This window comes from Hirundo rustica, chromosome 24 (assembly GCF_015227805.2).
Source record: "Hirundo rustica isolate bHirRus1 chromosome 24, bHirRus1.pri.v3, whole genome shotgun sequence".
NCBI classification, from domain to species: Eukaryota; Metazoa; Chordata; class Aves; order Passeriformes; family Hirundinidae; genus Hirundo; species Hirundo rustica.
In genome coordinates this window covers 3,603,734-3,673,373 of record NC_053473.1, presented here as the reverse complement: position 1 = coordinate 3,673,373, position 69,640 = coordinate 3,603,734, and the positions used below count along the sequence as shown (strand labels likewise).

Genomic DNA, 69,640 nt, shown 5'->3' with positions numbered 1-69,640 from the left:
AGCACCTTGCCTCCAACTGAATCCCGAAATGCTTTACAAAAAATGAAATGATCCCAGCACGGTCCCGCAGCCCTTCGCTGGTTTGTTGCCAGCGCTGAAGAGGGGTGTGGGGAATGCTGACTCCTCCCGGTGCTCAGCTGGGCCCAGCTCCGGGCCACAACACCCTGGGGACAATCCCACAACCCCCACCAGGACCTGGTTTGGAAAAGCCCCTCCTGCATGGCATCCTCGGATTTTTTCCAGCCAGTTCCCTCCCAGCTCTGGGAAGCATCATTTAGGAGCTCTTAAATTGATTCTTTTGGGATGTGACCTAAAAACGAAAGTTTTGACCCAACCCTTGGTTTTCACGAGCTCAGAGCAGAAGCTTTCAACAGACCTGGTTTAGGGCAACCTCGAAACCCTGATCCACCTCCAGGTTAATCAGCACAGGAACCCGGAGCGGTTATGAACTCTCTGCGGGCTGGAATGGGTGTGATTCCCCAAGCTGTGGGGGAATCTCACCTCCAAAACCTTTGGAGTAAAAGGTGAGTACTCATGGCTCAGTTCCAGTCCAGCCCTGCTCTAATTTCCAACTCTATTTGTTCTATTGAGTGGTTATCAAGTTAAAAATGCAAGGACTATGGATTTCTTTCCAGCTTAAACATCTGAAAACAAATGTGCTAATGAGCAACCTGACCACTATAAAAATGATTACTGACAGCACTTCAAGGACCCAACTTTGCCGCCTTCAAAAGCACCAAGAGCAGCAGAATGCAACCGGCTGTCCCAGGGCCATCCATCCAGCCTTGGCCAGCGGGAATTTCCAGATGAATGCTTGTGCGGGAATAAAAAAGTCCGGGAGGAAGAAAGGAAAGCCGAGAATCAAATAATCTCCTGCCAAAGCTGCTCCAAGCCTCCTACAACTGATTCGTGCTTAAGAGGCCGGAGGATGGGATTTCCAGATGCTCTGAATCTCTTCCACCAGCGCAGCTCAGCACGGCAGAGAGCAACGCTCCGGGTGGGACGGGACCCTCCTGAGGCAGTGCAGCTTCACCTGGGGCTTTTCCTACAGGAAATTTCCAGGTACAGCCTCACCCAGGGCTTTTTCCTGAAGGAGATTTCCTCCTACACCCACCGAAGGGAGAGAGGGAAGGAGGGAAAGAGGGAAATCACCGAGCTGCTGGGATCCAGGCTTCAGCTTGGAGGTGTTGAACAAAACCCTGCCCTTCCTCGGTGCCTGGTGACTGATGGTGCGGTTGGAGCTGCCCATCTGTTAGGATATAATCCTCACTGAAGGAACAAAGAGGGGCATTAAAAACCAAGCCCTGCTCCAATTAAACACAGATTGGAGATTTATGGGCGTTTCACCGGCCCCTTGTTCCTCTGGTGATTGCCCATTCCGAGCGCTCTTTGTTTTCACAAACAACCACCCTTTCTCTCCACTCCATCGCTTTACAGCCAGGAAAAGGGACAGGTGCCAAAGGTATTAAAGGTGTCGTTGGAACATCCCCTGGAACGGACAGGAGGGACAGAGCCAGCCTGAGGCCACGTTGCTGGCACAGATGGGATCCTCTTCCATGCCCTGGCATGGCTGCTCCTGCTCTGGCACGAGCGGGGCTGGCTCCAGGCACGGGGAAGTGCTGACATGGGGGATTCCATCCCATCCCATCCCATGGATCCCATCCCATGGATCCCATCCCATCCCATGGATCCCATCCCATCCTATCCCATGGATCCCATCCCATGGATCCCATCCCATGGATCCCATGGATCCCATGGATCCCATCCCATGGATCCCATCCCATGGATCCCATCCCATCCCATCCCATCCCATCCCATCCCATCCCATGGATCCCATCCCATCCCATCCCATCCCATCCCATCCCATCCCATCCCATCCCATCCCATCCCACGGATCCCATCCCATCCCATTCCAAGCCCTGAACAAGAGTCCCACGGGCGGGTGGGGAGTGCAGAGATTCCCATTCCAACTGGGTGAGGCTGGACAAGGCCAGGATGGCGGCAGGAGGAGGGAGGAGCGCAGGGCAGCTCAAGCTCAGCTCCAAGGTGTGAGCAGGAGTCTCCCACGGCCGGAGCAGGCAGCTGGAGGCACAGACACAGCTCAGGGTCACGTCCCGGCTTTGTCACCGATCTGCTGTCCCGCGGCTTCGCTCTCATCCTGCGTTTACCCTCCCTGCCCCTCCAGACTGCAGCACCTTCCACACCTGCCGAGCTCACAGCCCCTCCAGCATGGACAGCGCGGTCTGAGGGAGCCTCACCCCTGCAGTGGAATTGGCAATACAAATAAAAAGGAAAATAAAGGCCAAGAACGTTCCCTAGGGTGGATTCCTGCCCATCCCCGAGAGCCGCCAGCCTCAGGCAGAGGGGCAGGGCCTCGCTGCGGGTCTGCCTCGTGCAGGCAGCCAGGAGCAGGCAGAATTCCCAATCCCAGGGAAGCAGCAGCACATGGCAGCCCAGCCTGACTCCGAGGGCACTCCAGGATACGGAGAACATGCTCCTGCCTTCAGATGAATTGGAAGTTGAACACAAATTGCTAAAAGCTCATCAGGAGATGAAAGAGGCTCCGCTGCTGACTAATTGGTGCTCAGGAGCAGCCCAGCTTTGGGTGGTTTTGCCAGAGCCACCGTGGGCAACCTTGCCCTGGCTGTTCCAAGTCAGGTTTGCTTGAAGCCCTGGTGCATTTGCGGGCCTGGCTGCTCCAGCCCTGCACTCCCACTGGGAGCTGAGAGCCGAGGGCTGATCCCACAGGCTCTGAGCAGCCACCTGGCAGGTCCCCTGCCTTGCCAGGGGCTCCAGCTGCTCGGCCAAAGGCTCCCGAGGAGCCAGCGCTTCTCCTGGCACCGACAGCCGGCTCGGCAGGGCCGGTGGGACCAGCAAACTGCAGCCACCAGCCCTGGCTGGCACAGGCACAGAGCCCACAGTGACACAGCCGGCGGGGCTGGGTTTGGAGTCTCCTTCTTGTCCCCAAGGGCTGAGAGCTCAACCCCAGAGCTTTTCAAACGCTGGATAAAGGCTGCCCTCATGGCCAGCATGCAAGGTAAGGGAAATTTAAGTGCTAGAGAAGTTAAAATCCTTTCCCGGGGTCCTGCATGGGCTGGGACTTTGTTCTGCTGCTCTGCCCAGGGCTGATCCGGTCTCTGCTCTCCTTAGAGATCTCTGCCCGGGTCTGGAGCTCCCCGCAAAAGGCCGGGAGTGGGTGTGTGGGGGCACTGCCCAGCACCTCCCAGCCCTGCAGGGGTCCAAACTCCAGCCCTCTGCGGATGCGTTGTGCAGAGGAAGCACCGACTGTGGCACGGAGCATCCCTTGCACGTCAGCGGAGCGCAGCCAGCACAGCCCTCCAAGGCTCGGGGAGGAGGGGAAACAACTGCTTTGCTCTCATAAAACACAGGTTTTATTAGCTAGGAAAGTCAAACGGCTTTGCAGGAGGATGAACACCAGGGGAAGCTGCCCACATCGGCCAGATGTGAACCAGGAGACAACAGAAGCACCTCCCAGGCAGACGCAGCTCATGCTCTGAGGTGAGGCTCTGCAAAACCTCCTTCTGCTCATCCCAGCAGCTCCTTCCAGTTTAAACCATGCAGTCTCCATCCCAGAGGGATGCCCAGGCTGCGTCCTTACACCCGAGAGAGAAACAAAATCCAGGCGACCCAGAGCAGTCAGACAGCTCCTCGCTTCCTCCTGACACTCCTGAGCACCAACAGCTTCCCCATCCCGGAGCGATCCTGTCCCTGTCCCCTTCCCCCGCGCCCGGCTGCCATCGATCGATTGGGGATGAATCAGGCGGCTCGGATCGCCGCTTCTCACCAGCGCTGCTCGCACATCACGCAAACACATCCTCCCAGCAGAGCACTTCAGAGAGCCTTCGCAAGCAATTAACATCCACGGGCTCCCACCGGGGAGCGGGGGACATTAAAGGGAACGAGCTCTGCAAGCACACAAACTCCCATTAGTTTGTTGGCACCGGCAGATCGGTGTTTTCTCCTTGCTCGTGAGACCGCTCCCACCTCCCGGGGACGTCTCCTGCAGACGGAGCTGAGTTTGCTCCATCCACAGAGTCCTTCTCAGGGGCTTCTTTCCACACTCCAGTTTTGCCAAACTGCGGCTGATTGTTGATTCCCAGCCCTGCCCATCACCTCCAGGCCATCCTCCAGGCCTCTGTCCACCCCAGGAGAGCAGGCAGAAACCCAGCTGTGCTCCTGAACATCAGCAAGACACCGGCCCCCATCCATCCCACAGGCACCAAACACCCTCAGCTTCCCTCGTGGCTTCAGAACTTCATAAAGAACCGGGTAATTCATCCAAGCAATTGATGGGAAGAGTTGAACCTTCATTCCCGGTGCCCCAAATCCCCATGCCGTCCTTCACTGCCCTAAATCCACTGCTTTGTGCCTTTCCTCCATTCCTGGAGAGGCGGCCAGCAGGGAGCTGCGGCCCGGCAGGCACGGGGTGATCCTGCCAGTACAAACACCGATAATTACAGCAGATTTACACCCCACAGCTTGCGCTGCGCTGAATGAACTCATTTAAGTCAGCAACAACGGGTCAAGCCAACAGTAACTTGTCTCCATCAGACCTACGGCAGGGCCAGGGGAGCTGCGGGAGGGAGAAGCCCTTTTATCCTAATTAAAGCACAACCTGGCAGAGCTCAGCTCCCACCTTTCCAACACCTTCCACCAAACTGCTTAATCACAGGCAAATGAGTTTCTGTAATTACAGCAGGAAGGGATTTATCTCCAGACGCAGCAGAGGTGGAGTAGCACGACCTGCAGAGAAGGGCGGTGTCAGCAAAGAGGCTGCCGGACGTGCAGGGGGATCTCCGAGCCCCTAAATCCCTCCCTGACCCATTCCAGAGCCAGCAAACATCAGTTTCTGTGTGCTCAAACTCCAGGGATCGGCTCTGGAGCTAAAGAACTTCTCCAGGAGGGAGCAGGAGCATCCCTGGGAAGGGATCCGTGCCAGGTGGGCAGTCACCTGCTCCATGCTCAGGGAGTTTTGCTCCTGGCTGAGAAATCCAACCCCAAATCTGTTTTTTTTCCTCTCAAGACAAATGAAGATGTTCTTCCAAGCTGGAATAGGATTTGACCACTGGAGTGATTTTTTTTTTCCTGCAGCACTGTTCTGTCACAGCCTGAGAGAGCCAGAGGAGCGATGAGGGCACTGAAAAGGGGCTCCTGCAGCAGCTCCCCCTCCTCTACATCCATCCCCTGCTCTTGCAAACGGCTGGAAAAAAGGAATTCCTTGGCTTCACCAGCGCCTTGTCTCAGCAACTGTGTTTAAGTCAATATTTATTTGCTGTGTACGGCAACTTCAGACAGGGACTCAGGAAAACAAACACTGCACACAGTGCCTGGGAAAGGCAGGGTTTGGCTTAGCACCATCTCCAGCGGCTTCCTGGGGAAAGCTCTGGAGCTGGAGCTGCTCCTGGAAAGCTCTGGAGCACGTGGCACTGCCACCAGCAGCCTGGGGACCTGCCTGAAGTCACCAAGATCGGCACAATGTGTGTTTCTCTGCTCGGGACTGGCAATTCAACCCAGCAGAAGGGGCTGCAGCCCCAGCCCCGGTCTGATCCATGTTTCACACATGCAAACAGGCACCAGGGCCTCCCTCCGAAAGCTCAGCAGGATTTTTCCATCTCCACGGCCTCTCCGAGGAGGAGCGGAATTCATTCACTGAGTCCATTTCTCAGTGGCTGGCTGCACGTCCCTCAAAATCAAGAGGAAAAACATTTCCCTCAAGCTCTGGGTATGGAATTAAGCGCATGCAAAGCGCTCGGGGCGCAGAGCAAACGCCAGGAAGGGGCTGAAGGCTGCAAGTGCTGCCTGTCCAAGGCTGCCTCGGGCACTCCGGCTGCTCCCGGCAGCCGGAGCCTCCCCTGCGCTCCCAAAATCCTGCCTGGCGATTGTTTGGGAGCTGCGGATCACATCTCACTTTCAGAGCACGATTCCACAGCGGCACCCTGGCTTTTCCCGACTCCTTCCCCTTCTTTGCCCGGAGATTCTTCCCTTCCCAGAGGATTTCCCACCTCTCCTGGCAGGTTTGCCTGAAGGGCTGAGCAGGGTCTTGGCTGCACCCTCCGGGAATCCCTGTGCGTGGTAATCCATGGGCTCGGTGGGAGGCAGCTCCAGCCGTTGGATTAAATAGGCAGGAACATTAATTTGAAAAAAAAAAAAAAAAATAGCCAAAACTACAACAACAAAATCAGAAGCTTCTGTTACACCCAGAAGCAGCAGGTTCATGCACTTTTGGAAGCACTTCTGAAAGGCAGATTAGATCAATACGGAGATGGAAAGCACGGGCAGCACACAGGCAGCAGTCCCTTGTTTTATTCCACACAGACTCGCATTTAAAAAAAGAAAAAAAAAAAAAAAAAAAAAAAAAAAAAAAAAAAGAAAAAAAATCTCCCCTGAACCAAAAAAAAATTACAGTCAGAAAAGCAGAGCAGGAACAATGATTTCTTGATTTCCCATATTTTATTTTCACCACCAGCGACTTCCAGATCAAAGCCACTCACTTTCCAAGCCCCAGCGAGGGCTTTTTGCCCCCGCAGCTCAAGCTGAGCTTTTTGACTTCACACCCCGACCCCAACACGAGCCTCCAACCCCAGAGCTGCGATGTCTCCGTGCCCAAACTGGGCAGGGGGCTCCAGTCCCCTCCTCGGTGGCTGCAGCAAAAATAGAAACCAAAACCCAGCCGAGTTCATTTTTCTGGCCTGGGACAGTGCCCCGAGTTGCCGGTTCTGGAGCCTGTCCGGGAGACTCCGGCAGCGACCCCGCCCTCGATGCTTTCCCCACCGCATTCAGCCCCTCGGCGCTCAGAGCTGGCACCAGTGCGGGGCTCGTTAATTAAAGGTTAATGAACGTGCTCAGAGCACAGACATCAGTGCCCTCTACTGGGACCAGTCAGAAGGGTCTGTGGGGGAGCCCTGGGCGCCCTGCGTGGGTGGGTGTGCGCTGGCCAGGGAAGCCCCGCTGGGTTCGGGAGAGGGGCGGTACCCGCTCGGGTGAGTCCTCCCCGCACAGGCTCCTCCATCCCCATCCCATCCCATCCCACTCCATCCCATCCCATCCCATCCCCATCCATCCCATCCCATCCCATCCCATCCCATCCCCATCCCCATCCCCATCCCATCCCATCCCATCCCATCCCATCCCATCCCATCCCATCCCATCCCATCCCATCCCATCCCATCCCATCCCATCCCATCCATCCCATCCCATCCATCCCATCCCATCCTATCCCATAAATCCCATCCCATCCCATCCCATCCCCATCCATCCCATCCCATCCCATCCCCATCCCATCCCATCCCATCCCATCCCAATCCCATCCCATCCCATCCCATCCCATCCCATCCCATCCCAGGCTCTGCTGCCCCACAGGGTTCCCCCAGCCCCAACACTCCGTGTTCCAGGCTCTGGGATGGAAATGTTCCTCAGGGAGCACCGGGAGCACCGGGAGCAGCCCGTCCCTTGTCCCCAAGGCCGGCTCCAGCGCTCCGCCCGGCCGGGCAGCTCCAGCACTCGGAGCTGAATCGGCTCTGACAGTGCTTGGGAAAAGCAAATCCCCCGGGAAAGGGAAGGAAGGGGGAAGGTGGGCTTTACAATTTATAAAACCACTCTCAGTTTGACTGCATTAGCTCTGCCTTAGGCTCCGAAACACGACGAAAGCCAAGCAGCAAGGGGGGGGAAGAGGGATTGGGGGGAGAGGGGGGATGGCAACGAAGGAGAAAGCTGTAATTGCAATTGCTGGAATTCACTTTTAATGCTGGCTGCTGAATACAGTAAACACACTCTCAAGTCCAGGGAATAAGCATTGATTTTTTTTTTTTTTTTTTTTGCAAGTGTTCCAGTGAAAAGCTTCAAATCAATCCTGTTCTGTCAAACACTTTTTTGCCTCTTGGCCTCCAATTACTCACTCTCCACATCCACCCTTCCAAGATCTCACCTTCACCAGGCACACCTGATGCTGAAGGAGCGCTGCTTGATCCAGAATCCCACCCTGCACAGCCAGGGAGGGATGCACAGCCCCAGCACTGGAAGGACTTTGCCTGCAAAGCTCTCTTGGGCACAAGGAACAGCCAGAATGAGGAGAGGAGAAGGGATGCCTGGAGATTTGGGGATATTTCTTCCTTGTCACACCTCTGTAACATCATGGGCGATGTTTTGAGGGCTCAAAAGCTGAAGCTCTGGGCTGGACATGGAAACCACAAGAACTTTTTGGTTGTTGTACTGAACCTTCAGCCCCCGCTGCAGAAACACCAAGGACTCCATCCCAGCGGGAGCCTCCTCTTCCCACCCACCTCCCACACACCCCTCCAGTTCTCCAAGAGCCACAGGATCAGGTACCTTCCCAAAGTTTTGTTTTCCAGCTATGGCTGAGCCGAGGCGAAAGGCTGGATTCTCATCTCAAGCATTTGCAGGTTCCTGGTGACGTTTGGTGCCTGCCAGGCTCCCAGAGGCAGGAGCTAAGGGGGATGGGCTCTGTGTGACATCCCAGCGAGTCCCACCTGCTGCTCAGTCCCTGCTGGAGAGCTTCAAAGCGAGGGGAAAACTGTCTCTGAGCCAGGGAACAACTCCAGGCTCTTTTGTACCCTCTGCAGGGGGACGGTGTCAGACTGCAGCCTGAGCGTGGCGCTGGCTTTGATTGTCTCCTGTGGCTGACGAGGGAAGGGAAGTTGTCGGGGGTTTGATGCTTCCCAGGACTCTACCCCCTGGACAGCAGCATTTAATTCATCTGCTCCGTGAGCAGAGGGAGGAATACTGGCCAGAAACTCTGGACTGTGGCACAGACACAGCCGGCCCCGTTGTCACACAGAGAGGGAACACAGTCTCCTATAAACTCAGGGTTTACTCAGTGATCTTGGAGGTCCTTTTCAACCTAATTGATTTTGTGACGATGAGGCAAAGCTGGTTCTTTGTCAAGTTTTAATTCCAGACGAGGCTTAAACAACTTTTCCTCTACTCCTGTGGCAGAGGGAAGCTCCAGCTGCCCACGCTCCTGACAGAATCCCACCCTGGAGGCACAGTGGGACAGGGCTGTGCCAGGGAAATGCCACCCACAGTGGGGACAGAGCTGTCCTTACGGCCTGGTCAAACACATCCTCCCAGAAAGCCACAGCTGACGTTTCCTAGGACAAAACTTTCTCCAAAGCAGACACAGATAGAAGCAGACACATCCCACAGTTCCTGCCACACGTTTTTTCCTTCCTGTTTTCCCCCACGTGGATCAAGACCTCCTGGCACAGAGGATTTTCTCTCATTCCCAACACCCAGAAAGAGTTACCGCTTCAGCGACATGACCTTCAGCTGCTCACAGCCCAGACATTTCCTTCTGACAGCTCCCACATTCACCCTCAAATTATATGTACTGCATATGACTGTTAAGAATAATCACAGTATTTGCAGTGGTGTGTTAGGCACCAAATTATGTATAGGCAAAGCGATTAGAGAGCAGAACAAAGTGGTTGTTCATGCAGCTAATGGCCAAAGTACCACTATTTTCCATCAAGACAATTTGCAGCCAGCGTAGCATCTTCTCACTCCCCAGCCAGGAGCGGCTTTGCATGAAATCTTCAAAAACAACTCTGTTATCGCAAGTCTCAACAGCAGAGCTCGGAGGGGGTTGTAACAGCCTTGATAGTCTTTAATTCTTCTCACCCCACCGCCTTTCCCTCCTGTCCCCAGTGCCTCCCTCTGGGAGATGTGGCTGAGCGTTGCCGCAGCCAAGCTGTGTATCCAGCACTTAATGGCATTAAAACTTCTGCTGACTCCCATCTTTAGATAAAAACCTGATCTTTAGGTTTGTTTACTAAAAATCAAAATCAATAACCATCTCAGCTCACTGTCCTACACGTCTTCAGTCCCAGCCAAGCATCCAGAGCCCTGTTTTCCAGCAGGATGCTGGAATATGCTCAAACCATACACAAAATCTCTGCCTTCCACCATCACCAAAGTCTTTGCATGGGTAAAATGTCCTGGTTCAGGTCCCCCCGTGAGGTCCTCCCTTGTTTTTTTCCATGAGTCTTGTCCAAAAAGCCAAGCACCTGCTTTCTAAAGCCTGTCCCAGTCTAGAAGGAACCCTCCTGTGCCAGGCCCTGGGAAATAAGAGACCCAACACAGTAATTAATCCAGTCAAATCAAGAGGGAGGTTATTTTAATGGCAGATTGTCCTGTGGGGTAGGAAGGAGGCACCAGAACTTCTAGGGAGATGAGGAATCTCAGGCTGGGGCTGACGAGAACCTCGGAGCAAGGATGGGGAAGGCGCAGGAAGCGCAGGGAAGGAGGCGGTGAGGCTTTGGGAGCAGGAGAACAGGAATGCTGGTGCCCTTGATAGCTCTGGCTCCAAGGTTGATGGAGCTGCCAGGAGGTACAGCATGTTCTCTCCTATTGATCTATCAATGTCTGCTCTCCAGAGGAGGGATTACTCACTTCTGATAACACAGCAAGGTTGCCCCTGATGAAAATCAATGGCTCTGACTAGCCAGCCTTCATTTAATTACCTCACGCTGTAAATCCGGCGGGAGCGGGGCGGGGACATTCTCCACCACCACCTCTGCTCCGTGCTCCTCTCCCCAGTTTGCACCAGTATCTTCCCAGGATTATCAAGATAAATGGCCTTGATGAGAGGAGTTTTGCTGTGTGTTCTGCAGCCAAGGAAAGGACACGGGGACTCCTCCATCACCTTGGCCCACAGCTGGCAAAGATGGCCAGGAAGAGAAGGACACCAGAGATGTGCAGGCACATTCCTGGCAATTAGCTTTGTGGGAAGGAGGATTGGATTAAGACTGAGTGTGAGATCAGGCAGCTTTTTACAAGCTAAATAAGCAACAAGCAGTTTGAGAGAGATTTTTCTCCCTGTTTACAAGGCCAACCAAGGCCAGGTTAATTAATCTCTCTTTCCAGCTGCCCTTCTCACTAGGGCTTGTTCTTCACTTTGAGCAAAACACCCGAGACAGCTGCTCAGATCTCTCACATTGCAGGGTGATGAAAACAAAGGCACAGATGAAAATTGCTTTGGAGCTTAGCCTCTCACAGAAAACAAACGTGCCCGTGCTGTAATTAGGACTAGGCGCGCAAGAAAAAAAAGAACCAGATCTTTGACCGGTGCTTAACCAGAGACAGTAAATAAAAATAACAACAATCCCTTCCCACACACACAGAGCACACAGAGAGGCACAGAACCAGGCAGGCCTCTTTTCCTGGAGCTCACAAAAGAGGGTGGTTCAGTCTCTTGATCCTCGCACAAAGGCAGAGCCCAGGCACAGGCTGTGGCTCCGTGCGCGCTAAAACCCGGCAGCGACGCCCTATCAAAACGAGGCATTCAAACACACTCTGCTGCCCCTGGGGAGAGTTTATACCCGGCACAGACACGCAGCCAACAGCGGTTCATGAATCGCTCAGAGCTGCTGAGCTCCAGCAGCCGAGGCTGCGGTACAGAGCATCATCAGGAGCTGCGGCACAGCCCCTGCCACGCTGCCAGCCGGCAGCTGGACATGCCAGCACTGCCATTTGGAACTGCCCTGCCGCCTCCTCCTGCTTCCCCTCCTCCTCTTCCTCCTCCGCCTGACATGGTTTAAGGCATTTAGTGGCAGAGATAAATCCTCCCGTGTTTATTTTAATGAAAAGGTCCCCGGCAATGTTTTCTTTCCCTCGCCGTTAACAGTGCAATTAAAGCTGTTAAACCTCAGCCAGCTCTCCCTAGGCAAACACCCTCCATCCTCAGCTCATCCCAGCCCCTCTCCCAGCACTTCTGCAGAGAACAGAAGGCAAAAGCACAGCAGACACCAGCAGCAGACACTTCCACATCCCTGCAGCCGGCCACGAGCTGAACCCGGGAGCTGTGGTGCTTTAACACAGCTGGCAAACATCTGTGTGTGGGTCTCCTGTCTGGGGACGGCTGCAGGAAGCTGAAACCCCCCAAGATTATTGGGGTTTGGCTAACGGGGTTGATGGGCAATAGGATTTATCAGCGGGTCCAGAAACCTCAGCCAGCCCAAGGCTTTGCCCTGTCCCAGGAAAACATTTCCGATCTCATGGACAGCAGCCACAAGACACCCAAAAAAACCCCCCAAAAACTGGTCAGAAAGTGCAAGAGCTCTCCTGGCTCAGCTGCCTGGCTGTAGGAGAGCCTGCAGGTCCAGCATCCCTCACAGGAGATGTCTCCCTTCCTCCCCTGCCAAGGTCTCCTCTCCCAGCACCTCCTCTGCCAGCCGGGCACGGCTCTGCAGCCAGGCTTGGAGCAGCAGGCAGGTGCCAAAGCCTTGGGTCACCACGCTCAGAGCCCTGCAGAGCCTGGCACGTCCCTGAGAGCCGGGGACACGGGGAAGGAGCAGTCTCCATGTGTGCTCGCTGCTCCTCAGCATCCAGACGTCATCTCCAACCCACTTGCTGACGGCTGACGCGTTCCAGGGAGGAATAAGACACCCTTAGGAACAGCTCTTCCTCCTCAGCAAGGGTGTCCTGAAGGAATTGCCAAAAATATGCTTTTCTCTGGGTGTTTGTGAGGGCTCTGCTGGCAAAGGGACAGGGTGTAACTTCAGGGAAAGGGGCTCTGGAGCCAGGCATTCAATCCTACAAACACAGGGGCAAAAGGCTGCCTGGCCAAGAGTCATCGGCAGATTTTGGTTGGAAGATTGTGGCAGGGATTCTCAGGAGAGAGCTCTCTAAGAAAAACGACAGAGGAGGGGAAAATACCCTTAATTTCTAAATTATCTTATTTCCCGGCCCTTTGTTATCAATTGGTTTGAGATGGCCATGGACATCTTGCATTCCTTATCCCTGGCTGTGGAACAATTCTAAAACAGGGACACTGCTCCTGGCCCAGTGACCCCGGAGATCAACTCCCCTTTCTCTGCTGTCAGCTGAAAGACTGAGTTGAGTTACCAAGAGCACATTCCCAAGATTCCTTCCTCAAATGTGGCTCAAATTGGCTAATGCATTAGGAGATTACTGGGGTGGAAAGGGCAGGGGAGACGGACGGAATGCAATCACAAGGGCCTCATTTCTTCTGGAAGCTCTATTAATGGACAAAGAGCCCTTTGGCAAATAGATAAGCCCCAGGCAGAGGGTAGCAGTGAGGAAGACAGAAGGAAAATGCCTGCTGGGGTTGATGCTTTCCGGTTCCACTGGCATTTTGTCCCAGGCCTTCCCTTCATCAGCATTCACACAGCCCCCTGCGAGGGGACAGCTCCCTGTCACACACTGCCACAGCTGACCGCTAATTAATCCCAATGCCAGCACTGCCCAACCTTTCCCACTCCTCCCACGTTAATTTATTTAATTTATTGCTGTATTATTGCCAGACCCACGAGTTAACTTCTCTCCAAGCAACTGCAAAGGGGAAAGATCTGGAAGTTATCCCGGGGCCTGTGTAAGACAGGAAATCATTTCCCACGTCAGGTCCTGAGGCTCGCTTTGATCATGTAAACACACACAAATCAATTGGCTGCAGGATGGATGCCAGAGGTGGGAGACAGGTATTCCAGGGAGCCCCAGCCACAGCTGCTGGAGCCTCTGCTCTGGGAAGAACATCTCTTGTCCTGGCTGACTTTGATGGAGAGATGCCAGCTGGCATCAGGGAAGATTTATCCCTTGTCACACAGCTCCTCTGCAGAGCTCGACAGCAGCGCTGGGAACACTCCAGCCCAGGAGCAAAGTCTCTTTAAGTGGATTCAGCAGACCTGGGCCAGTTCTCAGCTTCAGGAGCCTCTGGCCTGGCGTGGCGTGGCCCAGAACGTGGCACAGCTCAGTCTGACTGGATTTAGTTCAGCGCTCTGCACTCTCACCCTCTGCGATGCCGTTTCCTTCCTCTGAGCTCTTCCAGCCGAGCTTGTTAAGCCTCATCACAAACTGTAAACCTCAACCCCGAGTTCCACCACCGCCCCGAGCTCGCTATCCAAGCGTTGGGAGATCTCTGCACAACTCCAGCAAATCATTTAATCCCCGTGCCTCATTTCCTCTGAGGGATCTTTCTTCCTCTGTTTCCCAATCCCTGGGATAAAGACCAACCCCAGATTTAGTGGCTGGCGCTGGGGGTCCTCAGCCCCACAGATGGGGTCTGGCCGTTGATGCCTTAGGATATTAGCTTTTCCATTTCTCATATGTTTGTAATCCTGTAATTCTTTAATGCATAACTCTGAACTCCAGACACAGCGTGAGCTGCTGCTTTCCCATTTTGATAATTCCTCTCTAGGCCTGGGAATCGAGGACTGTTTCACACCTTGAGAAATGTAAACAAAAGTGACTTGGGGGGGAGCAAACTTGGGGTAAATGACTTCATTACCTGAAGCTGTAATTGGAAGACTGACCCCCAATATGCAAAAGGACCAAACTTATGAAAGCGTGAAAACCCGCGACGCATTGTCCATGTAACCCCTGGGGGGCTTTGTCTGCCCAAAATGTGCCTGGAGTCCCTTCAATAAATATAACTGCTTTTATCCTCCTCATTTTGCCTGCCCTCTGTTTTTTGGCGGCCCCGAGAAGGCATCACCGCCGCGGAGGTTCAAACGCTCCACACAGGAGCCGCACCAGCCGAGGATTAATTCCCCAGCGAGCTGTCCCTGAGCTCCAGCTCGCGAAGGCTGCTGACAGCACACGTGCTGCCGCGGCACGCGGAGCTGACCGAGCAGCTTATCGCCTTCCCCCCGGCTTATTACACCTCGGCAGCTTTGTATCTGGGAAAAAGGAACACCGGGAACCCGTCTCAGCGCCAGCGCTCGAGCGGGGCCCGCGCGGCTCCGAGAGCAGAGCGCTGAGATAAACACAGGCCCCGCTTTGTCACGGGCTCTTTATCTCCCCGAGGGGTCTGTGCGGGCAAGGAGGGAGCCCACGGATATCTCACCGGGCCACTCAGGCTCTGTTCTGGCGGCTTTCCACCAGGAGAAGGTTTTTATTCCCAGGAGGAAAGGCAGGTGTCCATCACCGAGGAGCAGGCAGCGCCCTGTGCCAGCAGTCCCGGGGAGCAGGAGGATTTGGGGGGGGTGAAGTTACATCCTCAGCTTTCAGGGAAGTGTGGGAACAAGGGGAGACTCTTCTTATCCTGGAGACCCCAAGGAAAGAATCCCTGAGGGGATGATGGAGGGACAGCGAGGACTGGGGTGGGAGGCGACAGCCTCGGGCTGCGGCAGCCGCGCTCGGCTGGAAGAGGCGGCAGCTCCCAGAGCAGCTCCAGTGCCAGCTCCTTTCTCCAGTACACAAAACACAGATGCCAGCTCCTGGTATCAGTTTAGGGGAGCCCTGGACCTGTCAGGAGACGAAGCCCTGACCCTGAGGCTGCGCCCAGAGCTCTGCAGGTGTCTCGGGCAGTGCTGGTACAGGGTTTGGGGATGTGGGGAGGAGGAATCCTCCTCATCCACCAGCAGCAGCCAAGGTGGAAACAGCCTGTGAGATTGATGGAAATGGCTCTGCTCATCCTCAAGGAGCCTCTGGCCAAAAGTCTGGGAACTGACAGCCTCTGCTGCCTGCTCTGGGCCATGGCCCTCAGCATGGCAGGAGAGGAGAGGAAGGGTTGGGATGGCCCAGCCTCAGCTGACCCAGAGGTCCCTCCAGGACCAAAGCTCACACCCCGAGGGAGAGGAAGGTGAGAAATGAAAGGCCATGGCCAAGAGCCCTCCCTGGCCCAGGGCAAACACCTGGTGTCACACAGCCGCCATGGGGGCTGGGAAGGTGAGCTGGGGAGGGAGAGGATTTAACCCAAGGTAGGCAAAGGACTCCAACTTATCCCAGGCAGGCAGCAAAGTTCAATCACATCTAGTGCTCAGTGGAGGTGAGCTCCAGTCACCAGCTCAGCTTGAGCCCAGGGTGCCTGGCTTCCCTCTTTTAGCTCAAACTCAGCACAGATTTCTCCTATCTTCCTCTAGCGTGGATCAATCCGTGGAAATGAGCTCCAAGACAAGCACATTGTTGGAATATGCTTAGAGATGCAGTTTAAGTAAACCAAAGGCGTCCTGGAGCCCCAGGCAAGCTCCCTGCAGAGAAAACACTGACGTGGTGTAAAGCAGCTTTTCCCTTTCAGTTTGGACCCCCTCGGGCTGAGCGGAGCCGGGAGGTGAGGGCAGGTGGGCACTGCCCCACGCTGGCATCACCACCACGGCCTCAACCTGCAGGTGAGCTCCACTGCCTCGTCAGCAGAGCATGCAGAGGGAGTGTTTCTAATTAAAAAAAACCCTCAGAAAGCTGCTTTGGAAAGAAATAATTTAAGGAAAAAGAAATAATTAGGAAAAAACCTCAATGATATCTCAATTGCAAAGTTCCTGCCTGAGCCGTTTCATTTCCATTTTGCACCACAATAGGAAGAGAGCAAACAATGGCTGAGAGGAAGCAGCCTGATTGTGGGGAGGCAAAAGTGCCACCTCACTCATTTTTCATCAAACACGGGTGAACCCGATTATAAAAAGAATGAAAATATAAATATATCCATTTCCTCACTTCATTATCTCTTCCCCCCCACCAAAAAAAACCAAACAAACAGCCGCTCGGGACAGCTCATTGCCGCTCTTTCTGCTGTCCTTGCCCACAGCCTCCGACCTGCTCAGCCTTCTTCTCTCCCACCTTCCTCCCCGGACTGGGAGATTTGGGAAGGAAAGAGGCATTCCAGGGCCACCATTCCCAGTGACACCATTCCGAGTGCCACCAAAGATCCACCTCTGAAGGAAAGGGGGAATTCCAGTGACACCATTCCCAGGGCCACCAGAGAGCCACCTCTGAAGGAAAGGGGCATTCCAGGGCCACCATTCCCAGTGCCACCATTCCCAGGGCCACCAAAGGGCCACCTCTGAAGGAAAGGGGGAATTCCAGTGACACCATTCCCAGGGCCACCAAAGATCCACCTCTGAAGGAAAGGGGCATTCCAGGGCCACCATTCCCAGTGCCACCATTCCCAGGGCCACCAAAGGGCCACCTCTGAAGGAAAGGGGGAATTCCAGTGACACCATTCCCAGGGCCACCAAAGATCCACCTCTGAAGGAAAGGGGCATTCCAGGGCCACCATTCCCAGGGCCACCAAAGGTCCACCTCTGAAGGAAAGGGGGAATTCCAGGGCCACCATTCCCAGTGCCACCAAAGGGCAGCTCTGAAGGAAAGGGGCATTCCAGTGCCGCCATTCCCAGTGCCACCAAAGGGCCACCTCTGCCAGGCTGGAGCTGGGGAGAAGTGCTCGTCCCACCGAAAAGAGGAGGAAAAAGAAGAAAATTCTGCCGGCATCACTTCCAGCGGGGCCGGGAGGCTCTCCCTTGCCAGCAGGGCGCTCGTTCAGGGTGACAGCTCCAGGTGACAGCCATCGGAAGGGATTCACCACGGCCGCTTCCAGCGTTCCCATGGCGACGGGCGCTCGGTACAGCGTGTGAAACACTCCATTCGCTTATTGATTGAGCCGCCGTCAAATTCAATCACGAGCGAAAATGGATTTTTTAATGCGACTATTAGCTGCTTTTGAAAGGCAAATTGAGTTCGGTTATACCGACTCAGTCATCAAAAAACAATTTGCCGTCAGCCAGACAGGCCGGAGAGGAGCCCGGCCCGGAGCAGCGGCTGCGCGCCCGCGGATCGGGAGATCCGAGATGGGAACCGCGGGGAAATAAAGAGGGGCTTTAGAGGGGCTTTTCCTCCTCAAAAATGCGCTGGATGAGGAAGGTGAGGCGCACGGCTGGGCTTTGAGGGGCTCGCACGGGCACGGCTGCTTTGTGGGATTCGTGGTTGGAAAGGAGCAGGGGGTTCAAGGAGCAATTTTGGTGGTGTCCATCCCAAAAACCCAAGCAGGGCTTCAGGGCAGGCACAATGGACGCTGTCCCCAAATATTGGGGGGCACAAGGGGAGCCAAGAGAGGAGGGCACACGACCCACGGTGCTGGGGTGGAGCCCAGGCAGTGCCACTCCCTCCCTGTGCCACCCCACAGCCGCCACAACCCAACAAAGCTCATTTCCTTCCAGCCGCTGGAAAATAAGATTTTTCCCTCGCTGATTAGGGAAGCAGATTCTCATTACTATGTTAAGTGAGGATCAATATCGCAGCCAAGTCTGAAATCAGCCCTGTCTGATGAGGTGCTGAGAGCACCAGTTTCCCCAGTTTGGGGTTGAGCAGCATCTCTGGGGGGTATTCACAGCATTGCTCCACGATGGGGATGGAGGAAGGAGGTGGGACAGGACAGAGCAGTTTTTAATTCAAAATTCAGACAAAACTCTGCCAGACGTGGGAGGACTTGCCTGTACGCACATGTTAATATATGTACATACATATATATTTATTTATAAATAAAATCCTCTATATGTTAAAAAATTCACATAAAAATAAATACATTTTCCCCCCCACAGAGCTCAAGGATTATAATAGAGCCCGTTAATTATAAAACCCATTGTTTTCAGCCCCCCTGAGAACCCTCCAATAAATAAATCCAAATCCAGCTTCACTTTGGGGTGCCACCTTTCCTGATTCTCCTCTCAATCCCACGAGCAAACTCACAGGCCTTATTAAACCCTTGCAGGAGCAGTCCAGGAATTTCTATAGCAGCATAATCCAAAGATCTGCTTTCAAAGAGGCTCTACTTGCTGTAAAGCTCCAGCCTCGGCTAATGAGAGCTTAACCACATGTTTGTGGTGGATGAAATAGTATCATTTTGCAATTATGATCATTCAAACATTATTTATTTAACCCGCAGCCACATTATATTGACTGCAGAATTGCTGTCATTTTTACTTTTGATGGCTCTCTTATTGAGCTGAGTGTGAGGAATCGTGTTCCATGTTCCCAGTGTGGGGGAGGCTTTCCCTGATCCCTCAGCCTGTCCCCAGCCGGGTCCAAGTCTCTGCCCCAGAGCTGGTGGTGTTTGGCACCAGAATCCCCCAAAATGATCATTTTCCCATCTTTTCCTCCTCTTCACCTTCCCTCACTGGTCATTTTCGGGGAATTAATCCGTTCTGACCACCAACACAAAGCCCTGTGCACCAAAGAGCTCCAGGTGAGGACAGAGGGTGGATTGGATTTGGTGTCACGCTCCCAGCAGCTCTGAAAGCTCCTTTGTGAGAGCTGGAGAGGGGAGGCAGCAGCCGAGGAGCTCTGTGCACCCCAGAAACTCCAAATGTGGGGCAAACAGACTGCCTTGGGCTCAGAACCCTTCTCCAAAGAAGCAGCAGGATGAGCCCCAGATCTCTGGGGTCTGCAGCAAAATAAACACCAAGGGGTGCACAACTCAAGGTCTGAATGCCAGCAGGGTAAAAAAAAAATAGTCTGGCCTCTCTCTCCCTCCTGGCCCTGGCTCTCTCACACATCACTCTCCCGAAGCCTTGCAAGATATATTCACACAACAGGAAATCCAACATTCCCCTTCGCCTTCTTTTTTCTTCCTCTCCTTTAATTTTCCCCAAATGTAAATGAGGAAGTCATCTCTCCTCCGGTGATGAAACATCTGCCTGGAGAAGCTTGCAGTGCAATGAAACATATTTTGATCACTGCTCCATCTAATTACAGAGAAGGGAAAAAAATCACAAAGCAGGGTTTGGGACTTTTTTTCCCCCCTAAAACACAAGGCATCTGGAAAATAATAGAAAGCAAGCAGCACTGACAATCAGAGCAGAGGCAGCTTCCCCATCAGCCTTGGAAAACAGCACTGGAATACAGAACCTGCTTGGAAGGAGAGGGATTTCAGGGTGAGATAGGGAAAGATGAATAGCTCGTGCCAAGGACACGTGGGAATGGAATTGGAATCTCGGTTTCCTCAAAGCCAGAGGCTGCTCCAGCCGGGCCACAGCGATCTGGCTGCACATCCTCCCCTCGGGGCTCACCAGGGCCAAGTTCTCGCTTCAGGGCTCCCTCACAGCTACTCCAGAGCTCAAGGGAAGTAGGGACACGGGGGAAGAGCCTCAAAGAGCAACTGATGGTCACGAGTTTTCCAGACCCACCAAACACGTGACATTCAGGAGCCAAGATGCCGAGGGAGAAAAGGCTGAAACTCAAAACTGGGATGCACTGGCTCACGCAAGACAGAGATTCTTCTCCAAGAGCAAGTCCAGGTTCTTCCAGGAAAGCTCTGGAGACACTCAGACACAGCTTCGACCTGGCACTGGCAGGGGCAGAGCTCTCGATTTGGCCTCGGCTCACGGGAGAGGTCTCAAAGGCACGGCAGGCAGCACCACCCACCCCCTCGGCATTCCAAAGGGGCTGATTGCTTCCCTTGTTTATCTCTGAAAAAATTCACCGCGAAGCACTGGTGGGGTGTAGCCTCCAGCCGCTCGAGGATGTTGTTCACCGCGGGGAAAAGGGAACGTTTAGGAGCTCCAAATAAAACCCTAATCATAATCGCTGCTGTTTCCCTGTCTCGCTCTTCAAGCTCAAAGGGAGTCCACGGCTAAGCAGCAGCAAACAGCACCTCTAACGAGACCTTGCATGGCAAGGAACCAAGCCCAGCACCGGGGGAGCCTGTTCAGCAGCCTCGCTGGAGGAACGCTGACAGGTTGTTTATAGCGGCTTACGGAAAGGCAGCGCAAAATAAACAGGAGGCTACCTGCCTTCCACCCCTCTCCCACCCAGCTTTCCAAGGGAAAACTTGATTTCCCTTCTAAACGTTTCGAGTTTCCAGAAAACAAAAAGCTGCCGGTGATGAATGGTGGTTGGCAGCTGGTGGGGACAGGTACGGCACTTCGAGCCGTGGGAAACCGGCCCAAAACGTTCAGGCACCGCGAGGAAACAAAAAAGCTGACGGGAAGGATGCCCACAGACAGGCAGGGGGGTCCCAAGCCCCCGCTTTTCTTCAGAGGGATTTGTCAGCAGCGCTCTGCTGGCAAACAGGACCCCGTCCATCCCTCCTGCCAGCTCTGCTCCAAAAGAATTGCTCCGAGGATCGTCCTCGCCGTTTGTTATCCTGCCTGAGCGGGAAGACGCGCAAGTGAGCAGCAGGCGCCCGTCTGGAGCCAACAGCGCACAATGGTTTAATCCAAGTCCATCTGCACGTGGAGAACAGGGGGATGGAGCTGGAGCTTACAGAGCTCCTCACCTCCACCGGGAAAACCAACGGATCCACTCCAAAATCATGCCTGCCACAGACACCCCGAGCTGCTCCTGAAAGGTCACATCCCTCCTCATTGTGGGTTTAATCCAAGTCTTGGCTGTCAGGGAAGGGAGAAAAACACAGGGCTGGGGCTCTCCAGGATGGCATTACTCCTCTGGATTCCCCGCTGTGGGCACAGGCATGTGTGCGTGGGGTGAGCTCGCTGTCACCTTGGCGGAGCGCCGTGTGCTCCCTCCTCGAGTACAGCTGGTGCTGACAAGGTCAGCAGCAAGAAGAAAACTCACCCTGGGCTAACGGGAGGCAGAGTCAGAAGATTAGTCACCATCCAGAGATCCGTGTTTCCTGGGAAATAAACCAGCTGACAAGGGGTGGAGGACATGGGAGGCGCAGGACGGTGTGGGATTCCACGCAGGAATTCAGGCCCTGGCTCTGCCCCGAATCCACACAGCCTCTGCTTCCCTCCCTGCATGTCCTGATTCACCTCCCGCTCTCCTCTCGGGGCACTGGAAGCTCTCTGGGCTCTGCCAAGGGCGAGTTCTTGCAAGCAAAACCAAAATCCCCGAGTCCCCGCAGGCTCAAAGGGAGACCCGGCCCTAACCCCATCCAGGGCAGACACAGAGGGGCTCCTCCCCAGTTATTTCCGCTGTCTCCCAGGACACAGGAGGGTTCCCAAGCGGATCTGTCAGTCTATTTGGAGCATCAATGTTTGCCTAAGCAAACAGCTCAGGAAAAGCTCCACAAATAGCAGGAGGGCTGGTTAATTGGGAAGAAGGCAGAGAACCACGGGGCAAAACGCATGCAGGCAGCATCAAAGGCAGGGAAGAGCACGGCTGAGGGGATCTGACCACCCCAAGGACACGTTTGCCCTCCATCCATCGTTTTCTGGGTCCCAGCACCACTGTCAACAACACTTTCTGCAGTATGCAAATAGGACCATACTCCCGCAATTACATGGCAATCAGAGGCAAATTACATTCTCGCTGTTTACTTTCGGTGTCCTTAATTAATCCGGTTATTAGACGATTAATGAAGCTTGTTTGGTGAAAAACTCATAGCATTTACAGCGCGTGCAGCCGGGCTGGCATCTGGCTCCGCATGGGCACGTGGGGCTGGTGGCGGCGTGTCCAGCGCCTGTCCCCAAGGCCAGCGGAGCAGGGTGACACCGACACCGGCCCTGCAGGGCTCGGGGAGGAGCTCAGGGCTCGGCTTTTCCAGCTGCGCCTCCTCTCCGGGAGCTCAGTGCTGCAGCAGCGCATCCCAGCTCCCTGTCTGGAGACACAGCCGCCTCCTCCCCGCTCCTCTCCAAAGGCAGCCGGACCCACACCGGGCAGCTCCCAGCGGGCTGGAAGCTGCTGGAGAAGGTTCCCGAATCCGTGCGGCCGCTGGGCCCCGTCATCCCGCTCCTCAGGCGGCTCCCGAGGCACCCTGCCCTCCCCAAGGGTCACCGCAGCTCGTGTTTGGTTAAGCTGCCGATAATGAAGTGGCATGTTCATCTAATGATCAAATTGCTGCACCACGAGCATGAAAGGCTGAGGAGAACTAATTAAGAAGCTCATCTGCATACTCCAGCGTTTCCGGTGCACGTATGGGCGTTCCCATAGCAACCGGTACAAAAGCTGGTGATGGTGTGTGGGTTTTAGTGGGTTTTAAGTGCTGTTCCTTCCCTTTGTCATCCCCTGCAGATCACAAAGGCTCCGCGAGGAAGGTGCGGTGACACCGAGCTGGGGAGGGAGGGACATTTCAGCACAGCAAGGGGTGGGGGACAAACGAGCGGCGAGCGTAGCAGGGGACAGAGCCCGGTGCCACCAGCTCGGGGATCTGAGACGGGAGCACGGATCTGAGGGCCGAGGGCACACTCGAACAGAAATCCCTGGCCTGACACTGCTCTGTCCAAAACTTTCCTGAGTCACTTTGGCCTCGGCTCCGTGAGGAGGCGACAGCTCCAGAGGGAAGTTTTGCAGGGGACTGCACCAAATCCCGCAGCACCCCCGAGCCCTGAGGGGGCACTGGCTGCAGGGGCGACGCCTGCAGCGCCCGGGACGTGGGGACGCTGTGGGATGGGACCCTGAATGCTGCACCCCGGTGTGGGGAGGAGGAAAGCCGGACTGGCCAGGTGAGGGTGTCGGCTCCAGCCCCAGCAGGTTCCCCGCAGTGCGGCGCAGTCCAGCCCCGGCTCCTTCCATCATGTCACTCTTCCTGAGCACCAAGATTTCTTTCCTGCTTTGTATTTCTGGCAAGAAACCTTTGCATTTAGATAAGGAATAAAGCCTGGGATCAGATCTGAACTCTGCAGCAGAGATCAACATTTTAATGAATTAAATATATTCCGAACTAAATGTAACCTCTTAGCGCTCGCATTTTTGAGTGAGACTAACTTAAAGAAAAAGCCAACAATCCAACTCATTTCAGCTCTCCCCGGCTGTGAACTGGCCGCAGGCCAATCAATTATCTCGAATTTATTCGTTATTCAACTTCCCTCCGACAGCCAGTTTCCAGGCTGTGAATTGCAGGTGAGCGGCTCCTGCGGCCGCGGCTGCGCTCTCCATCCACACCAGTTTGCAGGCGCTGGTTTCACTGGGAGCAGCGCCGGGCCCGGGGCCACCAGCGAGGCAGGACACTCGGGCTGGCACCGGGGGCACTGCAGGGACAGCGGCTGTTTGACGCCCAGCAGCGGCGTTTGCAGATGCAAACGGAGCCCGAGCATCCCCCGGGGGCTGCGCGGCGCTGTCAGGCCTGGGAAGAGACTTTTAATTGGTCCCTGTTAATTCGTGGCTGCGCAGAGCCGCTCCGACAAGGCGCGTTCGGCGGCCGCGGGCAGATGAATGATGCCCTGCGTGCCCACAGATGTTTGCTGCGATGGGAAGGGCAGTTTTTGGGATGGGGAGGGCAGTTTTGGGGGTGGGAAGGGCAGTTTTTGGGGAGGGGGAGGGCAGTTTTGGGGGTGGGAAGGGCAGTTTTGGGGATGGGGAGGGCAGTTTTGGGGGTGAGGAGGGCAGTTTTTGGGGATGGGAAGGGCAGTTTTTGGGGTAGGGAGGGCAGTTTTTGGGATGGGAAGGGCAGTTTTGGGGGTGAGGAGGGCAGTTTTGGGGATGGGAAGGGCAGTTTTTGGGGGTAGAGAAGGCAGTTTTGGGGATGGGAAGGGCAGTTTTGGGGGTGAGGAGGGCAGTTTTGGGGATGGGAAGGGCAGTTTTTGGGGTAGGGAGGGCAGTTTTTGGGATGGGAAGGGCAGTTTTTGGGGTGGGGAGGGCAGTTTTTGGGGGTGGGAAGGGCAGTTTTTGGGGATGGGGAGGGCAGTTTTGGGGGTGGGAAGGGCAGTTTTGGGGAAGGGAAGGGCAGTTTTGGGGATGGGGAGGGCAGTTTTGGGGAAGGGAAGGGCAGTTTTGGGGGTGGGAAGGGCAGTTTTGGGGATGGGGAGGGCGCGGATGAGACCTCGGCTGTGCTGCCCCAGGCTCAGGCGAGCCCAGTTCCGGAGCCTGGTGTCTGGGGAGCAGATGAGGAGGGGGGTGATGCCAAGGAGCGGCGGTGAGGTGGCAGAGGAAGCCCCGCTGCTCCTTTCCTGCAGCCCCCACCACGCTCAGGGCCTGAGGAGCCCCAAGGCTCTCACCCCTCACCTCACTATTTCCCACTCAAACCAGGAGCTTTTCCTCTGTCCCCAGCCTACCCAGCATCCTGGAACGAGCTCCAAACCCATCAAGCTGGAAGAAGTCCCCTTGCCCATCCAAAGCTTTCTCCTCCCCTAACATTGTTTTCGTTTCCCCCTCCCCCCCTCGTTTTTTTATTCTCAATAAAAACATAATTACAGGCTTTTTAAAAAAGCAAATTATAGTGACATACTTTAATTATCTCCAAGCAATGGAGGACTAAATTACACAGTCAGGGAATCGGAGGTTACCTAAAAATAAAAGCAAGAAGCTTCATTAAATGCTAATTGCAGCTTTCACCACTGAAGTGAGATTTCAACACAGACCACCACTGACTCACTGGGCCCTACAGGAGAACATTGGGTCTGAGGAGAGACCCTCAGATACACAACTTGTGCCTCCATCCGTGGCTCCAGCCACAGGGATTGCTCCAAAGGGAGCCCCAAAGTCTCCACGGCCGCTGGACCTTCCCCAGCCACAGGGCTGGGCGCTGCCACCTCCCTCCAGGCCACCCACTGTCCCCTCAACCCGACTCAGAGCCACTGCCCGCCTTCCCAGCAGCACTGAGGGGCTCATCACAGCTCCTCCAAAGCTTTGGAGCAGAGAAACCAGCTCCAGGTTTTCCCAGAGCTGCTCCCGCACCGTGGATGGAACCGCAGCACCCGCCTCAGCTTTGCTGCCCTCTGCCCTGAAGCTGAGCCCTGCCTTGCTCTGAGCACCACTCGGCTCTCCTGGGGTGAAAACGGGGCTCTCCTTGTGGGAGAGGAGCCGAATGCAGCCCTGTCCTCCTGTCCTGTCCAAACTAAACTCTGCTCCAGCGCTGTTACCCCAAATCCTTCCTCCAGATTTCCTCCTCAAGGAGCTGCGACAGGAGATCTCCAGGCCCAGAGGGGCAGGGGGCTGATTTTCCCCCAAGAAGGGAGGCACGAGGTGGCAGGCGGGCTTGGAAAATTCGCAGGGAAATTATCTTGTTTTTCCATTTCCCATCGAGTTGGCCTAATTATGCCACCGAAGTCTGTAATTTGCCTCTCACAGAAGAGAGTTAATGACTGGTTCCAGGCTGCTGCTGCTCCAGGCGGGGGCACAGCTCCCACTCCAGCCCCCAGCTGTGCCCTGGGACCCCAAAAATTCCCACTTGTCTCTGGAGAAAGGAGCTCAGGAGAAGAGCTGGCGATTGGGAACAGCAGCCAAGGACAACAGAAAGTTCCAGAAGGCAGGAAGATACGAGCAGGGGATGGAGGGAGCTGGCACCAGCCCAGGGGTTTTTTTCCTCGCCACTTCTCAAAGTCCCAGAAAAAGTGGAAAATCTGCAGGTCAAGCACTCAGGGAACTCAGGCAATTATCATCGTTTAAATTCAACAGCCCTCCTCAGAAATAGGAGGAAAATCAGACAAGTGCTTTTAAAGCTCTACAGGAGGAAAAGAAGGAGAAATGATGGCAACAATAAAAAAAAAATAAAAACAAACAAACAACAAACAACCCAAACCCCTAGGAATCTGATATCCAGGAACCAGTATCCACTCTGCTCTTCTCCCCAGCCACAGGCAGAGCTACCCTCAAAGATATTTAGCAAAGCAGAAAAGCAGAATCTGGATCCTCACAGGTCCCTGCTGCAACATCCACGGCGGAGCCTGGCTGGATCCCCATCCATCTCAACGGCTCACAGACTGCTCCCTTTTAATTAGCTCCCGTAATCAAAGAGGTGCTTAGAACCGAACAGCGCTGTATCCTGAGGTGCTGGATAAAATCAACCGGCTGTGTTGGGAGGTCGCTGCATCCGCCACTGGAATGGGCTGGGAGGGACAGGGGTCCTTCAGCAGCTCAGGTTTGGGGTGACAAAAACGGGCCTTGGAACATCCCCCTGACAGGCACAGTGAGGGGAGGCAGGTGGGGGCTGTAATTAAGTCAGAATCATCCTTTGCAGTCGTTCTCTGGCAGAATTCAGGGTGAAAGCTGCTCGTGACACCGTGAGAGCAGAATCCCCGAGCCAGAAGCAGCACCAGAGACATCAGCTCGGGTTTTCTCGGAGCCCTCTGAACCAGGCAGTGCCTCACATCCGAGCCGACAGTGATGGATGCGCTGGGAACGGAGCAGTTTTTTTTCTCCTGAGAAGCTCTTTTGACAAGTATGATCTTATCAAAGTTTCGAGCTTTTCGTTACGCTGCTTTTTTTTTTTTTTCCTTTCTTTCTTTCTTTCTTGACTCCTGCCTTCAAGCCAGGCTCTGTCCTCTGTGCACCGGCAGGGAGAGGCTGTATTTCTCTGTGGCACCAGTTCCTGGCTGAAGCTCCCGTGGGGCTCCCCCAGGTGCCCCCCACACACCCCAGGCTGAGAGCAGAGCTGTGATTAACACACAGAGAGCTCGAGAAACGAGCGAAATACAGGGGTGGCATCACACAGGCTCAGAGAGGGGGAAATAGCGGCCCTTTGGGGTTGGGGGAACAGGCACAAAGGGACAGGGAGCCATCCCACAGCCCTTCCCACATCAGCTCCAGCATTTTACTGAGCAGCTGAAACAAAGCTTGTCCAGCAGCTGGAGGCATCCAGCACCTCTCTGCTTGCTTTCCTCCCCTCCCAAAACAGACAGGTTTGGAACCTCCTCTCCTGATCCGGCAGCCAACAAGCACGGCCAGCCCCAATCCAAGAGGGAAACGCTTGGAATGCCCAGGCCAGAGACAGAAACACAGCACCAAACTGCCCCAAAAAGGCACAGCCCGGGCTCTGGGAGCAGCCACATCCCTCACGCACGGCTGTGCCGTCCCACAGGCTGCAGCCGGGGAGAGGAACCCTTCCCGCAAGGCAGAGCTGCTTTTGTTAGCTCTTGTTAGCCCAGGATCCTTCAGGCTGGAAAAGCCCTGAGATGCTCCAGCCCACCCCTCACCCAGCAGTGCCAAGGCCACCGTGTCCCCAAGTGCCACATCTGCACGCTTTTTAAACAAATCCCTCCAGGCATGGGGACTGAAGGTGCGGGATGCCCTGGGAAATCTCCTCCCCTCTGCTGCATCCCCGCAGCCTCCAGCCACAGCTGAGGGAAGAGAAAACGAGGAGGAATCAGCAGGAATTCCACCCCAAACCTGCCCCAGGGCCCCGTGCCAGGGCTCCCCTCTCCCAGCCCATCCCCTCTCACACAGTTTGCAGCTGCCTGGGATCTCCAGGGAAGTCTGGAGAGCAAGGACACCGAGCCCTGAGCGTTTGACCACCCAAAACCCCCCCGGCACCTCCTGAAACCAAGACACCAAGAGACAGCAAACGCCGAGTGCAAAACCAGGGTCTTTTATTAGAAATCTCCTCGTATAAAAATGATCATGCTCTACACAGTCATCGAATAATTCATAAACATCCAGGCACTGAACTTCGGGGGGTTTTTTTGTGTGTTTTTGTTTTTTTGACTGGTCAGTACATAAAGCAGACATATTTCAATCCATATGGTCATCACATACATTAAGGAACCACCTATAGAAATCAGCACTTTGAACACAGTCTAGGTTTTATTTTATTTTATTTTGCTGTCCTTTTTTTTTTTTTTAATGTAAATTTTAAGTATTTTTATTTATTTTTCCTTTTTGCAACATATAGAATTTGGTAGGATATGGGGGAGAGAGTGAAGAGGGACGGAAGAAGACAGGAACAAAAGAAAATGGTGGATTAAAAAAAATAATAATAAAAAGAGAAAACAGAAGGTTCTGCACAACCACAAACAATCTCACAAATTCCAGAAAAGGGAGAATGTTGGGGCTCTTGCTCTTTTTTTCATCTCTTTTTTTTCTGCCAAAATACAGGGAAAAAATGAACCCAAAGACCTGCTGAAGTCCGTCCCCTCTTGCCCGTGCCCTGTCCCCGCGCTCCGCCGTCCCTCCGTGGGAGCCATGCATCGCCGCCCTGGGCGCTGGAAGAGTTTTAGTGTTTCTTTATGGATTTTTTTGCTGCTGTTGATGGCATTTTTCCCCAGGAGCTCGGCCCTGGGGCGTGTCCCCCGGGCTGCCACCTCCCCGTCCTGTGCCGCTGTCCCTGCCAGGAGCTCGGCTCGCTGCTCCCGGAGCTAAATGGCGTGGTTGCTGTAGCTGACGTAGGTCTGCTTGGTGGCCAGTGCTGCAAGGAGACACAGAGCTCGTGTGGGTCATTAGCAGAGGGCACCTTCCCCTCCTGGCTCTGTGCCGTCCCCCTGACCCCGCTGTCCTGCCTGGAGGTGCCAGCAGGGATGTGGCAGGGTTTGCTCAGGGATCCGGGCAGTGCTTGGGATCCTTCCCTGAGCCCCACAGCAGCTGTGGGTGCTCCTGAAGGACGTTTCACCCCAAGGAGAGCCCTCAGGACAGGCCATGAGCAGGGGGAATGTTGTTCCCCGTCCACTTCCCTCAGCACCCTCCTGCAGACAGACCCAGAGGTGCTGCACCTTCCCAGAGCTCAGCTTGTCCCAGCCAGACCTGCCTGGGACAACTGTGGGGTCCCAGGGGGTTTTGGGGTCCCGGCTGAGTGTCCCACAGCCCTGGCCACCACTCCACAGCAGCTGGGAGTGGAGCACAAAATCAACCACCCTGGCTGTCCCCTCATCCGCAGGGACACAACCCTGCTGCCACCCCGCAGCTTCCCCAGCCCTCAGACGCACCAGGAGAGGGGGCAGCGATGGCTCCAAAGCCACCAAACGTCCCAGGGTGGCACTGGCAAAAGCCACAGAGCCACGAACCCTCCCAGTCCCTGCAGCGCCCTGCCACCGGCCTCGGTGGGGACAACGCTGCGCCGAGACCCCCACGAGGTCCCCAGGTGCCACGGGGGGAGCAGCACAGGGACACCCTCCAGCCAAGGGCCCGGGCTGGCACAGCTGGCACAGCTGGGACACCCTGAGCGGCACAAACGTGTCCCCACGGAGCCCACGGGGAGGGGACAGCGGCGGCTGGCGGTGCCGGGCTGGCAGCGGAACCTTGCTGCAGGTTTCCGAGCGGTGTTCCCAGATAACAATTAGATAGAGCAGAAGGAATTGGAGCTGACAGAGCTATTTGTTAGCCGCGATGTTTTCGTAGCCGATCCGCCCGTATCAAAGCCCCGTGAATTATTTATTCTGTTGTTTATTTAAGGCTACGTGACCCGGCAGTGACAGAGTGAAAAATGTCCCCTCGGTGCTGCGCTGTCCCCCTGCGCCTCCCGCCCCCGGCGCTGCTGCCGCGCCCGTTCCCTCCCCGGGCACCACGGGAGCTGCCAGCCCTGCTCCCTGCCAGCTCCCCCAGCCCCTGTGACACGCTCTGCAGTCAGGGACGTGCGCACGGGGCTCAGCTCTCCCAGTTCCTGGTGTTTGCCATCCTCAGAGGATCCTGCTGCCAGCACCCACGGGAGCCACCTCACCTTGTGTTTCCAGGTTTTCGCAGAGCTCCGACTTGGCCTCTCCGTTGGGGCGGAAGCCTCCCTTCTGAGAGAACTTGTTGGACATGGTGGCCGCTGTCACCACCGCCTTGAGGCTCCGCTTGCGCTTGGGGACGTTCTGCTCCGGGTGGAAGAGGATGATGTACACCTTGGGCATGTAGAGCATGCCCAGGGACACCGAGGCACTCAGACTCACCGAGATGGTGAGCGTCGTGGTCTGGATGTACATCTGCAAGACACAAAGCCACCGGCTGAGACCCGCCCCGAGTGGGATCCAAAAGGGAAAGGGGGAAATGGGGGAGCGAGGGAAAGTTGGGCTGAGATGAGTGGAGCGGGGAGGCCGTGCTGGAATGTTGGTAGTGCTGGGGTTTGATGCCTCGGGGCAGGAGCTTCGAGGCTGGTGCTGGGCACAGCAAGGACACCAGATCCGAGGGCACACCCCATTCCCAGGGCACACCCCATTCCCAGGGCACGTCCCACTGCCCTTCTCCCTTCAACAGGTAATTCCCATTCCCCAGGCTGACTCCTGGCCTCTTGTCATGTAAGTCACATATTACACACCGACGCTGCCTTTTTGCAGTCAAAACTAATTTCACGCTCACTGTCCAGGACTAACAGTGACAGATGTTTTGCAAAATGAAAGCCCATTAATCTGACTGTAGAATAATCCATTTTTCTATGGAGAGCAGTTGGCAGGCTCCTCTCAAGCCGGAGCATCTGAAGCAGGTGGCAACTGGAAGCAGAGACCCCCTCCCTCTGCCCATCCCACCTCTCAGGGAGGCTGGGAGGGCAAGTCCCTGCTCCGTGGGCATCCCTGCTCTGCCAGCATCTGGCTCCTTCCTCTCCAGCATCCCCTTCTCCACAGGCAGTTCTGAGGCTCTGGGGATGAGGCTGTGGGTCTGCAGATGCCTTTGCACACACCTGTGTGCAGGTCACCAACGAGGCCTTAGAAGCAGTTCCTGAACTTCACCTGGGGCTCAGGTGCCCAGAGATTCCCCTGCAGGTGTTTCACAGGTGGGATTTCATGTCCCGTGAGGAGGGAGCGCCTGGAGGAGCCAGGGAAGCCTGGGGGGCTGCAGCAGCAGCCAGAGCCGGGGTCCCTGTGTCCCCAGGGGCACACGTTTCACCTGAGGGTTTCTGAAGTGAAAAGGTGAGCACCCGCTGAGGCAGAGGCTCTGCACAGCTCCCAGGAGTGAGAGCTGGTGGGACACGGCTGCCCCAGGACCCCCAGCACCCCCAGATCCCACCTGTGACCCTGCAAACCCAACCAGCGCCTGCCCCAAAGCGTTCCGACGGCCCCAAAGGGAAAATGCAACCAAGCTTGTTCTGAGTCAACTGAAAAGATTTGGTTTGTCCCCAGAATAAAACCTCCTACTGTCACACGCGCCGGTTTGTTTGTTCCACCTTCTCTCTCCAGGCAGTTTTTGGAAATAAAAATGTCATTTCATCAAGCGAAGTCAAAACAGATCTCTGTGCCAGAATATGTGCGCTTTTTTATTTCCTCCTTTTTCTTTTTCCCCATTCCGACTCTCCAGACTCTGCCATGGGTGTCCTGGACTGGCCAGGAATGGGGGAAACTCTGGGACCCCAACTCCAGGCTCCCCAAGCCCTGCCTGGGACCCAGCGGAGCGTGACCACGGCCAAGCTCAGCACCCCTCATCTCCCCGGCTCCCTGCCTTCCCTTGCCAGTCTGACAATTTCCATATTTTGTGCCTCTGCAGAGAGTCCCCCCTCCAGTGCCTTGGGGGTGTTTCAGCGAGGAGGGGGAGCGCAGCTGAGCTGAGCTGAGCTGAGCTGAGCTGAGCTGAGCTCAGACCTCTCCGTGCCTGCTCCCATCTCGCTCCCAGTGCTGCCGGGGACTGCCCCATGCTGAGACCCTGCTGGCACCAGCCCCAGCTCCCCACCCCTCTCCCTGCCTCCTGCAGCACCTTGGGGGTCTCACAGGGCCACTGTGGCAACCTTCCCCCCCATGCTGCGTTTGCAGGAAGCGTTTTCCTGCCCGCTCCAGCCCCCGCAGCCGCGTCTCGCCGCAGCAAACCCCTCACCAGCTCAGACAGGAATATTTTTAGCCTGGAGCCTCCACACAGCCGTGGAGCTCTGCTCAGTTAACCTTTTGCCACTGCAAAAAAAAATGACCATTTCTCACGGTTTCACTTCCTACTCTCTCTTAATTGGCTTCCAGCCCAGGACCCCGCTTTGCCCCTCCGTTAACAGCGCTGGAGCTTCCCCCAGAGCCCTGGGAGGTGTGAGCTGTGCTTATCGAGGGAAGTTCCATCTCCTGCTGCCTCGTGCGCTGGATCAAAGAGCACGGCCAGCCCTGGCTCAGGGCGATGATGCTGAGGGACAGCAGGAACCCACAATGCCCCGACACCAGCCCCCGAAGCCAGCTCTGTGCTTGGCTTTGCCCAGGGCTGGGTGAGCCCATCCTGCCCAAGGGAGCAGCCCGGGCTTGTGCCTGTCCCACAGCAAATCTCTGTGTTAATGGGAAGCTGCGCCCGCTCTAAATCCACGCCTGGCCCTGCTACAAGGGGTTTTGCGCCCTGGTGGGTGCTGGGGAAGGGCAAACCTGCTCAGCGCTCCTCCAGCACTCCCAACACCACTGGACAATCCTCTCACTCCTTCCCCCTCCCTCTTTTCCCTGGCTAAAAGCGAATATGATAAACAGGGAAGCAGACAATGACTGCACTGTTCCGCTGCCACCTTATCAGCGCAGGAAATTGTCTCTTTCTTCAGATGCTCTGTTATTGCTATTTCTGTAATCCGCCGGGATCGGCGGGGATAAGAGGTTCTTTTCAGAAAAGGCTTGGGGGACTTGTTACAATAATGTGCCACCTCCATGCAAAGTTGTGGGCACGAGGTAAAGCAAATTAAAGTGAAAACGGGGATTATCGTCCAACTCCTCCAGACCGCCAGGCAGCCTTGGCTGCGGCCCTGCAGACTCAGCTGGGGTCTGAGCAGAAGTGCCAGGGATTCACGGGTGTGCGTTTGCCCTGTGGCATCCTCAGGACGTCAGCCATGAGAGAACAGCCCAGACAATGCTCCCAGATTTTGTTTTCCCAAGGCTCCAGGCGCTCCACGGAGTCCAAGAGGCCCTCACGTCCCAGCAGCAGTGGGGTGAAGGTGCTGGGATCCCTGAGCTGGGGGTGCCCCATGGAGCATCCCCAGAGCACCACGTGGGTGATGCCAATGCCAGTGTCACCCCAAGGACGCTCCCACAGCCACACTCTCCGTGCAGGCTGTGCAACAGCTCCTTTTCCTGCCCAAAAGTGCAAGCCAACAGCTAAAGAACTGAGGGAGCCCCAATCATCTGCTCCCTCCAGCCTCATTTGAGCACATCCATCATCCCTCAGCTGCGTCCCAGGGACACTCAGAGCCCATTCCCACATCGGCAGAGCAGAACTCCAAGCTGAAATCTCAAAGCCCCTCCAGAGTTGGCTCAGCAGGCTCGAGGCAGGGCTGGGCTGTGAGACAGAGCTCTGCGTCCAAGGGGAGTTGGAAACATCACTTTTTCCGCCTCTAATCAGCTTGTTAGCAGCCTAATAACAGAGCAGGCCTGTGCATTACAACCCCCAACGAGAGGCACAGCCTATTGTGGAGCTGCTGCCTGACAGGCAGCGTTCAGCAGCCCTAAATTATCCCGTGACAAGCTGCAGTGAAGAGGTGAGCAACCTTGCGCATAATCTACAATCATTATCATTTCCATCTTTATTACCCACAGTATGCCAAGCACATTAAGGAGGCTTTCAGGGAGCTTTTGTTTTGCAATAATTTCTTAAAAAACCTGCTTTCTTGTTAGTATCTCCCCTGCCATCTCATCAAAATGGAAATGCTGCAAAAGGCTCCATTTATTTCCTTTAATTCTCCTTCGCGCTTCCAGCCAGGGAAGGCCTGGTGGGACTTTTTGGTTGAGCCAAGGTCAGAGGTGGCTGGGCAGACTCGGCTTCCTCGAGGGACGGATGCTCTGAGAAGAAACGCTCCAGGACACAACAAACTCAGCAAAAGCTCCCCCAGCAAAGCTTTGCAACAGGTGTGTCCTAAAGCCATGGTGTCAGCAGCAAGGGGACACATGATCCAAAGAGGGATCCCGGTGCTGGGACACCCCAGGGATTTCCAGGGAACAGCAGCTCCAAGGTTTGTTCATCGGAGCAGCGCTGGGCTGGCAGGCGGGAGCTGTTTGTGTTTGACAGAAACGCGATGATTCCTGTTTTGGCTGGCAGGCAAAGGGATTTGGGTCTCATTCATGAGATTTTTATTCTTTGTTCTTAATCCCTCCCACTGGAGCACGGAGCCTCATTCAGGATGGCCTCGGTCCCACAGGAACTCAGCGCTGGGAACGGGGGCCGGCTGGGCAGCACCGGGTCCCTGTCCATGCAGAAATTGTGCCCATGACACCAGGGACCTGCCATGGGGGCTGATCCTCCCCCAGCCCACAGAGCAGAGCCTGTGCTGCCCACCGCCCCATCCACGAGGGGCCAACAGAGCACGGAAAACTTCCCACCCCAATTCCCAAGCTGACCAAGCCACAGGGAAGGACTCTTCTTGCTCGAGACACCGCAGCCTCTCCCAGCCCCGCACGCCGCACACCGGCCAGGCCTCTCCCCTCCTCCCTTACCTTCTCCGCCGACTGCGACGTCCCAAAAAATATCGGGATGAAGGCTAACCACACGATGCAAGTCGTGTACATGGTGAACCCGATGGGTTTGGCTTCGTTAAAGGTCTCCGGGACCCCGCGGGTCTTAATGGCGTACACAGTGCAGGTGACCATGAGGAGCATGCTGTACCCGAGCAAACAGATGAGCGACAGGTCCGAAATGTCACATTTGAGGATGCCCCGGGCAAAGTGGGGGTTTGTAGTCCGCTGGTCCTCGTAGTCAATGACGGAGTGGGACGGGTCCACGATGAACCAGATGCAGACGCCGACGAGCTGCAGGGAGATGAGGCTGAAGGTGATGACCAGCTGCGACGCGGGGCTGATGAAGCGCGGCGCGCTCACCGACTTCTTGCCCTGCTCGAAGATGCGGTAGATGCGGTTGGTCTTGGTGAGCAGCGCGGCGTAGCTGATGCTCATGCCCAGCCCCAGGAAGATGCGCCGCAGGGAGCAGGTGCTCAGGTCGGGCTCGGCGATCATCAGGAAGGTGGTGGCGTAGCAGAGGAAGATGCCCGTGAGCAGGACGTAGCTGAGCTCCCGCCCCGACGCCTTGACGATGGGCGTGTCGTTGTAGCGCACGAAGGTGATCACCACGAACAGGGTGGCGATGATGCCCACGATGGCGATGAACACGGGCACCACGGCCCAGGGCGAGCTCCACTCCAGCTTGATGATGGGGATGGGCGTGCAGCTGGTGTGGTTCTCGTTGGGCCGCTCGTTGAAGTGGCAGCGCTTGCAGTGGAACTCGTCCAGCTGGTACTGGTAGCCGTCGCAGCGCTCGCAGTGCCAGCAGCAGGGGATGCCCTTCACCAGCTTCTTCCTCTCGCCCGGCTTGCAGGGCAGGCTGCAGATGGAGCTGGGCTGCTGGCTCCCACCCCCCGGCCACAGCATGTTCTCCACCTGCGGGGCAGATGGCACCAGCCGTGCTGAGGGCACGCCTGGGCACGGGGAGTGCCCTGCCCTGACCTGACCTGGACCTGGACCCTCAACCCATCAGCACACCCCAAAAAGGGTCCCAGTCCAACCTGGCATGGGGATGGGGAGGTGGTGAAGCTCTCCATTGGCTTTTGGGATGATTCAACACCAGGAATTCAAAATGAAGCACCTCCTTCCCTGAGGAAACCCCACCTGCTCCAGCCTGGCTCCTGTCTCTTGTCCCGTACCCAGAGTCCCTAAAAACACAAGTGTGTTCCTGCAGGACACCTTCCTCTCAGCCCCTTTGGCTGCCTGGCTTTGCACCCCGAGCAGAGAAACCTGCAGCCCCCTCCCCTTGGACCACGCCCTTACCTTGAGGTGCAGGTGGTCCGTCCACTGCCCGATGACTTTGTACTCGGGGGTGGAGTTCCTGATCTGGTACTGGTAGATGTCGTAACGCCCTGGAGCATCTCCATTCTCGTTGAATGTCACAGGAGTCCCAGCAATGCCTGTGGGAAAGGGGGGGCTCAGCACCCACAGCACCCCCAGAAACCCCCACCCTGCTGGTGGGGCCCAAGGGGGCTCTGGCTTCATGCTCCCCCCTCACTGCTTCTTTTAAGAAAAGGAGGAAAAAGCAGCTTTAGAAGTTAAATCAAGAGAATTCTGGAGATAAACGCTAATGAAAGGAAGGAAGAGAAGAATCAAGTGAGAGGGGGAAAATAAATAAAAGAGACACTGTGGAGGAGATCAGAGGGTGGAGATAAATAGAAATAATAAGGGGACCAGACAGAAAATGTTTATTAAGGAGACAGGGCAGAGGAAAAAATGTACTTCCAGAGGAGATCTGAGACAGACAAGGGCTGAGCAGCGGGAGGCAGTGGGACCTCTGCCAGCTGGCAGAGGGAGCGGGCAGGGGGAGAGGCTGGGCAGGGCAGCAGGGGAGGCAGGGCGAGGGCAGGGCGAGGGCAGGGCGAGGGCAGGGCGAGGGCAGGGCGAGGGCGGGTTGGCAGGCGAAGGCAGGGCGAAGGCAGGGCAGCAGGTGAGGGCAGGGCAGCAGGTGAGGGCAGGGTGAGGCCAGGATTGCTGCCGGATTTACGCTCCAAAGGCTCTCAGGAGGTGTGGGAGCTCAGACCTCCTCGCCTGCTGATCTGCTGCCCTCCCTCCACGCCGCACTCACAGTGCAGCAGCTGCCAGCCGGTACCGCCGATGAACTGTGGGTGCTGCGGTGTGACCCACGCTGGGGACACCCTGAGCCCCCCAGCTCAGGGAGCTGCTCCCACCGCCCCAGGGGCACGGCAGACCTGAGAAGTTGACACTGCGGATGTACTTGAGCAGCTCCACGCCATCCACCGGGTCCATGCGGGGGCACAGCCCCACCTTGCCGGGGCACAGGTTCTTGTGCATGTTGTGCAGCGCGTGTCCCATGGCGTAGACGGCGTCGATGACGAACTGCACCTTCCCCTCCTGCTCGTACGAGGAGTCCTGGCCGATCCTCTCCCGGTCTGCGGGGACAGGGGAAGGGGGTTCCACCTCCTGTGCCCCAGCCATCCCCCCCCAGGGTGTGTCTGCTGCACACAAACCCTTGCAAAGGAGCCCACCCTGGACTGGAGCAGCTGGAAATTCCAAGCCCGTTCCCAAACCTGCACACGCAGGGGACATGCAGCCAAGGAACGTTCCCTGGGGAATACCCAGCTGACCTCCCCAGCCCGTGGTGCTGAGAATGTGGGTGCCGGCACCCTGCTGTGCTTCCAAGAGCCCTGGGGATGTCACGTCCCTGTGCCATGGGACATCCCTGAACTCCCAGGTCCCCCAGCAGAACGCGGGCTGGGCTGTGATCGACATCCCACCCTCATCCCTGCGTGTTTCATCCCTTCTTCATCTCCCCGGAGTTTCCACCAGCTCAGCCTCCACCAGTGGCGTCAAGGACGGCCCAGGCAGCATCCATCGCTGCCTGCCTGTCCCCCTTCTCACCCCAAAGCCTCCTGTCACCCCACTCCCCTCCTCACCCCCCAGCCTCGCTGACCCCAGAGCCTCCCCGGCTGGCAGGATCCTGCAAGGATCTGGCAATTACCAGTGACAGCTGCCTTCCCCCGGTCATAACCGCCCTTAATGGGACCACAAACACGTTAATCACTCAGCAGAAGACACCAGATTAACGCAGCGTGCTGTTAATTACAGCTAAGAGAGCGTCTCCCAAGGGGCACAGGCGCTATGGAGAGCGCCGGTCTCTGCCCCTCCATCCTGCCCCGAGGCACGGCCGGGCATCCTGCCAGGCCTCCAGCGGGAAGGAGGGATTGTCAGGGAGCCGAGGGCACCACCTCCCTCCTCTGGAGACCCTAGAAAGCCACGTGCCCAAAATTAACTCCAGCTCCGCCAGGCAGGGATGCGCCCTGAGGCGAGGTGGGATCCACAGGAGCTGCAGGGAACCGGGCACCAGATTCTGATCCCTTCCTTCCCTGCTCTGGGGGAGTGGGATGAGACTCCAGTGAGAGGGGACAGCCCTGTGAGCCATGCTGGAGACCCCTGTGCCGGGACCTGTGCCACTGACATGACGCTGAAGCGAATTGATAATGAACTGACCGACAGGAAAAGATGATATCGGGGAGGTGAATTCATAGCCCATCCTTCAAAGGTATAAAAACGCTTTTGGAACGCGGAGATTACTCATGCAAAGCCCGGCAGGTGATCCCTCCTTCCACATTATTGACAGGAGCCATTAATCTTCTCCCTCAACTTCAGGCCCTTCCCCATATTCATCTCCGAAGGCGCAGGCAGGCCACTCAGTCTTGTCAAGATAATTACCCATTAAAAGAGGAGCTGTAATAGACTGTCCAGGGGAGCTGAGCCCGCGGGGATGTCACAGCCCTGCCACCCTCCACAGCACCGTCCTGCCCAGGCGACACACAGGACCTGGGGCCGGTCCCTTACGGCTCCTCAGACTCCCTCATCCACCTCAATCCTGCATGCATCCCAAAATCCAACCCGCCGCAGTAGCGCAGGCTGTGGGGGCTGGATTTTCATCCCTGCGCTGAGGCTGGGCAGGGCAGATAAGGAGACATCCCCGGGGCTGTCCCTCTGTCTGTCAGCACCTTGCCCCAGCCCCCAGCTGCTTTTTTCCAGACGGGAATCAGGCCGGTGCACAGAGGGGCCATGTGGAGCAGACAGCCGACGCTTGTTCCCGACCTGGAGACAATAAATCTCTGCCAAGCTCCAATAGATGAGGGCCAAGGAAGGGAGGTGACCCGCTGATTATAATAGCAGGGTCGTGCGTCGTTCTACAGGGCTGGTAATTAATTTTCAAGAGCGTGACGAGGCTCGGCGGCCCCCTCGGAGGAGGGACGCAGCTCTTCCCCGGCGGCGGATGAGACAGGATTAGAATCAATTCCCAGCACACCACCGGTCCTGGCTTTTGGCAGGAGTTAATCAAAATCGCTCCCAGCACGTCTGTGGGGAGCTGGGGATGGAGAATCTCCAAATCTTGTGGGTGCTGGCGGCAGCACCCAGCACCCCGTGCCGTGGTTTTGGGCTGGGTGAGCCCATCCGGGAGCAGGGATGGATCCTCCACGTGGTTGGTTCTTGGCAAACATCTGGTGGGTGCTAGGGCTGGTCTCAGGGGTAACACAGGCAGGGGCCATCAGGAATCGCATCAGCTCAGCCCTCACCTTCCTCCCAGCCTGGAACAGCAGCCAGGGGCTCTCTGGTTCACGCTGGGATCCTTCGGTTTGGTTTTTGGGGTGGAATAAACAAGCCAAGCTGGCATTTCTTTGGCATGTTGGGCTCTACCCAAACCTGAGGAAAAAAGCCCCAAAGCGGGCATTTACATCAGCCCTACAAGGCAGGAGCTCGTGGATCTGCAGGGGCAGGTGATTTGCTTCACCAGGTGTCAGTTCCCTGCTCTATCTGCCAAGCAATCACTCGGGAGATGGTTTATTTGCTGACAAATTCCGATGATTTAAAGACAGCTCCTAGGACATTTTGCCGCGTCGTAGTTTCAGCTGCTTCCACTGACACCTTGGCCCTGAAATATCACCTGCTTAAAAGCTACATCACGGTGGAGATGAGGAGATCAGCGCTCGCAGGGCCTGCTCATGCATCTCCTGTGCCGAGGGCTCCGCAATGCTCTGGGGAAGGATGAGGAGCTCTTGGCTACCCAAGGCCATGGCCACGGGCAAGATTCCTGGTGTGCCCTTGCTGCTTGCCCAGCTCCTACCCACCCAGATCACCAGCTGAACCCCTGGGGAATGCCTGCAAGGGCAGGGGTGTGGAATAACCATCCAGATCACCAGCTGAACCCCTGGGGAATGCCTGCAAGGACGGGGATGTGGAATAACCATCCAGATCATCAGCTGAACCCCTGGGGAATGCCTGCAAGGATGGGGATGTGGAAGCTCCATCCAGATCACCAGATGAACATTTGGGGAATGCCTGCAAGGACAATGAGGTGGAAACACCACCCAGATCACCAGATGAACCCCTGGGGAATGCCTGCAAGGATGGGGATGTGGAATAACCACCCATATTATCAGCTGAACCCCTGGGGAACGCCTGCAAGGACGGGGATGTGGAAGCACCATCCAGATCACCAGATGAATATTTGGGGAATGCCTGCAAGGACAGGGATGTGGAAGCACCATCCCACTCATCCTCAGTGGTGAAAGCAGGGGGAAGAACAAAACCTCCACGATCCAACTTCGCAGGCACAGCCAGGTCCCCCTGTCTGACAGCACACCATGGCTTCAAGTGACATCCCTCCCAAGGGGACAAGGGACGCGCCAATGTCCCCAAGTCCTGCCACGTCGCAGCCCGCGAGCCACGGCGCCGTCATCTGTCTTCGGCCGGTGCCAGGCAGGCAGTAAATCTCTCCCATCTCTCAGTAAACATGTCGCCTCCCCGAGCCTCCAAGCATCACCTGACAGCAGCGCTGTCAGCAAGACTGATCCCCGGCTGCCTTGTTTACCGCACTCGTCCCTAAAGCCTCTTTTGGCTGGAAATGACTCAAAACGCACAGTGGGGCTTGAGGAAGGAGTTGGGAACCTGGCATCGAGCTCTGACGGGATCCCCGCCAGGCAAAAAGCTCCACGCTCACAACCGGATCCACACTCCCCCATGAGCCCCCGCCCTCCCACTGCAGCCCCCCGGCTCTTACTGGTGCATTTCTTGATGCTGCTGCCCTTCCTCAGCGCGTGCCGGCTCAGCTTGCAGTGGAAATTCTCCTCCCAGAACTCGGCAAACCAGATGTTCCGGCGGTTGTTGTCCAGGGTCCTGCTGGAGAAGTAGCGGTCGAAACCTGCCCGGGGAGAAAGCGGACGGAGGGGATAAATCCTGGGGATGATGGAGAGGTGCGTCACACATTCCCAAATTCCCTAAGCAGAGAGGAAGGGGGCAGTTGTGAGCGATGGGGACACATCAGATTGAGTCCAAAGTGTCACTTGTGCAGAGATGCCAGTGGAAAACCCACGCAGGGAAGATCCTCTGCGAAGCAGAGACTTTCTGGGACTTTGGGAGCAACAGGAAACACCTCTCTGGGTACATTGGTGATAAAGGGAGAGCAAGGAAAACGTGGAAAATAAGGAGGTGATTGGTGGGCAAATCAGGAGGTCTTGAAGGTCCCTTCCAACCCAAAGCATTCTGTGATTCCATGATGGTTTCACAGCCAAAACCTGCAGCTCGGGGGACCAGCAGCCCATACCTCTGACTGAGACCCGCTTGGGCAGGATGGTGACAGAGCCCTCGGCCACCTCCTCCAGGTGCAGGACCGGGGCAATTTTGGAGCCCCAGCTGTCCGAGCCCATCCAGATGAAGTGCCCCGTCTGGTTCGCCCTCTTGGCTGCCTCCAGCACCCTTCTGTGGAAGGAAACAGCAGAGGGTGGGCCACCAGTTCCATGTCTGGCCCCAGGGAAGTGGGGACGCTGGCACAGTGCCGGTGGCATCTCCTGCTCCAGGCACAAGTTTGGCACCAGGCACAACCAGGTGTACACAGACACACAAAATCCAGCGGTGCCACTCAGCTCCCGCACCCTCTGTCCTCCCAGCCCAGGCACACAGGCTGCTTCTCCCACTTCATTTGCATATTTGCTGACTGGTAATTGAATTTCCCCTTAATTACCTAACATTGAGAAAGAGAGGGGGAAAAAAAAAAAAAGAGAATCAGGTTGTGCCGCAGCAGGCGGGGAAAGCAGCAGGGTGGGGAGCACGTGCTCCCAGCATGGCCAGCCCGGGGAGAGGAGCAGCCAGTGCTGGGGATAAACTGGGCTCTGCTGGGCTCAGCTGGGCTTTGCTGGGTGCTGCTGGGCTCTGCTGGGGTCTGCTGGGATCAGATGGGCTCTGCTGGGCTCAGCTGGGTTCTGCTGGGATCAGCTGAGCTCTTCTGGGCTCTTCTGGGCTCTGCTGGGCAGCTGAGCAGCAGCTGGGAGCGGAGATGCCATCGGTCCTGCTGCGCATCCCTCCTGGTGCCTGCACACTCCTCCACTCCACTCCTCCAGTGCCAGCCAGATCAGAAACTCGGTGAGAGGATGGATTCTTGGATCTGACTCTCCGGGCCCTGTCTCCCAGGGCTCACTGTCCCCTCGGGGGCTCCTGTGGGTCCCCAGCTGTGTGGGAGCGGGGCCCAGGGCAGCTCCATCTCCCTGTGCAGAGCCGAGGCAGTTTGTGACTCACCCCCCACGTCGGAGCTGATCATTTCAAGTCCAGATGGTGTTCGAAACGTGTGATAAGAGAAAAAACCCCACAGAAATCCAGCAGAGTGCAGACGAGATGGGAAGAGGCAGGCGAGCAGTGGGAGCCGTGCAGGCTGCTCCGTGCTCATCCCTGGGCACATCCCTCCCCAGGACAGTCACAGCCCGTGTCCCACGCTGCGACAGCAGCACCTCCAGCTGCCCCTGGTCCCTGTGTGGGGCAGGATCTCCCCAGGGCAAACCCAGGACGCTGCTGTGGGATCAGTGATTTACACCTGAGCTGAGCCAGGCAAGAATTCCAGCTACAACATTCCCAGTCTGTCCTCATCTTCCAGGCTCCACAACCCAGGCTGGCACGAGGGTCAGGATCATGGAGAGACCCACTCCTGATCTAAAGGAGGCTGCAGAATCCCACTGCCCAGGGTAAATGGGTAAATGTTTCCAGAGCCCTGATAACAGGACCTGCCATTTATCCTGCAAGGTAAATCCCTTCTCCCTCTCACCCCCACCCGATGTCAGCTCCGCAGACATTTCTATTAAGGAAGGAAAAAAAGAAACTGGGAGAGTTTGCACATCTGATGTAAACTGATTTAAACTCGCAGTTTACCCACATTTACATAATGTTTGCTGATTAATAAATTAGACACTTAGGAAATCAGGGGTAGCTCCGTGTGAATCATTCTGCTCCATAAACAACGGAGCCGCAGCCGCCGCTTCGCCTGCAGAGCAGCTCATCACCCTCAAGTGCGGCCACGTCCCCGGCCCTGCTGGGCACAGAGTGCTGGGGAAGTCCCCAAAAGGTCCCTGAAATGTCCCCTGGATCTGTTCCTCCACCACGCTGGGGCTGGGGCTGCTCTGCCAAGCAGAACCAGTGCCTGGGTCCTGCCCTGGCCAGGTTGGAGCAGCCCCTGCGTGGTGTGAAGCAGCAGGTTGTGATATCCAGGGCTCCCAAAACCGATGGAAAGTGGGATTTTCCTCTGCTGAGCTCTGGCTGTGGTTGGGCGGCAGCCACTCGCCAGGTGGCCACTCTGAGTGGGTCCCCACTGCAGACATTCCCTGCAACACTGCACAGTGCATCCTCTCCCCAGTGCAGACACATCCCAGTGCATCCCAGTGCATCCCAGTGCATCCCTCACCCGGCCAGGCCGGCCCCTCCACACCTGATGTCGTCCTCGTTGGCAAAGATGATGACGGCGCGGGCGTGGGAGGTCTCCAGGAGCCGGCGGATGATCTTGTCAAACTCCCCCGGCTTGGGCTCCCTCGGGATCTTCACGGACTGAGCCACGCAGACGCCGCCTGTGGCAGAGAGAGCCCTGGCACTGAGACGCCCCACGAGTCCCTGTCCCCTGGGGACGGCTCCTCTCGCCGGGCTCCTCAGCCCAGCAGGCAGAGTGGGGTCTCTCCAGCACTGCCTCTGAGGGGCTGAGCACTTCACCATCTCCTCAGCCCAGAGACCTCCTGGCCACCACCCAACCCCCTGGGACATGTCCCCCAGCCCTCCCTGTACCCCTCGTCTCCCAGGTCACTGCCTTCACCCCTCCTCAGCCCCCAGCTCATCCCTTCTGCACCAGGCTCCTTCCCACCCTGTACCTCCGCAGCTCCTCTCTGCCTCCCACCCGCTCCTCTGTCACCTCCAGCCACCACCACATCGTGCTCCAAATGTCCCCAGGACAGACACACGGTCCCACCCCGGCTGCTCAGTGAGGATTTTCCAGTTCCAAGCACCAGCCCCTCCCCAGCCCAGGGTTTGCAAAGGGTTCTGCACACGGAATGGCCAAACTCCGGCAGAACCATCCCGTGGGAAGAGCAGCCAGGCCCTGCAGAGGGGTTTATTCCCACCCCTATGGCACTGGCCAAGTTCCAGCCCAGCTTTGCAAGGAGCCATTGCAGAAGCAGGTAATAAAAATGAAAAGAGACAATTGGAAGAGCCAATTGGAAGAGCTCCCACACTTCACCGCTGGGCTCCCAACCTCCAGCTCCAAAAAGCCAGAGCCCTCCTGCTCCTGCATTTCTGCAGATGCCAATAAAGAGAGAGACCGGAGAGAAAATTAAACATTTCAGGACCTTCTGGATGTAATTGATGGTCTCAATTTGCATAGTAAATGACACGGCTGATGCCTCCTGCCACTAACAGATCGCAGCTTAAGCAAAGGTCAGCGCAATTACCACCCGGGGCTGGGAGAGACTCCCAGAGCACGGCCCTGGAGAGGAGCAGGACAGGACAGGGTGGGACAGGCTCCAGGAGACCTCGCCTCCGAGGTGGGGCTGCAGCAAAACTGACAGAATTTGGCTCCTTGCAGCCAAAACCCAAGAGAAGGGCGATGTGCTGGGTGCTGAGCAGGCAGGGAGGGCTGCAGGGATGGGGCACAGCATCCCCACCCCGTACTCACCGGCCGGGGCTTTCCAGGGGGGGGTTTTTGGGGTGTTTTTTTTTTCCCCCCGTGGTAAGGAATTGGGCCAATTTGCTGTTTGTTTCCCATATGGGGAGCCAGATGGATGGAGAGGAGGGAGTTGGATAAACAGACAGCTCAGCCAGGCGAGGCGGGCAGCAGCCGGCAGCGCCAGCAGGGCGGGAATGTCCCAGCCTGGGGACACTCGCCCCGGTCACCACCGAGCCCCCGGCCAGGCCGGGGCGTCACAGCACACTGCCAGGGGCCACCGGGCAGCTTAATTACAGTTTCCATGGCAATCAATGGAGAAAATCCAACAAAAGCAGCGCAGTTTGCAAACACTGGGAGCCTCCCAAGAGCCCCGGCACGGCCAGGTGGGAGCGCGCGCAGGCGAGTGGCAGCTGGGGCTGGCACGGGCACACACCTGAGGGCCACCAGGAGCTCCTGCTAGGGAGCTTCTCCCTGCACGCGTGTGGCAGAGGAGATGGGCCCATAAATAAACAAGAAGAGAGGTAAAATCGATGGCAGTTCAGAAATCACCGTGATGTTACTCGGCTGCTTCGTTAAATCAAACTAACGAGGAGCGCGGCTCCTGCAGGTGACAGCCCGCAGGGCTGGGGGCCCCTGGCTCCCACAGCAGATGCTGACAATGTTTTCAACTTCTTAATTAATTAATGAAAGCCTGATCACCAACAGCAAGAAGTCCAGGGTGTCAGGGGCAGTGGCTGTGTGGTTTGGGGCGCTGTCTCTCAGCACCTGCATTATTCACACCCCTGGCACTGCAGGCAGAGGGGATTGGCCAAGTGAGGCTGCTGCTGTCTTTGCACCAAACTCCATTTAGCCAGGACACTCCTCCAGAGGCAGAAATCAAAGTGAGGAGGTGGCAGCCATGGGGAGGAGGTGACCTCTCTCTCTATTCCAGCAGGATGGCGCAGCACCGCTCCCTGACTTGGGACGAGCTGTGACCCTGGGGGAAGGCAGCAGGTGAGGCATGGGGACCCCTCTCCTCCTCCCCCAGCTTGGGAAAGGACCAAAGAGGAGCAGGAATGTTGGGGATGGGGGGGACATCCCCCAGGCAGCTGCTGGAGGCAGTTTGGGGCCAAGCAGTCGGAGGATGCTCTGAGGGGATCCCGCACGTTTTGGCACAGGACACAGGGCCAAAACAAGCCTGGAAAACCCAGCCTGAGCCCACTTCCAAACCTCCCAAGGCTGCCTGTACCATCCTCGGGCACGGATCCCTCCCATCGCGGTGGGATCTCGCCTCCCCCGGCATCACCGGGGCCCCGGGGACTCTCCCGGTGCCGCCGGCGGTAACGCCTGTTGTCAAACACGGGGCAGGGTTTAATCGCCACCACTCTGGCTCGGTGGCAGCGCAGCCACTCCGGCTTCCCCTCCTGATTGTCGGTGTTTAATTAGCTCGTGGCTCGGGGGGCTCTGCCCGGGCGCCTGCGAGCTCCCAGCAAGCGGGGACCCGGCTCAGGGGGTGAAGCGGGGACCCGGCTCAGCCGTGCTGGGAGGGGCGATGTGGCTGTTTCCCCCACCCCGGGCACTCCTGGGCACCCCCGGGGAGGGATCAGGCTCTGCACAGGCCGGCAGTGACGGCATTCCCAGCTCCCGTCCTAACTCCAGCTTCCCATGAGATTCCTGAGCCCAAAGCCTTAACGGGGAGCGGTGGGCTGCTCCCCTGCGCCGGGACTCATGGTTTGTGTCACTTGAAAGCCTCCAGGAAGCAAGTGATTTCGGAAGAAGCCATCAGGGGCAGAGATCTGCACCCCCTCCTGCGCGGTGAGACCGAAACGCTGCGGTCAAACCTCCTGCCTCAAGATTTGGGAGTGGCTTTTTTGGGGGCGACCTCCCGGTGCAGCAGCCACCGCGAGTAATGAACCCGGCTGGAACCAGAGAGAGACAGCCAGCGATGTCACATGGGGATGAGCAAACGCATCACCAATACACATCAGGCTCTTAACTAAAAATATGGAAAACTTAGTGAAGGATGAAACAACAGAGGGGAGGGAGAAACGGCAGCAGAACTGATCCAGGTTCATGACTGAGGAGCCCTGCGTTGGGCTGGGAATATTCAGAGCCAAAGGTGTGGCACACACCAGCTCTGTCACACAAACATACATCCCAGGCCTCACCTCCAAGAGCTTGGAGACAGCAGAGACCTCAACAACACAGAGCCAGAGGGTCCTGGGTGGGTCTGTCCGACAGCAAAATGATGCCACAGGTCAGGGACACGGGGAAATGCTGCACACAGGGGCTGGAGGTGGGGACACCAGGGACACCTCGACGCTGGCCCTGCCGTGTCCTTGGTGTGCTGTGGAAATCCAGCTGACAGCCGCTGCCGGTGCGGGATGCTCTGGGGGAGCAGGATGGATTTTGGGGAGCAGAATGCACTTAAAACACTTTAAAATGGCTGAAGAAAATGCATCTTTTGCAGACTGAACATCTCTGCAGTGCTAAAACCCAGAGAGCAGCAGTGAATAAGGACTCTCCAGCCACCAGTGCAACCACCAGCAACCTCCAGGGGCCAACAGCATCATCAACTGCAAATATGGATAAAGACAAAAAGACAAATGAATGAAGATGTAACAGCCAGCCAGGTCAGTTTGCCATGGTAGCCCAGGGCCAGCCCCAGCTGCAAGAACAACCCATCTCCAGGGTGAGTTTCCTCCCTGCACCGCTGTCAGAGGTCGCTTTCTGCCTCAAGCAGAACCATTTTCCGCTGCGCCGCGAAGCTTCAACGTGAGGCTCTGCTAAAAATTGAAACTGAAGGTCAAGTTGATAATGCATCAGAAAGCAAACAGCTTGAGTGCGAGCTGCTAACGACAGCAATGAGCATTATTGCCTGATGGAAATAAAACCCGACTCGGAAGGCTCAGGCTTGGCATGAGAAATGAAGCAGAGCGCTGTGGGGAGGAGAGCGGAGCCGGGTGGGTGAGGATCCCCCCGGGCAGAGCCAGCCTGGGCGGCTGGGGATGGGGCTGGGGTTGTGCAGGGCCGTTCCCCAGGCATCAACACCCCCACGGCGAATCTCCACCACTTGGCCAACAGCCGGCCAGCCCCTGGCACAGACCAGATCCTCACTCAGCTGACAGCCCCGTCCGTCTCTCTGACGGGCTGGAGGCCCCTGGAAGCAGCGACAGATCTCAGGGTCCTTTGGGCTGCTGGAGAAAAGCAGCTGAGAGCCAGGAATATCCCACAGAGGGCACAGATCCTTCACCCCTTCCCAGTGGATCTGCGCTGGTGTAAAGGTGTTTGGTGCCAGCCGAGCCCTTTGCACAAGGGAAGACGGAGAGGTGAAGTGGGCAGAGCCTGGCTGCTCCTCCAGCCTGGCATTGCCACCACAGATGGCACGGCTGAGGGGGTTAAATACATAAATAAAGGAAAAAAGGAAAATGCATGGTTTTGGTCCAGCCTCACCATTACTCGCAGCTGTGGCCCTACTTCCATGGGCAAAGCAGTGTGTCTGACACCCCACCCTCGCTCCCAAGGGAGACGCTCCAGGGAGCAGCCCAGAGCCCAGCCAGGGCCCCGCGCTGGGGCTGGCACAGACAGCCCACAAATCTCCACAAACTCCCACAAATCTCCACCTCCCTGCAGCGTGTCAGGGCCGCAGCATCACCGCTGGCACCACACGGGCTGGCCTCACACGGCAGGCACCGCGGAAATCTGCTTTTTTGATAACTAAATTATCACTAACGCACATAATCGCCAGGTTACGCCGATACCCAAATTACAGGACTGCCGCAGCCCCGGATTAACACGCGGCCGCTCTGGCTCCCCGAGCGCTCCTTCACTCTGCAATTACGCCGTCGGATCGTTAACATCTGGTTAGAGGAGCTCGTGGTAACCACAGGTATCTCAAAGGAGAAGGGCTCATGCCGCGGCAGGACCACCAGCCGCAGCCACCACTCCTTGCCGGTGGAGGAGGAGCGTGGGTTCCAATCGGCCCCTTGGCCGCCCCACGGATCCCCCGGGGGGCTGCACCCATGGGTGGGGCAGCAGAGCGTCCCCCAAACCCGCCGGGCGCCGTTACCCACAGCCAGCACAGCCCCTTTGCACCCGCGGCTCCACACGTCCGTCCCCACGCGCTGCTCCTCGCGAAGCCACAGCCCCGCGAAAAATATATTCCGCTTTTCGAGTGAAAAATCCTGAAGAGCAGCTCCCAGGTTGGATCCCCAGATGGGTTTCTCTGCATACTAAAAAGCACAGCCGGCTGCGGAGCCAGGGCGCGCGCGCGAGAGACGGGATTAACGCTGCTCCTATTTATAGGGCTTTGATTAGGAGCTCGTCACCTCGAAGTTTTTATTCCCTTTATCCATTTATAAGGCCATAACGCAGTTTGAGTGGCTCCAGATCGGCCGGTGTCCCACCGACTCTGCCAGAACCTAATGTGCCATTCAGACACGCTTAAACCCGTAATAAGCAGCAGCCTGCGCCCTGCAGGGGTTTAACTGCCTCAGAAAACACCCTGTAGCTCCCGCCCCACCCCGTGCTGGGGGGCTGAGGTGATGCCAGAGCCAGGAAGGATCTCAGCGCTGTGCCAGCCCCTCCCTGGGGTCCCGGGGCAGCTCTGACTTTGGGGGAGCAGCACCCACAGCAGCGATTCCCAGGGCTCCTCGCCCATCCCGGGGTTGATGTTCGGGTCCTCACGAGCTCCTGCGCTGCTCCCGAGGCCGCTAATCCCCCCTAAGCATCCCAGAGCTCCCGTCAGCAAAACGCTTTCTGCCTCCAGACAAATCCTCCCAAAGAGTTCTGCTGAGCACGGACTTCCCGCCTGTCCAAAGCCCACAGACAAATTCAAGCACCTGCCCTGGGGGATAATTCCAGTAAAATTCACTAAAATTGGGTGCAGCTCGTGGTGGTGCCAACTTGACTTTTGTTAAAAGCTGGGAGTGTTTGTAAAAGTCTTGTCTCCTGGAAGGCGCCCAGCGCCGTGGCTCAGACACAAAGGGAGGGAGGAGACCAACTCAGCAGAGCTGGGGAGCGGGGAATGGGATCTCAAGATGTTTCCCAAATGCAGCCTGCCAGGATTGCTGGTCCCAAGCCTTGCTGGAAAACTTGGATCCTTGTTTGGGCAGCCCCAAAACCGGCACTGCCCCAGAGCCATCCCCCAAACCACAGCATCCATTGCCTCTCCCACATCCCAGCTCAGCCCAAGGAGCCCAACCAGACACATCCCTCCATCCCATCCCTTCCTCCTCCTGTCTCAGCTGCTCCCATCCCGGGAGAGATCCACTCACCATCCTCCCTGGACTTCTGGATGAAGGCCTCCACCCCGCTCTCACCGTAGCTGCCCTCGGAGGCCAAGGTGGAGACGTAATTCCACTTGAGGGCTTTGACAATGTCCACCATGGCCTGGGCCTGGTAGGTGTCCGAGGGGACCACGCGGGAGAAGAAGTCGTAGCGGCTGTTGTCGCTCAGGTCCGGCGCCGTGGAGGCGTAGCTGATCTGGGGGATCTGGGGTGGAGGAGGGAAAGGCACACAATCAGGGCAAGGGGGTGATGATCCCCACCCCACAGCCCTGCTCTGGGGCAGAGGGAGGCGGGAATTGAGGATGAGCATGGGGCAGGTGGAGCACGTGCCACCATCAGGTGCTCCAAGGGGACGTGGGGGCCTGGGGACCACCTGCAGCTCAGGGACACTCAGCAGGATCCCAAAAGAGTTTCGGGAGTGTACAGTGTGGGAGAGACCAAAGAAAAAAAACTTAATTCTGCCCTGGCCAGCACTGCCAGGGTCTCCCTTTGGCTTCCTCCCCAGGAAGGACGGATCCAGCCCATCCTGGCCCCCCCAGCCCTAAATAAGCCCCTTAAATTAACCAGGGCTCCTGCACCTCTCCCGGCACACTGGAACGATTTAGCACCGTGGGATGGGGCGGTGTTTAACACTTACACGGCACTCTCCATCTCCAAAACGCACCACACATCCTCATTTATCTTCAAGATGGAAAAGGCTTATTAAATTATCAAGCCCAGGTTCTCCCCACCAGCTGTGGGAATCCGAGTTGGTGTAATAAGCCCCAGCCACCTCGCTGGGAGCCCGGCTGGGAGCTGCATCCCAGGGACGAGGTGTGCACCAGGGCTGGGTGTCCCGACCCTCCTGGCCCCGCTCCGTCCTCCTCCAGTCCTGCATCTCCCCAGCTCCTCCTTTGTTTCTCTGTGATTTCCCCTCTCCCACTCCTGCCTCTCTCTATTAAATGCGATTCCGGTGTTACAAACCCACGACTGCACCTGAATGCTAAAAGGCCCCTGGAAAGGAGCAGCCACCCTTCCACCTGCCTGCGGAACAGGAGATGGGGAAAAAAAAGGGAGAGATGGAGCAGGAGTGGGAGAGGGAGAGGAAGGAATCCTTATCGAGGCACAAATAGGATTACTCCCCGTGACAATCTGCTTTGTGCTCCGTTCCGAGGGGCTCTGATCTGCTCGTTGGGGATCTCTGCCTGGAGCCGGCGCATGAGACTCCATTAAAATTCTGCTCAGCAGGTGAGGAGCTCGCCTGGCAATCGCTCATCCCGGGGGGAGCAGGGGGGCTGCTCCCAGCACAATCCCTCCTCTTCCCTGCCGAGCCTGCAGGATGGACACGGGCTCGGGATGGAAGCGGTGCCCACAGCGTGCCCACGAGGGCACAGGTGGCAGCGATTTGGGGGCAGGGATGCACCCCTGTCCTTCCAGAGGGTTTTCTCCCAATGATTTTTCCCCTGAGAAGTGTTTTGGTTTCACCTCTTCTGATGGAGACTTCCCAGCTGTTCCCCATGCCGCCGCCATCCCACCCAAGTTCCAACAGCCTGGGATTAAACCCTGACCTGTCCATTCTGCTCCAGCCTCAACTGGAAAACAAAGCCCAGAAAATACCTGTTGATCCACAGGCTATGGACTGGAAACTGTATTTTAATAAACAAAAGGAAAGGGGTTTTTTTTCCTCTCGCTCCTCTGCCTTGGATGAAAGCGAAAATAAAATACCAGTTCCCAAATGACCATTTCATAGATTTCTTCTGCCTTTTTCCCCCCTCTGCCTTTTTGATAGCCCAACTCCTGGCACCAGCTATTTTCTCAGATAAAAGACAAAAGTCCTTTTAGGTACATAAAAGCAAAATGCAGGCAGGGAATTCAAGGTTCTTAGAAAGAAGGATGCAGTGGGAAGAGGGAGCTGGAAACATTTCTCAGCAGCAAATTTGGGCAAATTTGGTGGTCCCTCGTCTGGCTCAGCTCCAGCCTGGGACAAACACTGTGGTGAGGAAATTAGTAGGATCAGCTCTCCTGCACCCTAAGAATTCCTTGTCCCACCAAGGGTGGGGAGTGATCCCAGGGCAGGGGGTAATCCCAGGATTCTCTTGTTTTGAATCAAAAAACAACACCCAGAAGCACCCTGGGTGGGAGAATCCCCCTAGATTGGGAAGAATTAGGCAAATTCCTAGCACATCCCAGCACATCCCAGCTCAGGCTCAAACCGCTGATGACAACATCTGCCTGAGTAGGCAGGGAGGAAGAACCAAAAAAATAACCAAAAAACAACGAAAAACCCCAAAACCACTGCAAAGCCAGAGCTGGTCAGGAGCACCCCAGGAGCAGGGGCTCCTGCACCAACCCCCCATGCCAGAAACAGGGCCAGGAGCGGCCAATTCCCTCCCCATAATTATTAATTTCATGCATATCTTATGCCAACCCCTGGTTGGCCGACAAGATGGAATTGATTTAATTAGAATTTCCATCATCGAGCCATTTGGATGGCAGCTTTTAATTAGGGAGAGCGTAAAGCACCGCGGGGGCCGGAGCAGCGAGGGGCCGAGCGGGGCTGCTCCCAACTCGGCGTCGGGCTGGGACGAGCTGCAGCCCCGTCCTGCTGCCCCCTCCCTGGGCACGGGGTCAGGCCCAGGATCCAGGCATCTCCTTGGAGAGGGAAAAGGCAGAAATAAAACTCCAGGAAGCAGAGCAGGTGGAGGAGGATGCTGTCCCTGATCCCTGATCCCACCAGCTGTCCTACTCCTCCTCCCCATGCCCAGGGTCCCCTCACGGCTGGGGGCAGCCCAGGGGAGCCAGGCAGCTGCAATTTGTTCTGATAAACCCGGAGAAGAGCGAGGAAGAGACGTGGCAGCAGCGGGTGATTAATCAGAGCGTCCCCCCGGCCGGCTGCCACCTTCCCTCTCGGTGAAGGTTATTCACCCGCTGAGCGGGGAAGCGTGTCCCGAACCGCTCAACCCGGCTGCCCCCACAGCCTCGGGGTGCCCTGGCACGAGCAGGGGGGCTCAGCACTGCCAGGGAGTCTCAGAACCGGGGCCTGACCCAGCTCTGTGCCCGCCAGCCCCGGGCAGAGCAGCGCCGTGGGCCCGCAGGTGCTGAGCGCCCGGCTGCAGCGCGGGCAGCGCCGCGCTCAGGTGAATTATTCATGTTGTGCCACGCAGCCCGGCGCTGCAGAGAGCGGCTGCGCCCGCTGCCACCGAGGAAACGCTCGCCTCAAAGTGCCTGGCACGTGTCAAACACATCCTCCAGCTGCCCACCCCACGCTGAGCGCCTGGGCTCCGCCGTGACAGCAGCTCTTTCGGGGAGGGGACGAAAAACGCACCTCGGACCCTAAAGCGGATTTAGGGGATCCCGTTTGCAGGAGGAGGGCCTGGTTCCCTTGATGCCAGCACGGCTGTGGTGGCTCAGGGTAGAGCTGGGGCTGGAGAGGCAGCAGCAAGGCGTGAGAAGGAGCTGGAACGTGCCAGAGCGCTCCGGCAGTGACGCCAGAGAGATGCTATCGCAGGGAGCGTGGATTTGGGGAGAGGATTTTCTGCAGGCAGGGCGATGAGGAGTGATAAAACCGGCTTGGACAGAGGATGCCGCATCTGCAAGTTGTTCCGCTGATGTACAGCTTTAATTAGGAGGCGGCAGCTAACGAAGGACCCGTTATTTATTTATGTAGTGCAGGAGCGACTGGCAGGGAGGAGCGAGGCCGGGCTAGCGGGGAGGGCTGGGGGCTGTGCAGGGGATGGAGCAGGGACAGGGGCACAGGAGGGAGCAGGGATGGGACAAGGGGAGCGCAGCAGGGAGAGCATCATTTTGAGACAGGAACAGCCCCCTGCAGTGTGGTCACAAGGAGAGAAGGGGGAGAACTGGGGGGGCTGCTCAGCTCCCATCCCAGCCAGGGCTCTGCAGGACTTGTGGGGACTCCTCGCCTTGGTGCACTCTAATTCATTCCATGCCGCTCGCTGGATGTGCTGGGGTCCTCCCAGATGTGCTGGAGCCCTTCCAGATGTGCTGGAGCACTTCAGACAACAGAGGGCACTTGGAACATCCCGCAGGGAGCGTCCCCCTGTCCCAGCTCCCAGCTCTTTCCGCCAGCATTCCCATGCTGGGGCAGCACCGAGGGGGACAGGAGTGACACAGCAACACGGGGCCAAGCGGGGGCAGAGCTCCAGCAAGTGCCGTGCCCCGGGGAATGGGCAGAGGCAGCTGCCTGTGCCCGAGGCAGCCAGGGCTGTGCTGAACCTCGGAGCAGAGTCACCCACGCTTAAAGGTCAGCGGCGGTGTGAAATGGAAGTCGCCTTATTCTCATTTTGAGCATGTCCCTGCCATAAAAGCAGTGTTTGAATAACAAAGAGCAGCAGCAGCACTCGGGTGGTGGCAGGGGGAAGAGCCTCCAGAGCCCCCAAACCCCCAGCCCCCGCCTGCTGCAGGAATGGCTGTGCCCAGACAGGTGGGACGAGACCCCAGTCCCATGGGAATGGCATCCCTGTGCTGGGACCGCTGAGGAGGGCACCAAAAACCCCACACTGGGATTCACTGCCGTCTAGGGAAGGCTGAGATTTTCCTTGTTCTCCTCTCCCAAGGGGTTTTGAGGTCTCCATCCTCCACTTGCATTTCTCCCTGCCCCACTGGGCTGGGATCAGCTCTGGATTAAAGTTCCTGGGGCTCAGGATGCTGCAGCACCTGTGCCTGGCTGTTCAGCTGGAGCAGGGCTGCCCCTGAGCTCAGTGACATCCTTCTGCACAGGTCACAGCTCTTTGTCCAAGGACCAAAACTGGAGAAGAGTGAGGGGAAAAAAAAAGGACGTAGAAAAACTTTAGTTGCCCCCGACTATTCTGTCACTCTCCTGCCTCCTTCCCAACTGCCAGCCTCCCTCCTCCTCTCCAGAGCTAGTATTCAATCTTTTTTGTCTTGGCAAATAGCTTTTAAGTTCCTCCCACTCCCTCTAATTTATATTATTTTAATTATTGAATAGCCTTCTCACTCGTCGCCTGGAACATTAACACTTTTCTTTTTTGGAAAAAAAAAAAAATAGGGACCCAGAAAAATCAAACTCCATCAGCGATCTGGTTTTTCCGTCTTCGCTAACAGCTTCCAGCCCTCCCAGGAGGGCACCCGGCTCTCAGCACGCTGGGCTGGCAGAGGAAGAGGAGAGGGAAAAGAGAGAGGGAAACAGCACCAGCCCTGCAGAACACAGGGCTTTCAGGGTGCTGGGAGAAGGCTGAGATGGGATGGGGCCCCCATTGCCACTGGAGGTACAGAATATTTACATTTCTCCCTCATTTCTGCAGAGGAGCCCTTGTTCACACACTCTACAGCTCAGGGACGTGGTTGTGGATAAATAAATGTACAGCAAGGGGAAAAGCATTTATCAACTCCTCGGCATTCCTGAGGCTGGCACGGAGCGGGAGGGAGAGCTCGACTCATCCCTCCGCAGCCTGAGCACCCCTGGGGTTGGTGGCACAGGACGAGCGTCCCCAGCATGGCTGATGTCCCCCAGGCAGGAGCAGAGCAGCCCCAGCTGTCCCCTGCCATCGGCCATCGCGGCCACCTGGCTCAGGTGGGATTTACATTTTGGGGTACAACCCACACCCCTGACGGAGCATCCCCCAGAACCGGCACCAAACGCCCCCTCAGCCCCCCGCCACGGGACGGGAGCAGCGGCGCCGCAAAACCGGGGGAGATGAGACAAAAATCCTCCTGCTCCGAGTGCCGTCACTCAAAAATCCTCCCCTCCGAGTGGAGGGGGATGGAGGAGGGGATCCCCGGGGAGCTGGGGGAGGCAGGAGCAGCATTTTAACAGCACCGGCTCTGCCTCCCCCCGGCCGTGGAGGAAGAGGCGCCCGCGGAGAAACGCCGCCCGAGCGCCCGCGGGGGGTTCTGCCGAGGGCTTCTCTTCGCCTGGCCAAGCCCTACCTTGAAGAGCCGCAGGATGTTGGCCACCATGATGGACACGGAGCTGCCCGAGGCGCCGATGACGCCGACCACGCGCTCCGGCTTGGTGATGATGGGGGGCCCCCCGCTGACGCAGCGCACCTCGGTGCTGTCCTTCTCGATGAGGGCCTGCACGAAGGTCAGCGACTGCTCCAGGGCGTGCGTGTCCCGCGAGCACGTGTCCAGGATGCGGGCGCCCAGCGTGATGTTGGGCAGCAGGTCGGGGTCGTTGTTGATGCGGTCCAGGGCGAAGAGCATGGCCTCCAGGCGATGGATGCCCTTCTCCTTCTTCAGCTCCCCGCAGGCTTTGCCCTCGGCGCCCCGGCCGTGCACGGGGAAGAGCCCCCCGAGCGTGATGTCCCCGTCGATGCGGATGGAGTTCATGTGCGGGTAGCCCTGGCCTTTGGGCTTGGCAGCACCCCCGGGCGCCCACCCCCAGCTCCAGGCACTCAGGAGGAGGCAGAAGGACAAACGCTCCATGCAAAAGCGACCCCCGCTCATCGCCAACGCCGTGCTGGGGCAGAGCTCGGGCCGGGAACGCGGCGGTCAGGGGGCCGGGCCGGGCCGGGCGGGCGGCATGGCTCCGGAGGGATCCCGCTCCGGCACCGTCAGCGGCTCCCCACGGTGCTGCCGGCCCCGGGGGAGCAGAGGGAGGTCGGGGTGCAGGAGGGTGCCAGGGTCTGCATGGCTACGCCAGGGAGGAGAGACAGCAGCAGAGCCACGAGCCCACGCGAAGCTTCGGGTCCTTCCTCCGGAGACCTGGGAGGGACAGGGGGAAAGGGGAGAGAGAAAATTAGGCAGGAGCAGGAAGAGGACGTCGGCCATTCCGGGCTTTCATCAAGGAGCTGGCGGAAATTAGCACCGGGGGTTATTGCAAAAAATAGGTTTGGGATTCAGTGGGTGTTTGATTCACAGCAGGGGTTTCGGCTTAGCCCAGATTGCATCTGGACAGAGGGGCTGGTCAGGGCCACTGAGCAGGACAAGTCAGTGACCAGCTCTGAGGGGGCCCTGAGACCCTGTCCCAACCTGTCCCTTCTTAAGGGAACTGTGAGGGTGGGACAAGTCCCAAGACAGAACTCAGCATGGGGCAAACCCCACACACACCCCCAGCCCTTGTCCCCGCCGATCCTAAAACAGCCCTACTTTCTCCCGACGGGTTTTTCAGTCACCTTCCACAAGCCCACTTGTCTCGAGCCCCACAAACTGAGGTTTGCATCCTCAGCTAGAGCCAGGCACTGCCAAACCCAGCGTTCGCATCCGAGTCACAATGCAAAGCGCCGCGCTCCTGCCGCTCTCCCTTCAGGCCGCTGATTCCTGAACCAGCGGCTGCATCCATTATCGACAGCTTCCAGCAGCAGATATCAACAGCACCTGAGCTGCCCCCGCCCCGGCAGCGCAGCCCCTGCCTCAGTTTCCCCCCGAGGCAGGTTCCCCCTCACGCCCATCCCCGCCGTCTCCCAGCAGCCGCTGATGGATGCTGAGGGCAGCGCATGATTAATGCAGGCACCGAACGCAGCGCGGAGCTGAGCAGGCAAATGCATTCCCCAGGCAGGACGGGCAGCGACGGTGAGACCAAGGAAACAGCTTAAATTAATCTCAGCTCAAGCCCAGAGCTGGCACCCAAGCCCAGGGCTGCCGGACAGAACCTCACCGGCCCCGAGGGTGCCCCCGCTCCGCAGACATCCCAGCCAGGAGGACCCTGGCTTCAACTCACCTCCATAAATTATGCACCTCCCCGCCCGCCGCAGCCGCTTGAAGGCCCATCTCCAAAGCGATTCTGACAGCCGGGGCTTTTAAGGAACCAGAATTACCCGGTGCCCAGCTCTGTGCTTCCAAAGGCAGGAGGTTGGGAACGCTGCGGCAAAACCCCTGCCCCAGCCCGCCGGGAGAGGCGCGGGGAGCTCAGCCCCGCTCGGATGGGGATCAGGGACAGGGATCAGCCCTCTGCGTGGTCCTGTCCCCTCTGCCCCACACATCACCAGAGGGCACGGAGCGGGGGAATGCGGCTCCTGGCACGGCCTGGGAGCGGGTCAGGCTCTGCCCGTGCTGGGGAGGAGGAGGAGGAGGACGGGGAGATGAAGGGACGCTCAGACACCACAGCCGCCTTCACAGCCCCGCACCAGCCGAAAGCAGGTCACCTCTCCCACCCTCATCCCTGGAGCTGCAACATCTCTGCCCATCAAAGGTGGGATGCTCACACCACGGACCCGCTCCCAGGGAAACCCTCAGAGCCCACGGCAGCTCCCGCAGAGCTGGCAGTGCCCCCAGAGCCCACTGCCTTTCCCTTTCTTCTTTTAAGCCTTTTCCCTCTCTGTTCTCTCCCCTTTGTGGCTCCTTTGATCATGTAATCTGAACGAACTGAAGGTAAAAATATCACGGCAGGCAAGAAGAAAGCGCAAATAATGGGGAGAGGAGGAGGGAGCTGGTTCGGATCCCTCACGGAGCCGGAGTTACCGGACGAGTCCCCGCTGCAAACGGCCCAGGGAGGGGTGACAGATGAGCACCCCTGTCCCCTCCACTTGCCCCCAGCCACCCCTCAGCCACGCACAAGCCACTGCTTCCACACAGCCCAGACCTCGGTTCCAGCACGCCTGAGCCTCCCCAAAGCAGCTGCTCCACCAGGGGCACATCTGGAGGGAGGTGCACATCTGGAAGGAGACACCTGCCTGCAGCAGGTGTGCGTGGAGCAGGGAACAGCCTCACCCACACGCTCCGGGCAGCGAGGGGCCACAGCCACCCACCTGCCCCGCTCCACAGGGGCACCACGGGCGTGGGATCATCACTCAGCGTGGTGCTTACCCCAGCCCCGCAGGAAAGAGCAGTTCTGCTTTCTCCTACTTCCACCAGCACGGCGTCGGAGGACGGAGCCCTCCCATTGCCCTCATCCCGGCGATGCCGCAGCCCGATCCGGATCTGGCAAGTGGCACAGATACCAACCAAAGCCACATCTCCAGAGCCCTGGTGTGGGTCATCCCGAGCCAGCGTGGGCTGAGCAGTGCCAGGGCGGAGGGAGCCGGTGCTGGGTGCTGCTGCCCCAGGACAGGCTGAGCCCGGCGGGTCCCGGCACCCCGGCCGTGGGGCCGGGCAGCACGGTGGCATCCTGCTCCCCTCTAGTGGTGGCCATCGGGCCACCGGCATCGCCGGCCACCGAGGGCCCTGGAAGGAACGGGAGAGGGCTCAGCTGGGCAGGCGAGCCCGTCTTGGGGCGACCTGGTCTAGTGAGAAGCGTCCCTGCCCATGGCAGGGGCTGGAACTGGATGAGCGTTAAGGTCCCTTCCGACCAGAACCATTCTGTGATGCCATGAAACCGAACTCTGATTAAAATTCCCCCACACCCCAGAGATCTTCTGTTCTAAAACCCTCTCCAGTGCCCAGAAGAGCCACCGGCCACCCCAGGCGTCACCTCTGTGGCTCCTTCCCACAGCCCGGGCTGGACTGTGGTGGCACACACCCCGGGCAGAGCCCTCTCCGAGCAGACCCCGCTCCCCAGAGCCCTGCCTGCAGCAGGATCCGTCATCTCCCAGTTCAAAGCCAGAGCATTTTCTGGGGCTCATTAAACCCGGCAGAGGCTGAGCTGGTTACACAGCCCAGGAGATGCCGCAGTAATCAGCCAGGAGCACCCAGCACTCACCTGCTCGTCCCCAGCTGCCAGCTCCACCAGCACCAGCGACTCCAGCCCGGCCCTGGCACCCGGAGGGTTGTGCCAGCTTAAGCCGCACTGGCTCCTACCAGCTCCACAGCATCTTTTTGAAAATCAAGGCTATTTCTTTCCCCACCTGCTCTTCCTCCAGCAAGCAGGGCCAGCCACCAGGCAGCACAATATCCCAATTAGTGAACACTCACTCTTCCCGCTTGCAAGCAGCTACAGGGTACTTCGCCTGGCTCCTGGTCTTTTTAATTGCAAAAGCTCCATGAAGTAGAGCAGAATTGAGACGTGGACAGAAGGAGGGGATGCCAGGTTAAGTTCTCTCCTGACAGGCAAAACCTTAAGTATTCAGGTCCAGTACCCCGGCGTTCGCTCGGAGAAGCAAGGCCATGGCTCAGCAGGCAGAGGAGAGCGGAGACCCTGGATTGTGCCATCCGAACCCCGCAGTGAGCTCCAAGGTGCAGCCCCTGCCCCACAACCCCTCGATCTATCCATGAGCCGATATCACGACGCTTGCGCAAGCCCGAGCCCATCACCAAGGCGCCAACTCGTCCTCTCTGCAGCCAGGTGCTGCCAGCGCCTGGCTCAGAGCCCCACGGTGAGGAAAAGCTGGGTGCAACCACCCACCTCAGTGCCCCGGAGCACCTCCTGAAGGATGCTGAAGTCCGAACTAAAGTGCTCCCGTAGGGCGCAGACGAGATCCAGGGAATATTTGTCACACCATATTTATATACGTCCCTAAACGCAGCAAGCCCTCTCCTTCTGCCTCCCTCCCGCTGCCAAGCGGGTCAGGGCTAATCCCTCACTTTGAAGGATGGGATGGCGCGGCAGGGGGGGAATGCCAGCAGGATCCAGCCCCGGAGCAAGCGGAGGGAGAGGAGCAGCTCACCTTGCGGGCAGGCGGCGCGAGGTCTCCGCCAGCAGCCAGCGCGGAGCTCCGGCGGGAGCTGCCCGAAGGGAGGGACGGAGCCGCCGCTCGTCCCCGCTCCTGCCACGTGCAGCAGAATCCCGCAATTAATTTTTTATCGCCATCCGCAATTTGGGACGGCGCTGGCTCCGAGCGAGAGCGCGGCCTGACCGCCGGTGCCCGGCAGCGCCCGCGGCGGCGCGCGGCGTCCACGGTCCCCATCACACCTACGCCCCGACACTGCGGTCTGGCATTGCCAGCCCCTGCCCACACCCCCCCGGAGGTCACTCCAGAGACCCCCATCCATCCAGGGAACCGCAGGGAGGAAAACCCTCGGTGAGAGGCAGCGCCCGGCAGGAAGAGCCGGCGCCCGCCGCGGGCGCGAAGCCGGGGCGGGCGGCGGGCGCGGGTTCACGTATGTTATAATTAGGACCTGCCACTTCTTCAAGCCGTTGCCTTTCTGGGAAGAGCTGGAAGGGGGTGGCTGAGCTGACAAATCCACCCTCCTCCTGCCTGATGCCAAAGTTGAAGCACGTGATGCTCTTTTTCGGGGAGCCGTTAGGCTCCTCCGCAGGGCGATGCTGGCCCCTGGGATGTGGGGCCAGGCCGTGGCTCCGCTCGAGCTTGGATTCCCGCAGGAAAATCCCCTTGACGCTGCTCTGACACCCCGGGGTGTAGCTCAGCACCCCTAACCCTGTGCCTGATGCCATTCCCAAAAGGGCTTTGCCTGTAGCCCCCCGTCCTGGGAGCACCCCCTGCCCACGGAGACCCTCTGCCATCACAGAGAGGCACCACCCTCACCCGGGCTGCCCCTCCAGCTCGGCCAGGCTGGCCAAAATCAGGTGCACATCCCATCGGACCGAGGCTCCCGGCGCAGAGGTGGCAGGTCACCGGGAAAAGGGTCTTGTCCCAGCTGTCCCCCCGCCCAGCGCATCCCGCAGCGCATCCCCCGCTGCCCTGCGCGGATAAACGCCGCTTACGGGGCGCAAAGGCAGGGAAGCAAAGGAGCTTTTCCTTTTGGCACTTCTCGTGGCGCTTTTCCCGAGCTCCTCGCTGCATTCAACAGATCAGCTCTGCTCCTTCCCTTCATCCTTCATCCTTCCATCCCTCCCCGAGCCCTGCCCGGGGCGCAGGGCCACTGCCGCTGGGTTCCTGCGGTGACCGCCAGCCCTGCCCGGTGCCACCCCCGCCGGGCCCCGGGGCACGGGTCACCTGCGGCGCGATGGCGATGGCAAAGGCGGTGACTCACCCGCAGCCTCTCCGTCGCAGCCGCCGCCGAAGGCAGCGGGCATCCCCCAGCGCCGGAGCAGCCCACGGAAAATCACCCGGCTGGCAGAGCACGGCAAACTCATCACACCGAGGGGAGGAGGAGGAGGAGGAGGAGGGCTGGCGGGGCTGCACCCGGGCAGGCAGTGGGAGAGTTCTCCGTTTTGGTTTTTTTTCTTTCTCACGGCTGCCAACTTCCCCAGCGGTTCCCGACGCCTCAGATCCGCTCGCCCGGAGAGCGCCAAGGAGCGGGAGAACGCTCGGGAGGGGAAACCGACTCCGCGCCGGAGCGGGGCTCTGCCCGGCCCAGGGGCGCCTCCGAGGGGTCGCTGCGGCGCCAGGGAAGGGTCGTACCCCCCACGGCCCCTCCGAGCTGGCAGGGAAAGCGCCTTCAGCCCTTCGCCGCTCTCTGTCCCCCCTGCCCTGCCCTGCGGCGGCTCTGCGGGCGCTGCCCGCTGCGGCGAGGCGAGGGCAGCCCCCGCCGGCGGCTCGGCCACGGTCACGGCCACCCGCCCCCGTCCGCCGCCTCCTGCCCCAACCCCTGCCAGCCCCCTCCGTCCGGACGAGACCCCCAGCTCCCCTCCCGGAGCCGTGGCCAGGCAGCGGCCGCCTCTGGGGACAAAGGTGGCAGGTTGGGGAGCGGGGCCAGGGGTGCCCTCCGCGCCCCTCGCGGAGGGGAGAGCGGGGCGGGGAGGGGGCAGCGCTCCGCAGTCCCCGACGATGAATAATGCGATGAGTGGGAGGGGGGAGCGCTGGGGGTTCCGGGCTGCAGCCCCCGCTGTCGCAGCCCCCCCCGCCCCAACCCAAAAAAGCAGGAAAGGCGGAAAATTCGCCGGAGCGTTGTGGAGATGGGGGGGAGCGGCGAGGCTGCAGGGAGGGGGAGCGGGGGGCACTCCAGCCCCGGGGGAAGGTGCGGGGGCACCGGGCGTCCCGGGGATGCTCCCCCCGCGCCGCCCGCACTTACCCGCGGGCAGTGCCAAGTTGGCGGCGCCGCCGGCCCCGTGTCCGCCCGGTGCCCGGTGCCGCGATCTGCCCCCGGCCCGGGGGCGCGGGCAGCCCGGGGGGGCCCTGCGGCGAGCGGCGGGGGCGGCCCCGGCCCCCCCAGCCCCGGCCCGGCCCGGGAGCCGAGCGAGCCGCAGCCGGGCGGGACCCGCCGCGCTCCGCGCACCGCAGCCGCGGCGAGGAGGAGGAGGAGGAGGAGGAAGAGGTGGAGAAGGGGGAGGAGGAGGGGGAAAAAGGAGGAGGAGGAGGAGAGCCGAGGCCGGGGAAGTTTTGCATGAAGAGGAGCTGGGAAGCCCGCCGCCGGCTTTGCCAGCCTCTTAAAGCACTAGCGCAGCGCGGGGACCCCCGCCGCGGCGGAACCCCGGCTCCTGGAGGAAGGGTCTCCCCGCCGGGCTGCTGAGGGTCTCCGGCTCCCTGCAGTGACAGCCAGCCTCGAATCCCCTCTCCCAGGCGGGAGCAGCTCCCGCAAGCAGCGGCGAGGGAGGATGCTCGTCACCCCAAGCCGCTGCCCTTCTGCCTCCCTTAAAACGCTGCCAACCCCCCCCGCCCCGCGGAGCCCGGCTCCTGCCTCGCCCGCTTCCCCCATCAATCCCCCTCGCCGGGCCCCGCGGCTCCGAGGAGCCCGTCGTGCTGAGTCGATTCATTAATCCGGAGAAAACACAACCCCCCGGTAATGGCCATCGACACATTAACCGCTGCGATCCATCACGGTAATGACACGGTGGCGATTGCCCGGTCACCGGTGCAATTCGGGCACACCCTGGCGCTCACCTGGGGGCTGCCACAGCTCCCAGCCCCTCCTGGGGGCACCCATCCGCGCACACGAGGTGGGGTCCGGCTGTGGGGAGGGCTCTCTGCCCCCTCCCAGAGCCAAGGAACCGAGCACGGACCACGAACACGCAATTCCAGCCTTATTTTCCCTAAGGGGCGACTGGTGTTGCTCGTTTGTAACGGTGAAACCCCAGCCCTGCTGGGGGTCAGCCAGGGCCCGGGCGGGCTGGTTGCCCTCGGAAAAAGCGGATTTTCACCCAAATCCTGGTTAGGAGGCTGGAGAGGAGCCGGTTTTGCAGAAGCACTCGGGATTGCCCAGCTCCAGCGCAACGCCTTTGAAAGAGCTCTGGCCTCCCCAGCGAGCTGCGTCTCCCGAAAAGCTCAGGAGCTGCATCTCCTGAAAAGCTGCCCAGCCACCCTCCTGCCATTGGAATATTCCCGTGGATCCAGGAGCTCACGGGATGCTGCCCAGTGCGCGTCTCCTGCAGAGCGCCCAGGCTGTGGCACTGATTTTGTCTACAGCAAGAACAGGAGCGGTGTTTTTGTCACTCTGCTCTTGTGGGATGGAGCAGGGGGGCACAGCCCCACCACCCCCGTGGGAGCAGCCTCAGCCACGCTAGGAACTGAAGAAAAAGGAAATCTGCACGGTGGTCTGTGGGGAAAGGACATAAAGAACCAACCCCTGGGAGCACAGGACCCCCTGCCTGCCCCAAGCCAGGGCTGAGGGGACTCCACACACCGCAGGACAAGCCAGGCACAAATCCCTGGCCAAAAGCAGCTTTTAGAGGCACCCTAAGGTCAAGGTTCCTGCTCCAAATCAGGTGAAGGCCTCAGCTCCTGGGGATTTCTAAGATAAGTGTTCGCCTTGGAGGAGAAACAAGGATGCTCTGCTCACACCCTGGGGCCATGAGGGCTCCAGGCCGCCTGCTCTGATCTGCCCAGGTCCCAAAGAATCCCTGGGGGAAGGTGTTTGGGATGAATTATGGAGAATTTTGGCCGCAGCGCCACCTGAGCTGCTCCGGCAGCTGGCTCGTTCAGGCTCCAACTGAAAATCATAACCCAAGCCCCTCAAAGTCTTGGTAACCCGAATCCCAGGGGCTGCAGGATGCTCTTCCCACCACGGCTGAGCTGGCAGTGCCTCTCTTCTCCTCTCTGAGCCTCAGGGCCTGCACGTCTCCCCTCCTCACCCCTCTGCCCGCCGTCAGCCGGAACCCAAAATACCAGCGCAGCGCTGGTGTCACCAGCGGCAACGTCAGAACACAATTAACATTTGGAACTCCAGTTGAGGCCGACGTTTCCCCTGGCACAACGGGAAAGGCCAGGGCGTGGGGGCTGAGAGGACGGTGGGTAAGAAGGGAGACAGGGGTGATTCCAGGGGTGCAGCTCCTGTGTGGGGTCACCCCGAGGGCTCTGCAAACCCCACAAAGGTCGCTGCGAGGGCTCCTGCTCAGTGCCCGGGTCAGAGCTGATCAAATCCTCCAGGAGACTTCGATGCCATCAGCAAATGGACACGGAGAAGTCTGCCAGGATTTCTCCAGGATCGATATTCCCTGGGCAGGCACAGAGCCAGAGGAGCTGAGCGAGTCCGTCCCGAGGGCAGGGCTGGGGCCACAGCCCGAGCCAATTCCCAGCTCCGCGTCCGTGCTCATCCAGGGGGCACCGGCACCTCCAGAGCCCCCAGCAGATTTTCCCTGAGCTCCTGGGCTCACAGGATCCGTGCAGGAGGCTCTGGGTGCCCTGACCCCACTCATCCCACAGCCGTCCCCAGGCGGGCACAGCTCCGGGCTCGCAGCTCCAGCCTCCGCTGCCCTGGCCCCCGGCCAGCTGGGAAGGTCACCGTGACCACTGCTGAGGCCACCGAGCTCCATCCAGGAGACACAACCGCTTGCAATTTGATTTTTTTTGTTGTTTTTTTTTAATATAGGAAAACTTGAAACCGCATCTTATGGACTGGACATTCCGGCTCAGCTCTGCAGAAGGGCTCTGAATAATTTATGGCCCAGCCACCACCTCCTCCTTCCTCCTCATGGGTCACTCCTGGCCGAGAGATGGAGGCTCAGGAATCACACCCGGCCCTTTTCATCTGGGCGCCGCTCTGCCAGAGCCTGCAATCGCCTTGGGTGCGCATTCAATTCCCTCCTGGATAGAAAATAAATCTTTAATTCAAAGTGAAATATTAATAGAACGGTAATTAGCTGTAATATCTACACAATTAAAAAGCAGGAGGTCTGGCAAGAGCTGTTTTCGTGTGTGTTTAGAGAAAAATAAGTTTGCAGGGTAAGGGTTGGGGGTGGCTGGGGATGCTTCTCTGGTGTCCCAATTGTCTGAGGGAGAAATGTGGCCGGGAGGAGCAGCAGCTCGGGGAACACGGGTCCTGCCAGTGCTGGTGGAGCGGGAAGGAATAAAAGGACAGGTCAGGAGAAAAGAAAAGAGCAGGAGAAGGATTTGAGGAGGAAAAGAAAGGAAGAAGAGCCGTGATGACACTTCAATCCCGCTCCTCGGGGATTTTGTAGCAAAAGGAAGATTTTCACTGACGTCAAGGCAGAGCCGAGCCTGAGCAAGAGGACGGGATGGGAAAAGTGTCTGTGGAAGTTGGCAGGGGATGAGCAGGGTGACCCTGGCTCAGCCCCCACAGACATTTTTCCAGCAGGAATTGCATGAGCAGCTTGCAAAAAGCCGTCGGCTCACCCTGAGCTGGGCAGCTACCGAAGGGACAAACAAAACTGCGCAACAAAATCAGCAGAATAATTCAGCTCGGCCCCCTCCAAAAACACCTAAATAATAGGCCAAGGAGGTAAAAAAGAAAAAGAAAAAAAAAAAAAAAAAAAAAAGCAGCCTTGGATTTCTTTCCAGAAGAAAGAGACTCCCACACACCCCCAGCACATGAATGTCGGTAATAGATCTGGATCTTTCGAGAGCAGGAACGGCACTGCCTGTGCTCGCATGGGCTTGACATTCACACATCGGGTCCGTGCCTCTCTCGAGGGGTGGGGATAATGGGATGCCGAATGTCAGACCACTTAAATATACATAAAACTCATTATACGCCTCATGACTAACAGATCTTGATGGGGGAAAGTTGCATTTTAAAGAAATGCGGGGAAAAAAAAGAAAAAAAGGAAAAAAAAAAAAGAAAAAAGGAGAAAAAGCCCATCCGAGCGTGCGGGGAGGAATTAGCAATGAACGAGGGATGATTCGGCTGCAGGCTGGGAGTGATGACAACTCCTCCTCCTCGTGAGGAAGGCTCCTGCAGCAGTGCCAGCTACCTGGCAGCCCTTCACCCAATTTGGGGGCTGCCGAGCTCCCACCAGAGGCTTTCCTGCAGCCCGGGCTCCTGCCAGGCACCCGCATCCCCCAGCTGATGTGAGGGGACCCCCAGAGAAACCCCAGGTGACAGCAAGGAACCAGCGCTGCCTCTCAGAGGCCACCAAGGGGGGACATTTACATTCCCTGGGCTTTTCCCCCACGGCAGCGAGGAGGGGATGGAGCGCGGAGGGGCAAAGCCTCTCTCTGCCCAAACCTCCTCTTGCTGCAGCCTCAGAGCCTCTTCTCGAGGGTTTTTTCCTCTTTCTTGGCTGTATCCAGCCTAAAGCTTCCCCTCTGTGCCTCACCGCTGCCGTGACGCGGGGACAAAGGACCCGTGCCCGGCTGCGGCCGCTGGTGGAGCCCGAAGCCGGGCAGCGCCGCAGCTCTTCTCCTCTACAACACTTCCACCTAATGGCGAGAGGAGACGGCCAGCCCGGCCAGGGGGACGCGGGGACAGCGCCAGGAGCGGAGCAGAGCACAGCTCAGCGCAGCCACGGACCCTGCCACCTCACCCCCCGTAAAGAAGGCGCTGCTGCTTTGCCCCGTGACTCCGTGAGGTGGTTCCAGCATCTCCAAAAACCGCGGAGTTTTGTCAGCTCCGTGCTCTGGGCCGTGTCCTGCTTCCCTCCTGCAGCTGCTGCTCCGGCGTGGCAGCGCTGAGAAGGAGCAGAGGATTTGGGAGCCCCGCAGCCCAGCCTGTTGCTGACGGGAAAACACGAGGATGCTGCTGGATGTGCCCTCCAGGCTGACGCTCTCGGTGCAGCGGGTGAACTGCTCCCATCCCGGTTACAAGCTGTTGCTTTGTGGAAGAGGAGGAAAGGGCTCAAGCCCAGGGATGTGCTGAGTGGCCGGAGGTTATTTTGGGCAGCGATCACTCCGGGTTTGGGGTTTAAACAATACAGAAGCACGGAAAGCTGAGGCACGATGTTCTCCTGGAAATCCCTCGTCCTGCACCATCAGCAGCTTTTTGTGCTGATGCTTCTGAAAGAGCAGGGCCTGCCCCCAAAGCAGCACCCTCAGAGGCGCCGGGGTCCCAGCGGTGCCACCCTGCTCCCGGGCACCAACCCTCCTCTTCCTCCACCAATTTTGTCTTTGAAGCCAGAGGTGTCCCCCTGTCCCCAGAGCAGCATCCCAAAGGCACAACCCTGTCCCTCAAACGCGGCGCTGCGAAAGGGAGGAGGGACAGGCAGCTCTGTCTGCCTTTCCATTTGGGTGCAGGAGAGGGGTTTTTATCCGCCCACAGGGATCATGAGCAGCTGGAAATGTTTTCTTCAAATCTCAAAAAAAAAAAAAGGGGGGGGATGGGGTAGAATAGGGAAGGAGAGAGAACATTTGGTGGTAAAATGAACTGTGACGGCCAGGCGGCACACACTCCCTCTGCACCCACAGGACAATTAGAGGAAAATCTTTACACATTAACTAACACGGAAGGCAGGGATGGCATGGAAAACAACCCCCTCGTTTTTCCCAGCCAGGCGTGCTGGAGCAAGGTGCCAGCAGCACCTGGGATGCAGGACGAGGACAGGGGCCAGGGCAGAAGGGACAGGAGAGCAGCAGCACCGGCTCTGCTGAGGGACTGGGGCTGGAAATGCGGGATGCTGGGTGGGTGCAGCACCAAGATCTCAAGCACCCATCCAGCATAAGGAGATGAGGGAAAGCAGGGAAGGGCTCCATTCCTTGCTAGTCCCCTCCAGGTGCCCAAAGAAGCTGCTGCACCCCCCTCCAGACCGGCATCCGACCCATGCCAAAACTGCCCCGTCCACCCTGCGTGCACCAACCTGCCGTGCTGGAGAGCACAAGCTGCCCCAGACCGGGGTGGATTTGCACCAGGGGCTCCTGCAGCGTGCCCTGATTGCGGCTGTGCTGGCGACTGAGGGGCACACCTTGCCCAGCACCCGGGGAAAGGAGCCCGAGGTGAAGCCCAGCGGTGCCAGCGCAGCCCCTGGATCAGAGCCGACCCCGGCGAGCAGCACCCTTCTTCTCCTCCCAACTTTTCCATAATTCATGCAACAACCTCCTGAAAGAAATATCCTCCTCGGACATAAAATATTCATGGCCTCATCCTTGCAAGGAAACGCTGTCTTCCTCGGAGTGCCGAGGCCGGCACGGATTTGCCTTTGCGGGAGGAATTACTGTTGGTCATTGATCGGGTGCCACAGCGAGGGGCTGTGCTGGGAGGGGCCGCTGTGACCCCACCCCCGCCCCGCAAAGAGGCTTTTGGAAAAGCCACGGAAGGGTTTGGGGAGAGGGAGGAAGGATCCTGCGCTGTGCAGCAGCGTCCCAAGGGGTTCCCCGTGCTCGTGGCTGCGTCTTTGTGACAGCAAATTCGTCCCTGGAGGGAGCAGCTCACCCAGCACCGGCCTGGATCCCATCCAGAGCCATCCCAGTCACATCCACCGCCCCTCACACACCACAGGCTCATGCACCTGTCAGCAGCCACCCCCCAAACCCCTCCAGTCCCCCCAGCTCCTTTCTGCTCCCCGTTTGGATGCTGTCATCCCATTTAGAGCTCTTTTGCCATTTCCCTGCTTTTGTAGAGCCCAGCAGAGGCTCCAGCCCCATTTCACTGCACAATAAAAAAAACTTTATTATTATAATTTTTTTTTTTTCTCTCTCCCTCAGCTCCCCAGGTAAAGGGTTCCAGAGGTTCTCCTGAGCGCTGGTTATAGCACAGTCCAACCAATCCCTGTCCCTTGGGATGAGGGGGAGATGGAAGTGGATGCTCAGCATCAGGAGGGCTCAGCGGTGGGGAGAAGAGGAGGGGGCTGTGGGTCCCAGGGGCTCCCAGCAGCGCTCTGGGAGATGTTTGAGGCGATGGTGAAACACAATCTGGAGCCCCCAGTGCAGCCAGGATCGGAGCCAGCCTTGTCTGCGGCCAGGCCCCGCAGGAGCTGCCGCAGACCCCAGCCCAGGCTGCTGCGCCGCGCTCGGGTCCCAGAGCCGGGCTCAGCATCCCAGCGAAGGCCG

At 57.9% G+C, this 69,640-nt stretch overlaps 1 protein-coding gene across 1 annotated transcript; it reads right to left on the bottom strand.

Annotated features, from left to right (window-relative positions):
• Nucleotides 1-27,886: 27,886 nt before the first annotated feature.
• GRM4 (glutamate metabotropic receptor 4) lies at nucleotides 27,887-62,623 on the bottom strand. The gene is made up of 11 exons (XM_040085765.1): nucleotides 62,559-62,623; nucleotides 55,758-56,534; nucleotides 49,860-50,076; nucleotides 43,384-43,519; nucleotides 41,239-41,393; nucleotides 40,696-40,836; nucleotides 36,851-37,051; nucleotides 35,922-36,058; nucleotides 34,599-35,534; nucleotides 29,969-30,215; nucleotides 27,887-28,723 (listed from the first exon to the last, which is right to left on the bottom strand). Exons 2-11 carry the CDS (start codon nucleotides 56,274-56,276, stop codon nucleotides 28,674-28,676), a joined length of 2,739 nt encoding a protein of 912 aa, XP_039941699.1. The 5' UTR covers nucleotides 56,277-56,534; nucleotides 62,559-62,623; the 3' UTR covers nucleotides 27,887-28,673.
• Between the last annotated feature and the right edge of the window lie 7,017 nt (nucleotides 62,624-69,640).

Coding starts and splice junctions, on each gene's coding strand:
- GRM4 (XM_040085765.1), bottom strand. CDS start 56,276: ATGAGCGGGGGTCGCTTTTGCATGGAGCGTTTGTCCTTCTGCCTCCTC. Junction 41,394..43,383: donor GCCAACGAGGACGACATCAG/GTGTGGAGGGGC, acceptor TTCCTTCCACAG/AAGGGTGCTGGAGGCAGCCA. Junction 35,535..35,921: donor CGGACCACCTGCACCTCAAG/GTAAGGGCGTGG, acceptor TCTGCCCCGCAG/GTGGAGAACATGCTGTGGCC.